Here is a 72,089-nt window from a genome sequence, read left to right on the forward strand (position 1 = left end):
TAAGGAAAAATAAATTGATAGGCCAGCTTCCTAAACATTATGCATCTTTTCAATAATTATGAGTTTTAAGTTTGGGTTATAATAACCTTCAGGGTGGTATTTCCGATTGGATCACAAATATTCCTAAATTACAGGTGTTGGATTTATCCAATAATAATTGTACAGGGAGAATACCTTTTAATTTAGGGAGACTCCTAGGATTTCAAATACCTTCCTCTTCCCACCTTATTGGTAGTACATTTTACACTGATGTGCAAGTTAACATTAAAGGTTTTGAGTATTCTTTAACATATGTGTTGCTCACAAATACCATTTTGGATTTGTCTAGCAATAATTTTATTGGAGAAATTCCCTCAAGCGTGGCAAATTTGAGTGCCTTGCGGTTGTTGAATCTATCTAGAAATCACTTGGAAGGAAAAATTCTCGCATCTCTAAGTGAGATATCTACTCTAGAGAAATTAGACTTGGCTACAAATAATTTGAGTGGAGAGATTCCTCAAGAACTCTCTAAATTAACTAAGTTGGCATACCTAGATGTATCATTTAACAGATTGTGTGGGTGAATCCCTGAAGGAATGCAGATGGACACTTTTAGTGTGGCTTCATTTGAAAGGAACAAGTGCCTATTTGGGTATCCTTTGCAAGCAAGCAATAAAGCTACCCGAAAAAAAGGAGATGGAGTCTCTCCAAATGTCAGTGATGACCAAGGATGGTTGAATCATGCGGATGAACATATCTCATTAATTGCACTAGGGTTAGGGGTAGGACTTGGCTTTGGTGGAGTTGTAACATTAAATTATGTGGGATAAAGCATGGCATTGGATGGTACCTCCGAAAATAAAACCATTTTATGGAGTGTATCGATTCCCTAAATGACTTATCTTTTATCCAATCATAATACTATTTTGATCAAACATGTACTAGAAATTAAAATAATATCTAATATTTTGATGAATAAAATGCGAGTGGTTATTATGTTATCTATTTACGTTTTCCATCTCCACTTAATTATGATTTTTTTCATATTTTTTTAGTTTTTTACTTCCTTGTTTACGTAGTGGTTATTATGTTATCTATTTATGTTTTTCATCTCCACTTAATTATGATTTTTTTTCATATTTTTTTAGTTTTTTACTTCCTAGTTTACATATATATTTTAAGTATTTTTAGAAGTGTACACAATGAAGTGACATATGGTTCTTATGTTTGAGCTTTTTCATACTTTAGAAACCAACATTCTTGGTTGAGAATCTTTGTGAAAAAATAACATTTTTTTTTCTTTAGGTTGTTTCTCTCCTTCCAAATGCTTTTCATATGTTATTTTATTAAGCCATTTTTACTTTATTTTATAAATTATGGTTACTTATGAATTGAAATTGATGATTCTTCATGTTCATATTTTAATTTGGGTAAAAAATTCAATGAATATTGTAATCTTAAAATTCATTTTATTGAGAAAAATATTTTTGAAGATAAATATTAACAAATTTGTATTGAAAAGATAAAAATATGTTTACTTTATTATTATGGAAATTTTAAAAATAAAAGTGAAATGGAAAAATTCAACAAATCTTAAAAGGGAAATATATTATTACTATTATCCAATTTTAAGGTCACGACCCAGACACCACATTGGTGTATGAGACCCCCTTGTTTGTGGGACTAGGGAGGTTATGAGACCCCTTTTTTTGTGGGACTAGGGACCCACCTCCATGTAGCTATTTGACTGCTAAGTCTACAAAGGCATACATACTCTACCCCCCTCTGGTTTTGAACCTGCAACCTCTTAAGAGGAAACACATGCTCTTAACCATTAGGCCCACTCAAGCTGTATAATTGTTGGACACCTCACAATTGTTAATTTAATACATATTTTTTTCATATAAATTTAATTATTATTAATCAATTATTAAATCAATAAAAATATGATATATAATTCATGGAACCAATCAATTTAAAAAGAAGTCATGTTGATGCTTGTGGGCTTTGTGATAATGGAAACAATAATATCATTGGACATTCCAACTGTTGTAACATTTAATTTCTCAAGGAGATCAATATATTCTTCGTCTTATGATATTTCACAAGGAATATGATCATCTCTATGACCCCACACCTAGTGGAAGTACTTCACTTTAAGCCTACAATTTTGTTTGGATGCAATGCACTTTGGAGGATTTCATGTGTCAATTGACATCATGTAGAAATAAAAGGAACATGGAGGAAAAAAATTCATTTGAAAATTGTTATTACATTAAATCCACAAGGATTTTGTACAACTAGACAATTGAGAACTCAAAGAAGCTATAATCATGGAAGTTTGCTTCCTGCAAAAAACACACTAAAAGTCTTTGCAATAATCCTTTATAGATTACATTTAGAAGGTAGTATCTCTCCATCTCTTGGTAACCTCTCCTTATTGTGAACCTTTTAGCTTTGAGAAAAATGTTTGATAGGAAGAATTCAACCATAATTTCGAAAGTGCTCCAAACACTTTATCTCAACAGGGTCTATACTACAAAATATTTTGTAATTGTACACACATCTAACCAATCATTCTTTCAAAAAATATTAAAACAAAACTAGACCAAGATAATTGGGCCATCTATTCAAGTTATAATATCTCTCCTTATTCATTTGTGTTATGAGTTGAAGTATTGAAATTCTCTTAGAAAATGCACCTCTATACGTAATGGACATTTATTTTAACAATCTTGTTGGTCATGTCCTTTCAAATCTAGGGAATTACACTTAGTAATCAGTTATTGATTTTTCCATAAACAATTAAAGTGGAGTATTTCTAGTTGAATTAGACTTTTTATATAACTTAGACTCGTTTACCTATATTCAAAAACATGGTGGGCTAAAATTCCTCTATCTCTAGGAAACTGCTCTTCTCCTTTTGACAATTTCTTGGTTCAAACATGCTAAATGATAGTATCCTTAAAGCCAATACAAAATTAGGCAAGTTGACCCTTCTAATTTTTTATTCAGACATGTTAACCAATGACATACTTGAGGTAATTCACATTTTAATCAAGCTTGAAAGTGTGTGTCTTCAAACCAACAATATTAAGGGTATCAACAAATGTGTGTGTATGCCTATTAAGTTTGTTCATGGAGGGGTTGCATGAAAATATATCCATGTCTTTTTAAGACCAAAATATTGAGTTATTAAATTTCTATTATTATATTAATGCTTTACATATTAGTCACTAATAAAAATTAATCCAGTTTTCAATGACCTTTTGTTGTTATTTCCATGAAGTTTTGTTGCTCTAAGGACAAAATGAGGTTTTGCTAAACATGAAACATGGTATAGTTGCATTATTGGAGTTTTCCAAATTTGTCATAATTCCGATGTCTATCATACTTCGGTAAACCAATGAAAGTGAGATCTTATGGTGTTGCATGATCGACGATAGGGTTGATCGGTCTACTGTCGAAAGGATACATTTTTCAATGAAAATTATCATCAGAATACTAATGGATGTAGGAGTCTTGTGGTGTCAAACGATTGATGATAATGATGGTTGGTCGATTTCCAAAGGCATAAATACTTCGATGAAATGGGTCCTCAGAATATTGAGAGAAGTTTGATCCATTCTACCAACATCACTGACATAGGAGTACAAATAATGATGGAACAATTAGCGTCGATAGATCGAAAACAACCGTTTTTTCGCAACGAATTTGTTATGTCATCGACACTTTTTGTGATGTAACCGAATCACAAAAACAAAATAAAAGATTGATCAACAACTTGAAAATAAGCCTCTTTGAGGGGGAAACCTTCTTTTACATCACATAAATGAATAATTCTTGGATTATTCAAATGACAATACCTCCTTGGTATATATAGGAGTCGAAGGGGTCAAAATATGATTAGGGCCTTGTTGACGGTGTTGGATCCGCCAACATTCATGGGATCTCCCTAATATGAAGTCTCAATTAGACCTCACACAATTTGGTGTAGGAGTCCCATATGGATTACAACATGGTTGCTGATGCAGTGGGTGTTAATGATATGCCTTGGCTGCAAATACGCATAGAATGATGTATGTTGACTTTGGTGAGAAAAACTGTGTGACCCTGCGAAGAGTCAAGTGCGATGCATGAAGGTTCTAACACACGAAGGGAAAATGAGTGAGCCCCTTAGAAGCCTATAATGATACACAACTTAAAACAGACACATGAGCATAAAGACATCACAAGCTAATATGAGAAATAGTTCACAAGTTAATAGTAATTAAATAATACAACAACACACATTCAACAAGATTCATACCAATGCAAATGAAATAGTTCATATGCATAAGCCTAAGTTAAATAGCATATGTTGCAAATACAACAAGAATATTCCTACTATATTCACAACAGATGCACGAAAATGTGCAACCTCTAAGCTTTTATTAAAGTGAAAGTTCCAATCACACATATACCATTGACAGACCACTTGCCCCAATAGTGGAATGTGAAGTCAAGATCACCTACTCCTCCAAATAAAGATACTCCCTCTATGCTACGGAGAAGCCAAGGCTCTCACAAAACTCCCAAGCTCCTAATTCTAAGCCTAAGCCTAGCCAAGAGCTTGGCTCCCCAAAAGCCCTTTACCTGAGTTATGAGGATGTATTTATAACAAAAGGGGTGACTCTTCGACTTCCCTAATGACTCTTCAACTTCTTTACAAATGACTATTCAATTACATTACATCATGACTCTTCATATTCCGCAATTGACACTTGGAATTTCACTTACAAATTATTTACAAAAGAATATTACAATACACTCATACTCGTATAAGACAAAATAGGGTAGAGCCAACTAGACAACCTAACAAGAAAAACTATTATCATGGTTGAGTTTGGGGAAATTATAGCTCAACAACTTCCACTTGATGTTTCTCGGTCATGTATCTGTGCCAAGCATGGTATTGTGCAATGACATCCCCAAACTGTGTGATGATGTCTAGATGGAAGCAGACTTTAGCCTCCATGGAATCCAGGTACAATGATTTGGAACAATTTTGAACTTCCTTCTAGAGTAGGAGAAACATTTTTCTCACTTGGACAAGGCCACCAATGTAGTTCTGCATGTTCTGTCTATTCACCTCCAAATATTCCTTGGCGGAAATATGTCTAAGCTGCTCCAAGTATTCTTCAATCTCCTGCCTGACCTGGTTCATGGGTTTGGCTTTAGTGAGTGAGCCAACTTATGGGATCCTTTCTAAGTTCACCAGGAAATACAGACTGTTGTATAACCATAAATAGGAGGCCTGAATGCTACCAATGAACTAGGCAAGATGTTTTATGTTCTGGATCAACATTAATACTCTTGATTTCTCCAGCTCTGCTTATTTCTTTGTTTTCTTTCTGAAGTCAAGAAATGCTCCTTTGTATCACATTGACCATTCATGGACGACAATGATGGAAGCTTGTATATTCCTAAGACTTTCGAAAAATTCTTTACATTTCTGCTACAATCCATGCCAGTGGAAAAATACCATATACATAGTAACAAGCTCCTCATAGAGGTTCCACATGGTCTCTCCAAGTGTTGATACTTTAGCAAGTATCACTGCCTTCATTTCCTCCAGATGGAACTATGTAGAAGCTACATTCTGAGCTGCTGCATGAAGCTGTTCTACCTCTTGCCTAACAACCCGCAATTTTTTTTCCAATTGCTTATTCTCGACCACCAAATACTCATGATTGACTTAGCTACACCAGCGAAGGCCAATTTGGCTATGACAATTTCATTGAGATTCTTCCTGGTGTCTGCCACTATCACCTTTTCTCTAATGAATGCAAGTGATACGAGGTCATCTGGAAAATGATTCTTATAAGCATGTACAATATTCTTTCGAAGTTCATTGTATGATAGATTGTACGTGTCCATAACCAGACTGTCATCAAGAGGAGAAACTTCCTCTTCCTTGCTTGGAGCTAACTCTGTTACTGGCGATGACAGAGATTGAACGGTGACCTATTGTGTACTTGGCTTCAGGTCGACATCTTGATTTTGTGGCTCTAGTCCCTCTTCCGTATCTATAATATCTATCAACTCTTAAATCTGTTGAGCAAGCTCCTTGTCATGAATCTTTCCTCTCTCCTTCTCTACTGGTGGTCAGTTTTATTCTTTCTCTTCAACTTGTTTCTACATCATTTCTTATGTTATTGTGCTTTGCCTCTCTTCTTTTTCCTGCTTCTTCTTCTCTTCCTGTTCTTTCTTTTGTCATTCAAGAAGGCCATCACATCGGATCCAGGAGGATGGTTGTCCAACTGGACAACTGGGAATTCAACGAAGGTATGTTTGTGGAATGGTGTTTCTTGCCAGAACAACACTAATAGAGTTATTTCCCTATTACTTCCTTGGCAATACTTCGAGGGTACTCTTTTGCCAACTTTGGGGAACCTTTCTTTATTGCGTACATTGGATCTTTCATATAATATTTTCAGTGGAAGAATTCCACCCAAGTTTGGGCAGGTCAAAGCACTGGAAATGCTTAATATCAGCAACAATCGTCTCAATGGTACTCTATCTCCATCTCTTGGCAGCCTCTCCTTACTGCGAATTTTGGATATTTCAGACAATGATTTGACTGGGACCGTACCAATGGAATTGGGTCATCTAGTCAAGTTGAGATATCTCGATTTATCCTGGAATTCTCTCACTGGAAGTATCGCAACTTCTATGAGAAATTTCACATCCCTACAGGAATTGGTCATTTACGAGAACAAGTTCATTGGTCACATCCCTCCAGCTTTGGGCAATTGTACACAACTATTGTATCTTTCCTTTTATTCCAACTCCTTGAGTGGAATAATTCTGGTGGAATTCGGCTTGTTGCAGAACCTATAGGACCTATCTCTAGGTGGCAACCACTTGATTGGAATAAATGTAGTGGAATTGGGCTCACTGTAGAACTTACAACAGCTGGATCTACATTCGAACAACCTGAGTGGAATAATTCCAAGAGAATTGGCCTCATTATAGAACTTAGAGAGGTTGGATTTGTCATCCAACAACTTGAGTGGAAGAATTCCAAGAGAATTGGGCTCGCTGCAGAAATTAGAGAGTTTGCATTTGTCATCGAACAATTTGAGTGGAAGAATTCCAGAAGAATAAGGCTCCTTGCAAAACTTAGGGACGCTACATTTGTTATCCAAAAAATTGAGTGGAAGAATTCCATGAGAATTGGGCTCGCTGTATAACTTATAGAAGTTCGATTTGTCATCCAACAACTTGAATGGAATAATTCTAGGAGAATTGGGCTCACTGCAGAAATTAGAGAGTTTGGATTTGTCATCCAACAACTTGAGTGGAAGAATTACAGCAGAATTGAGCTCGTTGCAAAACTTATTGAACCTACATCTTTCATCCAACAAGTTGACTGGAAGGGTTCTCACATCTCTAGGGAATTGCATAATGATGTTGGATTTGTTATTGTTCGACAACAAGCTTAGTGGAAAAATCCCTGAGAATAATGGCAAATGTGTCTATATATCAATGTTCGATTTATCCAAAAACTTGTTGAATGGAAAGATTCCCACATCTTTATAGAATTTTACATGGTTAATTCGTGTCAAGATGTATGAGAAAAAATTTAGCGGACCCCTAAACATAGTCTTTCCAATTTTCTTGCAGGTTTTCTCTGCTCATTCCAACAATTTTTCCGAGAATCTTTCATCATCTTTCGCCAATTGCACCAAACTTCTAGCACTATATTTAAGGGAAAATAAAATTATAGGCCAGCTTCCTAAACATTATGCATATTTTCAATCATTACGAGTTTTAAGTGTTGGTTATAATAACCTTTAGGGTGGTATTTATAATAACCAATCATTCTTTCAAAAAATATTCAACAAAGACTAGACTAAGATAATTGTGCCATTTAGTCAAGTTAGAATATCTCTCCTTATTCATTAGTATTATGAATTGAAGTATTGAAATTCTTTGAGAAAATTCACCTCTCTCTAAGTATTGGACATTTATTTTAACAATCTTGTTGGTCACATCCTTCAAACTACACTTAGTCATCAAGTATTGATTTTTCTATAAAAACATAAAGTGGAATATTTCTAGTTCAATTTGACTTTCTATAGAACTTAGAATCCTTTATCTATCTTCGAAAACATGTTGGGCTAAAATTCCTCTATCTCTAGGAAACTGCTCTTCTCCTTTTTACAATTTCTTGCTTCAAACATGCTAATTAATAGTATCCTTAAAGGTAATATAAACTTAGGCAAGTTGACCCTTCTAATTTTTTATTCAAACATGTTAACAAGAAGCATACTTGAGGTAGATGTCATTTTAATCAAGCTTGAAAGTCTTTATCTTCATACCAACAATCTTAAGGGTATCAACAAATGTGTGTGTCTACGACCGTTAAGTGTGTTCATGGACAAGTTGCATGCAAATATATCTATGTCTTGTTAATATTGGAATATTGAGTTATTACATTTCTATTGTTGTATTAATGTTTTACTTATTAATCACTAATAAAAATTGAGCTAATTTTCAATGGGCTTTTGTTTCTATTGCCACAAAGTTTTGTCGTTATAAGGACAAAAGGAGGTTTTACTAAAAATGAAACCTTGTATAGTTGTGTTATCGGAGTTTTCCAATTTGTCATAATTTTGATGTCTATCAACTATTGGTAAACCGAGAAAAGGGAATTCTTCTAGTGTTTCACGATTGACGACAGGGGTAGTCGATCTACTCCCAAAATCATACATGTTTCAATGAAACATTTCATGAGAAGATCAATGGATATAGGAGTCTTGTGGTGTCTCATGATGTATTATAACGACGGTTATTCAGTCGCCAAAATCATACATATTTCGACGAAATGTGTCCTCGGAATATTGAAAGAAGTTGGAGTCACTCTACCAACATCACTAAGCATAAGGGTTCAATGAATGATGGAACAATTAGCATTGATAGATCGATGACAACTGATTTTTCACAACGAATTTGTTATGTCATCGACAATTTTTGTTATGTAACCAAATCACAAAAATAGAAGAAAAGATATATCAACAACTTGAAAATAAGCTTCTTTGAGGCAGAAACATCATTTTACATCACATAAATGAACAATTCTTAGATTATTCAAATGAAAAGGCCTCGGTAAATATAGGAGTCTAAGGGGTCAAAATATAATTAGGGCCTACATAACAATAATAATGTAAAGGCACAAAACTAGCGATAGTGGGCTTCTATGGGGCACAACAATAACAATATGGGGGATACACTATTATTATAGGTACCTAACATGCCCGTCTCCTTCAAAAAGATGTTGTCCTCAACGCTTGGGTAGTTTTGGATGATTCTGAATAAAATATTCATCCTCCCATGTGTAGTCTTCAAGAGTAAGTTCTTCCACGTAATGAGATACTTTAAAATTGATATGTTTCATAGCTGTTTGTTGGGCATGGAATCCTCCCACATCATGTTTTGGGGCTCAAAGCCCAAGTTTTGAGTAATATTGTTGTAAAGACTCCACGAATTGCAAGCGCGGAGTGCGAATTATATGTTAGAGTCATAGGGCTGTCCGCCCTAAGTTTTGAATGTAAAGTTGGCCTACCCATGGTCCGGGGACCATGGGATTGTATAAATAGAGCGAGGCTCTAAGTTGTAAAGTAGTTAAGTAGTCAAGGAATGAATGGAGTCTGATAGATAGAGAAGCATAGAGCAAAACTAAAAGTGTCTTGGGTTGTAGTAGTAGAAAAAGGCTCTACAGCTGAGTGCACAGAGGCCTAGTAGAGTCTGCAACTGAGTGTGCAGACCCCTACAGCTAAGTGCGCAGGGTAGAGTTTAGTCTGTAACAGAAGGAAGAAAATAATAAAGAGAAGCTTTGTTACCAATTTTGTGTATTTGTTTTGTGTCATTACATGTTTGATATTACTTGCAATTATACTGTTTATTTACTACGCACACTTATATGAATTTTGAATATTGTTAAGTATAACTTAAAGAGTACAAATAAGCTCAGGTAATCACATAATATCAGGCTGCGAGTAAGGACTTGGGTAATAACACTGTTTGGGCCCCGAGTAGGGCTGCACGATGGCAACATCTCAGGTTGCGAGGTACGAGTAAGTGAGTGTAGTTACGTGCGCGCTGGGTCGAACCGCGGACCACTGAAAATCATCAGACATCTCTAGGGTGCGGAAACCTGGTTCTAGCACCCTCCCATACTACTTCAGGTGAGACCTCAGTCCATGCTCCGCGGACTATTGCCGAAAGGGACAGTAGTACCGGGATTTGTTTGGCTCAATCACCTCCGAACCTGGGTCAGGCCCCACTAAGCCAACAAATGGTTCCGTTGCTAGGACCATTTGGGAAAATCTACCGCCAAGAAAGCATTGATGGCCCGAAATTGGGGGAAATGGTCGAATTTGAATTCAAAAGGTGCTATAAAACTCAAAGGGCTAGCCACCGAAAAACACTTGGTCATTTGAGAATTGAGTGTTGAGCAGAGCAAAGAGTGTTGAGAGCCGAGTGATAATAGAGCCCCTAAGTTCACGAAAGACAAAATACAGTGTAGAGATGATGACGGCCACTAAGGATGGGTTGGGAATTGAAGAAGGAACCACCGGCGAGGCCACACAGGCCCCCATGGTACAAGATGTTCTCGAGGGCGCTGGGGTGGTGACATAAATCCCCAAATCACCGCAGACACTGCGGATGAAGAAGGATAAACAAGCAGTGGGTCCAGTACGCATGTCCCCGAGGAATCCGTGACACAGCAAATTATCAATGGAAGAAAAGGGGAAGGCAGTCACTATTGAAAACAATGAGGAAGAGGAAGACTTGTAGGCCTTGATTGCCACTGCAGAAGAAGAAGAAGACGTGGAGGAGGATATCCAACTATTGCGCTCTGTAGCAAAACTACCCGCATATGTCCCTCCACGGAAAGGGAAAACCAAAGTACCAAAGGATCTGGATGCAACAAAGAGTTCAATCCAGACCCCGCTCCTCCCTGATGGCATTGTATTTGAGGGCTCGCACCTAGGCCCCGTGCCCACCATGAAATTTGAAGACTAGGACCTCGCGGATAGCGAGAAGTTCCCGCACCTAGAGACGGCGAATCTGATGAAGCAGAATACTGAGGGGGCGGTGATAACATTAGAGTCGTGAAAATCGCTGTACGGTGTGGAAAAGGCCAGGTTGCTGCACTTGTTATGGATACCACATTTCCACCGTGCACCCATCACCATTTTCGTCATCAGGCAGTTGCTCTGCCTGGTGCATGACAGGTACCTATGGCTGGAGTAGCCTATTCCCATCATGGTAGACCTCATCCACTGTATTTCTCGGCTCCCCTGTAAGGGAAAGGACCCCGCGACTATAGCTAGAAAAAGTAGCCATTTGGCTCTCGCAGAAGCCATGAAGGCAAAGTATAAGCTAGAGAAAAAGAAGAGGGGCTACGCCATCTCCAGCATCAAGGACAAAGGGGTACGCGTAGCCACCTAACACCTAGCCTGTAAAGTGATGGGAAAATGCTGCGCCGATGAGGTACCATCACTGGTGGTCACGTTGGCCGAGCAGTGCATGGAGGGGGTCCAGTTCAACTGGGCCGAATTCCTCTGAAAGGAATTTTTGCTAAACTGTCATGAAGCCCAGGAGCAGGGTAAGACCTTCCACTATGCATGGTTACTCTTATCCATAGTTAGTAGCGGGAGAACTGTTGGAGGAAAGTCAGTTCCTTAACATTGATCAAGACTTACCAGAGGCCGCAAAGTATGCTTTGCTCTAGGCCACCAAGTATGTGAAATGGATTTCCGATAAAAAGATTTTCTGGGTGCTCATGGAGGCGAGCATCCGAATGTGGATCAACAAGAGGCCACACCTGTCACCTATGGTGCACAATAGTCTGCAGAGTTTTGCAGACTTCAAGGAGGAAATGCACAACATTTACATCAGGGTGCGAAAGGATCTGGCACAGCAGTGGACAAAGCTACCATTTTTAGCCACTGATGATGCAATCTTCATTGTATTGGAGACATGGCTTCTCGAATGGCATGCCCCGGATCTAGCAGAACTCGAGAAGGTGGTGGCACAGAAGAAAAAGGACAATGCTAAGCTGTGCGTCACCCAATTAGTAGAGAGAAGGAGGAATGAAAAAGTAGCAGCTGATAAGGGCAGTGCATGAAGTGGTACAAAAAGCTGCGGAGCAAAAGAAGGTCGAAAAAGTAGCAACAGAGGCAGCAACGGTACAGGAAGAGGAGGGCCAAGCAGCATCCTCAGGGTAGGAGGCAAAGGACACAGAAATAGCAAAAGGGAGCGCGAACCCAGGGACCGCGTCCACACAACTCAAATGGTCGTGCATCGCAGAGAGATCAGGCACAAGGAAGAAGGTCAAGGCCTCAAAGTTGGCCATTGACCCGATCACCTTAACTGAAGGTGATCTCCATGACATCGGCGAAATAGTTCACGATGTCACAAGTGAAGCACTTCAAGAATTTATTATGGAGCACCAAACTATGTTGGGGGCCCTCAAGGTGTAGCTGCAAGAGTTACAGATGCACCCCCCTAAGGAAGGTACCTTGCCCACGCACGTCGCAGCAAGCACTTCAGCAGCAAAGCAGATGTTGCCCGCAAGGATGGCCAACACAATAGTGTTGCCAGATGGAGCATTAGTATCATCAGATGCGATGGATCGGTTATCGGTCAGCATGATGAAAGGCCTTGGCCTTAATCTAATTTCCCTTCCCCAGGAAAGGCTATATCAGTTATAGGATGGAATAACAACAGACCTGCGCGCTAGGGAGAACCGTGCAATCCAAGTTCTTAGTGAACAGAAGATCAATATGGAGCAGCTCAGCTTGCAGTGCGACAAGTTGGTGTCATAGAATCAACAGTTGGTGCAGACGGTAGATTATGCTTGCCGACATGTCCCAGAGCTAGTTATCGCAGCAGATCTACCGGTAGAAGTGCGTATCCACAGTTTGGCAAATGGAGTCCACGACGCGAGAGAAGAGACAACAAAGGTTCAGTTGGAGCTGAACCTTTAGATTGTCGAGCTGCAGTTGAAGGCGCAACCTTCCACTCCCCCAAAGATCAGAGAATACTGTGCTAATGCTATTACAATAGGGTTGGAAGATATTGGAGGTGCAGTGTGCCACTGTACAAATATGTTGGAACAGGCACTGGATGTCCTCACGACTTTGCAGGAGGATCTCAATATCCAGTGGATGGAGACAGAGGCACACGAACTCCAACAGTAGTACAACAACATCAGGGAGACTTCACAAATAGTAGTCCTCACTCAGCGGCTTGCAAGGATGCAGCAAGCCAAGGAGTTAAAGGAGCAGGTGGACGCGGCATGCCATAAGAAAGCAATTCTCAAAGTGCACGTCCAGCCATGGATCGAAGAAGCCTTAACAATCATGGTAGATATTGAAGGAAAGCTCGTGTAGATTCAGGGGATGCAAGCACAGATGCAATGCAACACGCCAGAAACAGAGGCCTCATAAGAGAGAATGCAACAGGTTCAGCAAGCAGCATCTCAGTGCACTGCAAACATCAAGATCGTTCGAGATCAGTTGGAGGGACTCCGTGCCAAGATCGTCACACCAACAGAGTGACTCAAGGGTGAGTCATGATGTTTGTGTTGGGGGACTGTTGGGCATGGAATCCCCCACAGCATGTTTTGGGGCTCAAAGCCCAAGTTTTGATTAATATTGTTGTAAAGACTCCACGAATTGCGGGCGCAGAGCGCGAATTTTATGTTAGAGTCATAGGGTTGTCCACCTTAAGTTTTGAATGTAAAGTCGGCCTACCCATGGTCCGAGGACCATAGGATTGTATAAATAGAGCGAGGCTCTAAGTTGTAAAGTAGTTAAGCAGGCAAGGAATGAATGGAGTCTGATAGATAGCGAAGCATAGAGCAAGAGTAAAAGTGTCTTGGGTCGTAGTATTAGAAAAAGGCTTTGCAGCTGAGTGTGCAAAGGCCTAGTAGAGTTCGTATCTGAGTGCGCAGACCCCTGTAGCTGAGTGCACAGGGTAGAGTTGATTCTATAATAGAAGGAAGAAAATAATAAAGATAAGCTTTGTTACCAATTATGTGTATTTCTTCTATGTCATTACATGTTTGATATTACTTGCAATTATATTGTTTATTTATTGCGCGCACTTACATGAATTGTGAATATTGTTAAGTATAACCGAAAGAGTACAAATAAGCTTAGGTAATCACATAATATCAGGCTGCGAGTAAGGACTTGGGTAATAACATTGTTTGGGCCCCGAGCAGGGTTGCGCGACGACAGCATCTCAGGCTGCGAGGTACAGGTAAGTGCACATAGCGACGTGCGTGTTGGGTCGAACTGCGGACCACTGAAAATCATCAGACATCTCTAGGGTGCAAAAACCTGGTTCTAGCACCCTCCTATACTACTTCAGGTGAGACCTCAGTCAGCGCTCCGCGGACTATTACCAAAAGGGCTAGTAGTACCAGGATTTGTTTGGCTCAATCACCTCCGAACCCAGGTCAAGCCCCACTAAGCCAACACTGTTGGATTCTTGTTTCTATGATTTATTCAGGCTCCAATATTATTTTAACTTCTTCATCAAGTTCTAGCAACATTGTTTGAACTGGGAGCTTGTCACTGATAACTTTCTTTAAGCATGAAACATGGAAAATTGGGTGTACCCACCAAGGTGTAGGCAACTCCAATTTGTATGCCATAGTATTAATATTTTGCAACACCTTGTAAGGGCCATAGTACTTGGGTGATGATATATTATCCTTCTTAGCTTGCTTGAAGAACATTTGTTTGTATGGTTGTAGTCATAAAAAAACCAAATCTCCCACATCAAAACTTATTTCTCTATGACAGTGATCCACCTTTTGGTTCATTTGATTTTGTGTCAAACTCAAGTTATCCTTTAAGAGTTGGAGACCTTGTTGTTGATGCTTGATGTTATATTCCACTACTTGAACCTTATAATTGTCTCTTAAACACAATGTGATGGAAGGTCTATGATATCCATAAAGCACCATAAATGGGGTCATTTTTACTGCAGTATGGAAGGAAGTGTTATACCACCATTCTTTGAGGAGTAACCGCTTGATCCATTGTGTTTTTTATCAGATATAATGAAATGAAGATATCCTTCCAAACTTTTTTTCGCTATCTCAATTTTCCCATTAGATTGAGGATGAAAAGATTAGATATGAGCTAATTGAGTACCAAAACAAGAAAATAACTGTCCAAAAATTTCCAAGGAAAATGGGATCTCTAAAACTTACAATAATCTTTCGGTTTCCATGTAGCTTTTGAATTGTTTCCACAAATGCAATAGCAACTTTACTAGCTTTGAAAGGATGGGGAATTGCACAAAAATGTGCATACTTGATAAGTCTATCAACTACCACCATGATGACACAATTTGCTTCAGAATTGGGTAAACCTATGATAAAATCAATTGAGACCTCTTTCCAATACTGAATTGGAATGACTGATGGTTGTAAAAGACCTAAGGTCTTAATTGTATCAACTTTATTTTGTTGGAAAACCAAACATTCCACTAGAAAAGTTTAAATATCATATTTAATTCCATCCCAAAAAAATTCCTTCTTGACCCTATGGTAAGTTTTAAAAAATATTGAATGCCCTCCTAGATGAGAGGTGTGTAATTCCAAAAGAACCTTTTGTTTAAGTTGGGAGTTCTCACATAGATATAAGCAAACTTTGTACCAAAGTGAATCAATTTTCCAAATAAATGAATCAGATGCACTAGGATCTTGGTATAACTTTTGAATGAGTGTCTATACTTCTTCATCATTCTTCCATTCATCCCTTGATTATGTTATCCAAACAAGTTGGATAATAGAAATGGAACAAAGCAATTATTCCACATCCTCATCACTTCTTGAGAGTGCATATGCAACAACATTTTGCTACCCTTTTTTGTTGATGATTTCAAATTCATAACCCAACATCTTTGTGACCCATTTTTGCTACTCTTCTGAAGATATATTTGTTCCAAGAAGTATTTAAGACCGTCATGATCTACTTTTACCTTCAAGTCTCTTCCCATTAGGTAAGGGTGCCATTTCTTCAGTGCATGTAGTATTGTCAACAATTTCTTCTCATAAATAAGTTTCTATAAATAATTTCCCTTGATTGGACGATTTTCAAAAGCAACGAGTCTTCCTTCCTGCATTAAAATAGAATCAATGCCATTTTTTGAGGCATCACATTCCACAATAAAGGTTTATTTGAAGTCATGTATCAGAGCTTCACACATTGCCTCTTTAAGATGTTTAAAGGCCTTAGTTGCTTCTAGAGTCCAAAAAAATGCATCTGTTTTCAGTAATTTTGTTAAAGGTGTTGCTATCTTCCCATAATTCTTAACAAACTTGCAATAATACTCTGTTAACCTGAGAAACCCTCAAAGATGCCTTAAGGTTATGGGAATTTTCCATTCCTTGATGGCTTTAAATTGTTTTAGGCTCTACCTTAACACCCTCATCAGATACAATATGACCCAAATATTCCACTTCCTGTACCCAAAGAAACATTTGGAGGATTTTGCATATAATTGTTTCTCCTCCAATAGTTTGAGCACCCTGTCAACATGTTGAACATGATGTTTCCAAGACTTTCTATAGATTAGTATATCATCAAAAATTACTAACACAATTTTTTTATGGAAGGGTTTGAAAGTGGAATTACTCAAAACTTGAAACGTGGAAGGTGCATTAGTAAGGCCAAAAGGCATGACCAAAAATCCATAACGACCTTCATGAGTTCTAAATGTTGTTTTCAAAATGTCTTCTATCTTCATTCTATTTTGATGATATCCTAAATGAAGATCTAGCTTCATGAAGTAAATTTCTCCATGTAGTTCATCCAACAATTCATCAATGACAGGAATGGGAAACTTATCTTTAATAGTGAGGTTGTTGATCTCTCTATAATTCAAACACATACGCCATGATTCATCCTTCTTGTGCACCAATATTACCGAAGAAGAGAAATAACTTTGGCTAGGTTGAATTATACCTGCCTCTAGAATTTTTGCAACCATATATTCAATTTCACTTCTAGGAATAAGGATATTTATAAGGTGTAACATTTGGAGGACCACTTCTTGGAATCAAGTGAATATCATGATCATGATCAAAAATAGGTGGGAGACCTTTAGGAGTCTCAAATGACTTGGAATAATTGTCAAGGACTCTTTCGAGATCTAAAGAAATGGATGACTTAGATGTTTGAACATCTAGCGAACATAATTGTGCAATTACCCCTCATTGTTCCTTGTTCAAAATCTTTGTCATTCCATTTGAACTAATTTTCTTCCCATGTTTCCCTACAATACCCCTTAATTCAATTTCCTTTCCTTTTGATAAAAAAGTAAAGAAATTTTATTGAAAATTAAAATCTATCATCCCCATAGATTGTAACCATTGGACTCCTAATACAAAATCCACACCACCAATTAGAATTACAAGCATTGGTCTATGGAATACATATTCCACCATGGTTAGATTGATATTATGGCACTTACCTGAGCAATTTATAGTTCCTCCATTTTCAACCCTCACGACACTTTGGTATTGGATATAGAAAGAAATTCAAATCCTTGGTTATATTGCAATGAATAAAACTATGAGAAATACCTAAAACAATCAACACTATTACCCTTCTCTTCTTGATATACCTTCTATCTTAAGAGTTTGAGGAGTGGTAATTCCCACCAACGCATTACAATATATGGTCAGATTCATTTATTGTTTTTCAACCCGTAGGGTTGGTTCCTGGTGTATATCTTCTTCTTTTGATGTTTCTTATTTATTTTCTTCATCCTTTTCACAATATATGTAAAATAAGTTATTATCACCACACTTATGACCTTTAGTGTATTTTCTATCACAACCATAGAAAATCATGTTTTCTCTTTTTTCCTCCAGTTGTTACAATGTCAACCTTGTAGGTTGTGGGAAGCTAGGAGTGACAATACTTGCATCTTTCTAGTTGTGAGTGGTAGATCTCCTTATTGCCATAATTTTTCTTTCATTTTTTCTTCCTTGGAGACTGTCTAGTCTCATGGTTGAGCAATAAGCAAGCTTTTATTTCCTTATCAAAAACTAAAGTGGAATACATTGCAGCAACATGATGGTGTACTCAACTTCTATGGATGAAGCAGACTTTAAAAGATGTAAAAGTGTTTTATCATCAGTCGATCCCCATAATTTGTGACAACACAAGTGAAATTAACATGTTGAAGAATCTAGTATTTCACTCTAAGACCAATCATATCCCCATCAAGTATAATTTCTTGAAAGAGTAAGTTACAACCTAGATTGTGAAGCTTGAGTATGTTACCACCAGTGAACAAGTTCTTGATATATTTAAAAATCCACTCCATAGAGAATAGTTTGAATATTTTAGGAAAATAGTGCGAGTCATTTCTTTTGCCTCCCTTCACTAGCTCCTCCTCCAAGAGAAAGCAAGGAAGCTGGTATATTTTTTTAGTATATAATGGTGAAGCTTCTAGGTCCAGAAGGATCAACAAGCGAGGGAAAGGATTGAATATAGGAGAAGCGTGGTGATAGGGGGAGCATGATGGTTTTTTTTACATTGGTGTCAAAAGAGGAGTGATAGTGATAAAATCAAACAAGTATTATCAAATCAAATAATAAGAGTTTTTGGAGTGATTTGGTGATCAAACAAAAAGGGTGTGAAAGGCAAAAAAGCTAGTAGTAGTACCACAACAATTGAAGGACAAGGAGGCACAGGTGTCAAAGAAGGTAGCATGATGGAGCACTATGACAAAATGGTAGAAAAAAGGTGCAGAGGATTTAGAGCCAATTCTATAGCACCAGATCATCTTAGGTGCAAGTGAAACCCCCATAGATGGAAATAGCTTGGAAATAAATTTCCAATGGTACATGGAAGTCCCAACAATGTCTCATAGTTTGTGAGACAGAGTCAACCAAATATAGGGACCCCAAAAGTCAACCTAGCAGACTTAAAAGGAGTGTAGTGAAGCTTTGGTGCATAACAAAGTTTTTCACGTGGATAAAAGATAGTGGAAAGACATAGTGAACCCTCTAAGTGAGAGCTCCAAGCTCATTTGGAAGCCACAACAGAAGTAAGAAGTAGCCCCATTGGAGCAGACTGGACATGCGACACCCACCTAGAGGTAATACATCAGAGGATATACTATGACAGTATAGTGTTATCTCACATGTCTAAGTGACTGGGCTTAGATTTATGCCACATCAGTAGCAGAGATGGTATTCATTGGCTAGAGATGGAGCCCACCTGATAGGATGGCTCGACAGGCTTACCTCGATAGGTTCACCCTCGCGCTAATACTTTGATGCAGAAAGGGAAGGTCCGAAAAATTAGCATTTTTCAATGGTAAGAAGGAAGTGGGGTGCACTGTACAGGATGGCCCCAAGGTAATACTCTGGGGGGTTCACCTTGGAAACTTGTAAAGCATTGGGATACATTGAGCACGTGGAGTGCACCCGGGAATGGAAGCCCATAAAAGATTTCCTAAAGATTTGTTTGGAAGGCACATGGCTAAGCATCAGGTGGAGAACACCAGGCCATGACCATAGTAACAATAGTGAATGGGAAATAAATAGTGGAGGCCCACTCTGCCAACTCAACCTGAAGATGGTGAATCTTGGAAGTTCATCCCGATAGGAACAATAGAAGGAAACATAGTAAATATCTAGCCTGAAGGTGTTTATGAAGAAATACAAAGGAAAAGGCCAGTGAGGCCAAAAGTGAAATATAAAGGAATTTAGAGGAAAACCAAGGTCCAAAAAACCTCTCTCTCCTCCAGGATGCAATTGGGCCAAATGACGTTAGAAGCTGACATCAGCATGGACATGTGGCAGACATATTTAGGGTTTTTGGGCACCCAAGTGGACCTTTTATGGGTGACACTTGTCACCACTCAAAGGTCGACACATCGTGACAGTGATGTCATGGTGACTTCATCCCGCTGGTTGGAGCCTGACGGTTTATTAAAGGTGCACTAAGTGCAAGCGTTGAGATATAGGGGATCTAGTACACGTTGGATGATGACATGGTGGATAGATCATAGACCAATCAAAGAAGGGTCGAAAGGACCCCACAAAGACAACTCAACTTGTAGGACCATCAGCTCAAAAGATCATATTTTGTGTCTTTTGGCGGCAGTGCCAGGCTGAAAGGACCGGGCCACGGAAGTTGAATAGTCAACAACAACATTCAATAGGGGGAACATGAAGCAATCTCCATAGGAAACATCAACCTAGTGGGAAGATCTCGACATGTTTACAAAGGCACACCAACAAATGTGCCGGGAATAAGGGTGATACGGGCTACGCTCCCACACATAGTCTCGTGCAATGGTTGAAGGACCACAAGAACAAAGTATAAAGAGCCACAGAGGCCGAACTAAGAACAACTACGCACTAGCCTTTTAGCTAGTACTTGGTCACTTTGCATAGAGGTGAGACCAATGACAAAAGAGTCAATAACAAAATAAATTGGCCGTTTAGGACTCAATAAGATAAGCATCATTCTTTGGTATGACTAAACAAAGAAATACAAGCCCTCGATAGAGTTTAAAAAGGCTTAGCACCCAGGGCTTAAGTTGATGGTCGCAGAGACCGATCCTATGGTGGAGAACTGGGAAAAGGAGCCTAGAGAGGGAGTTAAAGGTAAAAATGGCAAAATAGTTAGTTTGGTAGTGGATTTGGCAGCTATTCCAAAGATAACCACATTTAATGTAAGCAGGGGGTATGCTAAACTCTGTGAAAATTCCAAAATGCAGAGATTTAGAAAATAAGCTCAGTTTGAATTGTAGAAAGAGGCTTTTAAGGCGAGATGACTTGGAGAACAATTCTAGAAGACCAAAATATGCATGAAAAAGGAAAAAAATAATATTTCATGCACAAAATTGAGAACCAAAAATAACAAAAGAAAAATCTATAAAAGTAGGCCTATTCAAGAAAAATTCATTCATTGTTTTTTAGACAGAGTTCATGGTGTAGCGAGGTGTTGATATGGTGTTTTACATTAATCAAAGATTTTTTTAGGTGGTTTTTGGAGTGGTGGTTGATGCATAAATTGTTTTTCAAAGCAGAGAAGTCAATCATTGGTCCTAGTATGAAAATGGATGAAAAATGGATTAGTGAGTGCCAAAGCAAGTTGTAGCTTGTTGATCAAGGTTTGGTTCTCCTTCCAGTAGGTGATAGAGAATAGTTGGGGTTGGCACTCCATTTAGTTGCAGCTAAAAAAATAGGAGGTTGAAGCTTCCTGCTAGTTGTAGGAAGAAATTTGTGTTTGCAAGTTGTAGCTTGCCATATTAATAAAATTGAGAAGAAATAGTTGGACTTATTTGTTCCTTGAATGCTCCATTGTTGACTGAAATAATTGTTTGATTGTTGAAAGTTCTCCTTACTGTCTTATTGTTCTTAACACAAAGAAAAAATAAATTTTAGTTGGTAAAAATTGCTACAATACTAATTCACCCCCCCTCTCAGTATTGTTCTAGTTTCCAACACATTTCATATTCAACACCCTTACTACATCTAGCTATTCAACATTGAAAGGAAACATTGACTATCCATTCACTTGAGTGTAGAAATGTAGTGTATATATAGCTCAAAATTTTACAAATATTGGCTCAAAGAGTCCTTATATATCCCTTTCCTCTTTTTTTGTGTGTGTGTGTCTATATATATATATATATATATATATATATATATATATATATATATATATATATATATATATATATATATATATATATATATATATATATATATATATATATATATATATATATATATATATATATATATATATATATATATATATATATATATATAGATAGATAGATAGATATATATATATATATATATATATATATATATATATATATATATATATATATATATATATATTATTTTTTGAAAGACAATGATAAAATAACTACAACACCATATTTTAAGAAAGACTTCTTCAAAATGCTAAAAAGTGGTGATACTACTAGGTTGAATTGATCTGAATGGGTGTTACAACATCAGTTGTTACAACATTTTTAACATTTTTAACATTGACATTTGTTATGGCATCTATTGTTACAACATCCACTATAATGGTCATTGTTTTAGTAGTTTCAATAGTAGCAGTTGTTATAGCATCAACTTTTACAATAGTTTCAACATTTTCAATAGTAATGGGTGTTTCAGCATCAGTTGTTAGAGAATTTTTAGCATATTTATCATTGGAAGTTGTTATGGCAATTTTAGTTATAACATATGCTATTACAACATCTTATGACAACCCCACCCATTATTCTATCGTAAAACGCATTGTAAATATTTTTTACAAATATGTAAAATTAAGAAAAAGGGAGTGAGTCAAAGGGACATGGATTCCAAAGTTGGGGAGGATGATTTCTTGTTTGGGAGGTTGAGGTTTTCTTATGGAGAAAATATGAAATGTTTGGGACAACCATTAATATCTGGTTGGTGCATGAATTAATGAATTAGTTCTTACAATTGAATGAACTACAAGGAGGGTACACAGGCTCATGCACTTGGGAACCCTCACAAGGAAAAGGGACAAGAAACCAAGAGGAGTACTGCACAGTGTACGAAATCAAGGACGAAGTAGTAAATTGGAGATAAGAAAATAAGGAAAGGCATGGTGTTTGAATTCATGTTGAAGGAGAGAGGAGACATAATTCAAGTAATAGAAAAACAAAGAAATATTGTTCGATTAGTAGGAAGCACAAAACTAGAGAGAAGAGAATGGGTTTTTCTCATAGTTTCCCTAGAGATTGTGATTTGAGATGGTAGTCTGTGGAGACTTGTAATAGTTTGGTGTTCCCTAGAGGCTATGGGTTGAGATAGAATCCTTGGAGCCCTGTAAAAACTTCGTTCCCTGGGGGTTGTGGGTTGACACAGTCTCTAGAGCCCTCTAACAAATCGGGTCCCTAGAGGTTATGGGTTGGGATGTAATCTGTGGAGCCCTGTAATAGCTTCGGTCCCTTGGAGGCTGTGGGTTGAGATAGAAGGATATAGATCCATAGACAATGTTGGAAGAGGATAATACTACAACATCATTAAAATAAGACATGATTAAAGACCTTGGTTACCACATTACTATTACAGTGGGTCCTGGACTCCTCGCAAGGGATTGAATCAATGTGTATGCACTTGGCGTGAGGCAAGAACCTCTGGACTCCCTGTTCTGAGAAGATGGAACATCAATTGGTGGGATTGAAGAAGAGGCCCTTTAGATTCCCTGTTTTTGTTGACAGCTAGTGTTATAATCCGTTAAGCAAGCACCTCGCTCAGAATATGGAATCTAGCTTGAGGGTGACAACTACAAGTGTGGTTGCAACTGTCTATGGTTGGGTGGAGAGTCCTTGTCCCAGACTCGGTTTCCATGCAAATTTAAAGATAGCTATTTATTTGTGTTGCTGAAATATTAATGAACTTATGATGCATTTCTAGTTGAAATGGTTTGGATTCTATTTGGACTGTAACAACATTGTTAATGTGATGAGCATGTGGATGCCTCTCTATGCAGAGATAACTTTATAGTTATGATAAATAAATGAATACATAAGTACATATGTCACACCTATGAAATGAACAATGTTGATAAATAATTTGAACTAGTGTATGCATCTGTAATGGAATCAAGTGTTGTGTTAAATTGTCATTACAACATTTCATAACATATAATCTGCAACAAAATGTGTAATGTTTTATACAATAAACTAACTTGAGTCATGTTCTTGAACCTGAATCTTGTATTGGGGTAAATTCTCATTCATAATTATTAACAATGCATATGTAAGTAATGCAAATATGCCATGAAATACCATAGACAGGATCCATAAGGGTTTGGAATAAAAACTTGGAACATTGGGCACAAAGACCCTTTTTATTAACATAAAATAAGTACATAAGAAATCGCCTGCTTGGAAGGATCTGTACATATTCATGGATGTTCATTCACCGAGGTATAAGCCCTTGAACCTATGCATAACGCATTGATTCAACACTGGAAGGGTTATCCTCCCTTTAATTGTAGGAATAGTCGAAAACCATGTAGGAAGGCTTTGTCAACCTTGCATTATAACTAGCCTAGATATCTTCTTCTTGCATGAAGGTGTAGTTAGCTTGGCCCTAAAATTATCTGGATATCACCATGGAGTTTATTATAGGCCTGATTTTAATCATGAAACCTTTGGCATGTGGTAGTGGAGGCGGAGATATTTTAGGTTTTCACAGGCATGCAGTGGTAGGTAAGGGTTGTAGGAACATTTATGACTACATACCTAGAATTCCTTTTCGGAGAACAGGGCATGTAGAAGGGACAAGAACTCCTTGGAGTTAGATTGTCTTAAGCTCAAAAGGGTTAGCACTCTACAGAACCTTAATAAGCCATCGATTTTGGCACCAATTACTGGAATTGATCTGGAGGTCTGCAGGACCTCTAAGACCGAGCCATGGTCAAAATAACCATCTCAGGGAAATTATGGTCAGGTCGAGACTTACTCTTATGATGGTTGTAAAGATCCCAGTCTAATGCATTTCTTAAGGCAAGGTGAAGATCCCTTACTCGATCCATGGCAGAGATTGAAGGGAAGCTTGATGTGACACAGGAGGGAAAGCCTTAAATTTATAACGAAATTTTGGAAAAACCTTACACCACTCCAAACCCTAGCCGTGGAGACTCTTCATTGGAACAACCTAATTTTTCCTTTAACACAATTGGATGAGGAAGTGATGATGTGTACTAGACGTACAAGCCTGGAAGATTACCCTAGAGGACTGTGTGGCACAGCTATGGGAATCACCGGGATGAGCTGACTAATGCACTAGCCCGAAAGTTCTTTGATTGGTCATGGGTGGACCCCCTTGACAGGTTGGCAACAAGTTGATGTGGTAAGCTGATCTGAAAATGGAATGTACTTGTTTAAGGGTGCAAGGTATCCATTTCCCATAATTGCAAATGTGAGCTATACACTCCAAGTGACCTCTGAAAATGTGAAAACTTATTATTTCTTATACAGAGATAGACTATAGGGGCATTCACCGGACATGTCACCTCTAAAGAGAGGATGAGTTCTAGAGGCTACCTAGCCCTCTACAGGCTCTGCCTAAAGAAATAACAAAGTAAACACTTAGAAGTCTTTGACATACACATACTTGAAGTTTGATGTCTCGCGGAATAAGACAAATAGCTTTCTGCAGCTGAATAGGTGATTATGTGTGTATGAAAGTTATGTATATTTGTTGTTTAATACTTTATATCAGTTTTTTTTAGCATATCATCTTCAGCAAATAAAGACATCAAAATGATAAAGCAGTTCACCCCTACTGGGCTACATCTGTTGGACCAAGCCTCTCCAACTAGGCTTGTCCTCTTGTATTAAAAATGCTACAAAGGCTAATACAAGAATATGGGTGTCTCGAAGGACAGATCTGACTGTAAATACAGAATCAGAAGATAGGAATTAGCTAAACATGCTCTTTCCCAAACACTAAACAATGAAATTGTACCTTTTACAGTACTTTCCCCAATTGGCCCTAGTGGCCCTTTAAACTTGCATGGAGAATTTTGAGGTGAAGATGACCTCAATTGGTTCTAAAACCTCTTCCATTAGACTTAGAAGGTCGAAAATAGCAGACATAGGCTTTTGAGTCACCAAAAATGGATGAACATAGCCCCCAAACAACTCAAGCACTAAAATGGCCCTTGTGGCCCTGAAAGCTTCCCTGAAGCTAAACAGTGAGAAGAATGCCTCAGAAGGAAAAATGAGCTGTAGAAATGGATTTAGAATGTTGAAAATCTTCAGGAATGACCTTCGTTCCACATTCACTGGCTGCACAATTCCCAATGCAGCTCCCAAACTGATTTGGCCCGGGTGGCTCCTAGAACGTCCACGAAGCTAAAAAAAAAATTGCAAATTACCTCAGATGGCTGTGAAACCTGTGCCAATGGCTTCAGAAGGTATAAGAGACCCAAAATCAAAAAAACATTCGTCCAAAATGGACTTTCCTAGCCAAAGTTATGGCCATTTACTCCCAACTGCCATCTGGTCCTAAAAAGACTCCAGCTAACTTTAGTTGTAGTACAGTTAACTCCGCCAATTATGGCAGGACCGCCCAAATTTGGTGGTCCGCCAAGAATCCCGCCAAAAAACCGCATTTAACTGACTATTTGAGTTATGGCACATGTGACCGTTTGATGGTTTGGCGGTTTGCGCCTCGAATTCCGTGCAAGCTGTTTGGTTAACTGGCAGTTAAACTACTTGTTACTCTCGGATCCCGTGGTAATGTGACCACGTTTCAACCGTTAACGGATTTCATGCTGGCGTTTAAAGAGTGTAGCACTTGGCCTCGGCGGATGGGCATATGGTATGGGGGCTGGCCCCCTTTGGGCCCCACCCAAAGTAATTTTAAACTTCATAAAGAGATTCTGCCGCTTTCATGTCATGTCTTCTTGTTGTGGCCCAATGGTAAGGTCTGGTGCTTGTGGCAAGGAGGTTGTGTGTTCAAGCTTGTCTGCTGCCAACAAAATTTTAAACATGCGCTTAGCTTTGCTGACATCACCTTGGGCCACGTGGCGCCCTCCGGGCTAGCCACGTGGCAGCTTGCCATTTGTTGTTCAATGTACATTTGCTGATGTCATCTAGGCCACGTGGCTGCCTCTGAGCCTGCCACATGGCGACCTGTGATTGGCTACCCAAAAAGGAATATTCCTTGGAATATTCCAAGGAATATTCTTTTTTAAATTTTTTTGAAAAATTCAAAAATTAAGGGTTATTGGGCGATTTTGTTTTTGGCATAACTTTCTCATATGGCGATTGTTTTTCGAACCGTTTGTGGCACCGGAATCAGGAAGACGAGCTCTATCTATTCGTTCAGGTTCAGACCAGTTCTGAGCACTTTTAGTTTTGACCATTTTACGACACTTGGTCCTGAGCTCCTGATCACACCTCCCAAATGAGAAGGCTTTTGGTCCCCAAAAACTTACTGAATCTCTGAACTAAACTGTACCGCACTTGAGGAACAGAAATATCCTTTTCCATTCAGCCAAAAGAGCATACTGATGCCAAAATGTCCTGCCTTGCCAACTGTTGTCATGGCAACTTTTCGCTGCATAAGCCAAGTACTCGTCGAATTCCAACCAAGCTCTTTCACCAGACAAACTGAAAATTTGCAGGAACCAGCAATGAAACTTGCTGATATATGAGCTGAAATATTCCCCTAAACATGTGGGCTTGCTAGCTGTCACGATGCCCATCCATGGCACCTCCGCTGCAGAAGAAGAGCTGCCTCCCAAATGAGAAGGCTTTTACAAAGTTGAAACAATTCATCATTTCTCCTCTTTACAATCTTGGAGATCAAATTAACTTTTTCCAAGTCAATATTACATTACATGCATGGTTAAAAACAAGGTAATCAACCCTTCAAGTTAATCACACATACATGTTTAAAATACAAGGAAATCATCATGATCTCTGTGCTCATGCATATCATTCTCATGCATGCAGTTTATCCTTCAACTTTCTCTTAAGTACAATCATAAGTACAATATCCTCAATCACATGTACATGTACTTTCAAAGCAGAAATGAATATAACTTTCATTGCAATAAAATGAGTCTCATACTCAGCTTTTCCATCCTGCAACTTGCATTCCCTTAGCAAAGAAATGCATTCAATCAAAAGACATGCAACTTTAATTGGATAAGAATTCTAACCATTTCTTACCAATCCATTTCAAAGGCGCTTCCTTTAACTGCACATCGATATCAACATGCGTATTATCCTGACACATCTCAATGATGGAAACTTCCTTCCCATTCTTGCCATACTCTTTCTCCAATTTCTTCAACTTTCGTGGAAGCATTGTTGGATTCAGAGTCCAACACCTTTCAGCAGTATGACCTTGCTTATGGCAATAAGTGCAACACATGTTCATCTTCTTGACAACATGATTTGCATTGTTCAATGGAACTTTGGCTTCTTGCCTCCTTTCCTTCAAAACTTTCCTGTATGTTGCCATTCTTTTCCAACATCTAGAAACACTATGGTTAACCAAACCACAAAAAGAACATGCAATTCTTTTCCAATGCTTGTGTGGAAATTTTCCATGCTTTACATGATCAAAGGAAATATGATGGAAATCAGATTTATACCTTTGTCTTTCACCTTCATTACCTTCATGAGGAGGTGAATCAAATGAAGAAGAAGCTCCTTTTGGAACACCATCAATCCCCTCAATGGTTTTAGAGCTTTCACAATTCTCTTGTTCAAGTGCATTCTTATGCACACCTTCTTCTTGCAAGGTATGTTTCAAACTATTGCATTCCTCAAGGATACAACCTTCAGATAGAGAACCTGAAATGAAACTCCTTCTAGGAACTGTTTCAATTGCCTTCATGGCTACTTTGGAACTTTCTCCATAAGATTGTCCATAGCCAAGACCAAAATTCTTAGGCCTTACCTCAACCATTATTGGCTCAACTATACCCTGCGCATGTTTTCCCAATCCTTTTCCTTCATATCCCATTTTGGACATCAACTTGGACCCTATGCCTCTGGTATGTTTCTCAAAAGAACCAACATAAACATTCTTATAAGAATTTGAAGACAAACTAGAATTGTTTACCTCTTCTTCAAGCTGATACTTAGCTAAGGCTTCTTTGGCAACAAGGAGTTGTGTCTCCAACTCATGCATCCTTTCCAGATTCATGTTTGCAATATGAAGTTGGCCTTCCATTTCCTGCAATTGGTCAGAAAGCAACTGCTTCTCTTCCTTCATGGAATTCAACTGCTCACGAAGTCTAGAGCTCTTTCTTTCATCCTCGTACATTTCCCTCATCATATTAATTATGATGAAAAATTATTGCTTCAAGCCTTCATCAAAAAATCTTGTGAAGGAGGACGATTTTGAGAACTCACTTATGGAAGTTGTCATTATAAAAATGAACAAAATAGCTTCAGCAAACTCAAACAAGTAGTTTGTAGAATAATAAAGCAGTCAATATTAAAAAATGCTTAAGAGACCTTTCAAGCAATCAAGCAAACCTATGCTCCGATACCATCTGATATGAAAATGGAATGTACTTGTTTAAGGGTGCAAGGTATCCATTTCCCATAATTGCAAATGTGAGCTATACACTCCAAGTGACCTTTGAAAATGTGAAAACTTATTATTTCTTATACAGAGATATACTGTAGGGGCATTCACCGGACATGTCACCTCTAAAGAGAGGATGAGTTCCAGAGGCTACCTGGCCCTCTACAGGCTCTGCCTAAAGAAATAACAAAGTAGACACTTAGAAGTCTTTGACATACACATACATGAAGTTTGATGTCTTATGGAATAAGACAAATAACTTTCTGCAGCTGAATAGGTGGTTATGTGTGTATGCAAGTTATGTATATTTGTTGTTTAATACTTTATATCAGTTTTGTTTAGCATATCATCTTCAGCAAATAAAGACATCAAAATGATAAAGCAGTTCTCCCCTTTTGGGCTACATCTGTTGGACCAAGCCTCTCCAACTAGGCTTGTCCTCTTGTATTAAAAATGCTACAAAGGCTAATACAAGAATATGGGTGTCTCAAAGGACAGATCTAACTGTAAATATAGAATCGGAAGATAGGAATTAGCTAAACATGCTCTTTCCCAAACACTAAACAGTGAAATTGTACCTTTTACAGTACTTTCCCCAATTGGCCCTAGTGGCCCTTTAAACTTGCATGGATAATTTCGAGGTGAAGATGACCTCAATTGGTTCTAAAACCTCTGCCATTAGACTTAGAAGGTCGAAAATAGTATACATAGGCTTTTGAATCACCAAAAATGGATGAACATAGCCCTCAAACAGCTCAAGCACTGAAATGGCCCTTGTGGCCCTGAAAGCTTCCCTGAAGCTAAACAATGAGAAGAATGCCTTAGAAGGAAAAACGAGCTGTAGAAATGGATTCAGAATGCTGAAAAATTTCAGGAATGACCTTCGTTCCACATTCACTGGCTGCACAATTCCCAATGCAGCTCCCAAACTGATTTGGCCCTTGTGGCTCCTGGAACTTCCACGAAGCTAAAACACCTGCAAATGACCTCAGATGGCTGTAAAACTTGTGCCAATGGCTTCAGAAGGTCAAAGATACCCAAAATAAAATAAAAAAATTCATCCAAAATGGACTTTCCTAGCCAAAGTTATGGCCATTTACTCCCAACTGCCATCTGGTCCTAAAAAGACTCCAGCTAACTTTAGTTGGAGTACAGTTAACTCCGCCAATTATGGCGGGACCGCCCAAATTTGGTAGTCCGCCAAGAATCCCGCCAACAAACCACGTTTAACTGACTGTTTGAGTTATGGCGCATGTGACCGTTTGATGGTTTGGCGGTTTGTGCCTCGAATTCCGTGCAAGCTGTTTGGTTAACTGGCGGTTAAACTACTTGTTACTCCCGGATCCCGTGGTAATGTGACCACGTTTCAACCGTTAACGGATTTCATGCTGGTGTTTAAGGAGTGTAGCACCTGGCCTCGGCGGATGGGCATATGGTATGGGGGCTGGCCCCCTTCGGGCCCCGCCCAAAGTAATTTTAAACTTCATAAAGAGATTCTGCCGCTTTCATGTCATGTCTTCTTGTTGTGGCCCAACGGTAAGGTTTGGTGCTTGTGGCAAGGAGGTTGTGTGTTCAAACCTCTCCGCTGCCAACAAAATTTTAAACATGCGCTCAGCTTTGCTGACGTCACCTTGGGCCACGTGGTGCCCTCCGCGCTAGCCACGTGGCAGCTTTTCATTTGTTGTTCAACGTACATTTATTGATGTCATCTAGGCCACGTGGCTGCCTCCGAGCCTGCCATGTGGCGGCTTGTGATTGGCTGCCAAAAAAGGAATATTCCCTAGAATATTCTATGGAATATTCTTTTTTAAATTTTTTTGAAAAATTCAAAAATTAAGGGTTATTGGGCGATTTTGCTTTTGGCATAACTTTCTCATACGGCGACCATTTTTCGAACCGTTCACGGCACCGGAATCAGGAAGAAGAGCTCTATCCGATCGTTTAGGTTTAGACCAGTTCTGAGTACTTTCATTTTTGACCATTTTATGACACTTGGTCCTGAGCTCCTGATCATAAGCAGAGGCCATTGCATTCAGCAGGGTCTTATATATATATATATATATATATATATATATATATATATATATATATATATATATATATATATATATATATATAAGCATGTGGAGTAATAACTCTAGTTGTGAGGCCCTTATGATGAGTTGGGAAGTCGAGTAGAGTTTGAAGGAAAAAAATAAATAAATATGTTTTACCCCATTCCTCTAACAGTATGAGGAGTTGAGTGATGTTACACATCTGTAATTACAACATATACTTCTCAATTCATTATTACTTATGTTTGTGCTTCTCAATTTGTTTTCTTGATCCCCCAAGTGTTTGTGTAGTGTTGGGTGGAAGAAATACATCTTTGGTTGCCCAATTTCAGTCTTTTATAAGAAAAATGAAATGAAATTCTACCCCCTCAATTCTTACAACATCCTCTATAAATGGTTGCTATTTCAGTGGTTTCAATAGTAGCAGTTGTTATAACATCACCTTTCACATAAGTTTCAACATTTTCAATAGTAATGGGTGTTACATCATCAACTTCTACAACATTTTTCAGCATGTTTAACATTGACATGTTGTTATGGCATCTGTTCTTACAACATATTCTACTACAACATCTGTTGTTACAACATCTACTTCTCAATATGTTGTTACCTATTTTGTGCTTCTCCATTTGTTTTCTTAATCCCCCAAGTGATGGTGTAATTTTGGGTGGAAGAAACACCTCGTTAGCTTCCCACTTTCAAGATTTTGAGGTCAAGATGAAATGGCTTGTTGTTACAACATTCATTGTTATGGCATCTGTTATGACATCTTTTGTTATAACATATGTTATGGAATTTTTTGTTACAACATCTACTATAACAACATATATATGCTTGTCAATCTATTGTTACCTATGTTTGTGCTTCTCAATTTTTTTTCTTGATCGCACAAGTGTTGGTGTAGTGTTGGGTGGCAGAAATACCTCCTTGGTTTCCCACTTTCAAGTTTTGACAAGTAAGATGAAATGGCTTTCTACCCCATAAATTTTTACAACATATGTTGTTAAGATCATTTGTTGTTATAATATCTGCTCTAATGGTCACTATTTCAGTAGTTTCAATAGTAGAAGTTATTATAGCATCATCTTTTACAACAGTTTCGACATTTTCAATAGTAATGGGTGTTATCTATTTTTCAGCAAATTTAACATTGACATGTTATTATGGAATTTGTTGTTACAACATCTTAGTTGTAACTTATTTGAAATTTTATTATTGTATGTGCACTTTGATATGATGTAATATGATTATTGTTTCATTTCATATGTTGTAATATTAGATATATAACAAAGAAATTAATTATTGCATGAAATAAATAATAACTTTTCATTCTAAATGTTTTTTTTGTAGAACAAGGATCTTCCAAAATATGTGAATGATCCTCATCACATAGATCCAGATCACATTGGATTTGATGTTGAGATGGCAGATGATACTCATGATGACACAGAAACATATGACAACGAGGATGATGCAGATACAAAAGATGATGATGATGATCAAAATGGTGATGATGATCATGAGGCAGTTGTTGGTAGCAACTAGTGACATTCATTATCATATGGACTGCATCATGGATCATTTTTTATATATTGTGGTGATGTTCATTTTCATGGTTACTATCATATGTATCATTTTCATGACCTCATGTACCATATTATTGAGTTGTATCTTTTTGACATGTATCATTTCAACTTATATCATTTGGACATGACGTATCATATTGACTTGTATCATTTTGTCTTACATAATTCATTATTTTTATTTATATCATTTGTGCATGATGTATCATTTTGACTTATGTCGACTATTGGACATGCATCATTTTAACATGTTATTTTTTTTAAAAGGAACATGTATATTTCTATTAATCAAATTGGAATCTATCTAGTGCCATTACATTCAAAAGCATCAAAATTTCTAAAGTCCTCCAAAATTTCTCTAACCAATATCTTTGGGTATACAACAATGTTTTTTTCCATGTTTACTACATCATTCTTCTTGTAATTTCTCAAAAATACCCCATTAATACTTACATACCTACAAAACATAATCTACCTAACTATTACTATGAAATTAACTACCCAATTCCCTCCACATTATTTTGTTTGAGTTCCTTCATAGTATCCATGTCTGCCTCCTCCTGCTAGAATGGTTCCACTGCTCCTTGTTGCCCCTGCTCTTGTTCCAACTCCCGTTGTTCGGGAAAGACTGGAGGGAGAGTCGCTCCCTCACTAATTGTCATATCCTGTTCATCACTATCATCGAGGTCAAATATTTATTTTAACATTGAGACAACTGCATTATCCATGTTGAACTCAGAGTTCCCCACCTTGTAATTAATATTTTCTATCCTGGATATAATTACCTCCACCGTTGCTTGCACAATTTCAACATATTTTTTCAGACCTTCCAACTGACCCGTTACCAAGGTGAAATGAGAGTGAGCCTCAAAAATTATTTTCCCACCTATCCTGGAGATCATCTCCTTGATTTCCTACTTGAACGCCGAGTCAATCTCATCTAGGGAGCCACTAGTGCCATTGCCTAGCGAGGAAGTCATGATCTCTTCAGCTCAGAAAGAATGTATGGAGAGACACTAGGAATTAATTCTGCAAAGCCATCTGATTATAGTGAGACTTAACTCCAAAATTGCGGGGGGAGTCCCTTCGAGTTTAATGATGTTCGCATTAACAATTGCAAATTCATTGCTTCTTGGTCTGTACCATAAACATGCACGGTCAAACTGATATGTTCTTCCTTAACCACAACATATCAAATCCTTTGCTGAATACATCCCACCTGGCCACACTCTTACCATTAATCCTTGTGTTTAACCATTGTTGGATGAATGGCTCGTCATTCTGCTGGATCGATCACCAATAAGCTAGAGCGATCACTTATGAGCTTTTGTACCGTGAAATGACTATTGAATTTATGCAACCTTTCAATTGGATTATCCTCCTTAATTACCCTTAAGCATCTTGTGATCCTCAAGTTATGAGCAATCATGGTATGTGACATATAATTGTTATGCCACCCTCCTCCATCAACTCGCCTTGAACCAAATTGATACCTTTGCTAGGTTGATCATCCGCCAAAGCGTTGTTCTCTCTCTTGATATGATAGAACTCCAAAATTCCAAATTTATCCATGATCAATTGGATTCTTTGTAGAGTTGGTCTTGTATTTGGGTCCTTCCAATGATTCAATTTGATACATTTTTGAATTGTAATGAGAGATTCTCCAAATACATACATGATGATGATCTCGTCAGTATTGACTCATCATTTTTTTTATGTCGAAAGTGGTTGATGATTTGGATGCATATTTATTACGTATGATGGTTTTGATTTACTTCTCATGATGAATGTTGTCAAATTCACTTAAATTATAGGTATTTGATTCACTTGTTTTAATTATAGATGATGACCATGTTACAATAATTATCTTGTTATTTTATATATATTGGGTGTTGTAGATTCTATTTTGATGGAGATTTTATAAGTATATTGATGTTGTTAATTTGAATGGATGTTTGTTTCCCTAAAACTTCTTTATAAACGTTATCCTATAAAATATTTTAAATGAATTCATATGATATATAATCATATAAATTATTTAATAGACATGATATATTTAACTAATTAAATCAAAATAAAACATATTAATTTAACTGTATTCAAAACAATAATAATTTTTTGGAAGCCACAATAGAAGCAAAACTGGACGCACAATTAGAAGCCACACTAGAAGAAAAATTGGAAGCCACACTAGAAGAAAAATGTGAAGAAAAATTGGATATTAAACTAGAAGCCAAACCAAGATCCAAATTTGAAGCAAGTCCTGGTGCTAAATGGTGCTATTTACGACATCATTCTTCGTACTAATTATAGTGTTATTTCCGACACAACTTTCGATGCAACTCTAGGAAAACTGTGGGGTGCTCTTTCAGGCACTTTTTCGGGCATTATTTATGGCTCTATTTCTCCGGTGCTATTTCCAGCATTATTTATGATGTTGTTTCTAGTGTAATTTATGGCACAAAATCTGGCACTAGTACAAACATACCTGGTAGCACCCATTTTTTCACCGGGAAAGGTGTCCAATTCATGAACTAAAAAACACTAAATTCTGGTGCAATTTTAGGCATTATTTCCCTATTCTATTGTAGTGTCCTTAGGGGTCTATGTTCAACTGGATGATGACATCAACATGCTGTTATCATGCCACATAGCACCCTCTAATTGGTGCCACTTCTCACTAATATTTGGTTCAATTGGCCACCCAAAAATACTAATTGGACATGATATGTGGCACCCTACCATGCTATCACATCATCCATTGTATTGCCACATCAACTATCATGTCATCCACCATACTATCATGTCATCCATCGTAGATCCACATCATCTCATGTTGCCACTTGTCAACTTGCTATTAGTGTCACATGTGTCATCTTGTTGACATGTCAAAATTCCATTGGCTTGTTAGATGATCCAAAAATACAATCTTATCATAGGTTATAAAATTAGAATAAAATAATTATTAATTTAAGATATTAAATTAATAATTATAATTCTATAATGTTTAATTATTTAATGGAGACTTTTAGAATTATCATATTGTTGTAATAAGATATGACTGTCCAAATGTGTCGTATCTTAGGCTCTATTTTAGGAGATTTGTTAGCTAGTTGTTTTAATTAGAATTTATTGTAAATGGACACTTGTTATTTAATAAGTGATCCATAATTAGAGGTAGTTAGGCAATGGAGCTTATAAATAGCTCATTGCAAGAGTGTTTGGATGTTCGGGTGTAAACTCTTGCAAAATCAAATTATGTAATTATTTTTCTGATTTTTTATCACTCAGGTTGTCCTTAAAGCTCCTTAAAGGATACGGCCGAGGTAACCACAAACTAATCTTTGGACTGCAGGTCCTAGCCTACCTACAATCAGAGAGGGCTCTCTCTTTATAATTTATCTTTGTTGAAGATGATATTAGGCTAGCTAATGAGTTCAAGGGGGTTTTGTTTATGTTTGGTGGGATGGGGGATTCTTTCAAACAGAGTTGGGATGCATAGTGTGATAAGTTCAAACCATTGGGCATGGAGTCGTGGATTAGGCTTGCTGTTGCGTTTTCTTGGTCACAAGAGGAATACAGAGCAGGATAGCTACACATAAAACAATATCACGCTGGAATAAGGATGGAATGAAGGTCAGTGAATGAAAGGCAACTAAGTAGCTCTCATTATGCTAACATAGGGAAGGTGAATGAACATTTATATAGGAGCAATCAAGGATTCCTAAACAACATTCATATATGAAGGAACTAGTGTAAATATGAGCCAATCAGTATTCATATTCAGGACTAATTCAGAGGAAAACATAGATAAATCACAGAAATTGAGAACATAATACAACTAAGTGAGCTCTGAACTATTCTTTCTTTCTGCTATTTAGATAGTGAAACAATGATGGCATAAAACATATAAACTGTAAACAGAGATAAGAAACACTTATTGGGCTATGTAGAAGCGTTAGGATTCCATAGTCACTCTTTAGTCATTAAAACACAACAGCCAGTTCATCTCCCAAACATTCCAGCGATCTTTGATTATAGGGACTCTCAGAAAATACAGTGCAAGTCTAGAGAGGAAGTTATCGACCAACCAACCCTTTACATAAATACAGAGGGTTGTTTAAATAGAAAATATTTACAAACATCCCTTGAACAGGTGCCAAAGGAGAAAATATCTCAAAATATCTATCAAAACATAGCCAAAAGAGATCTGTGCAATAACTGCTTTGAATGCTAAGTTGTGCTAGAAATAAATGCAATAAAATATCTAAAATAGTTGCACATGAGGGAGCAGCCTCATCAAAATGGCTCTTTAGGGCTGCACAGGGTCCTGCAGCTTAAAAAATGGACTGAAAGAGTGCCTTGAGCCACGCGCTGTCCTTTGTGTGATAACTGCGCAATTAAGGAAGCAGCGCTGCTCCAAAAATATGACTGGGAATAATGTCTCTGCAATAACTCTGCCTTGAAAACCTTCATCTATGCCTTTAGATGGCTTTAAGGCAACAAAAGAAGTGTTGGTGAGCCTTAATGGCTAAACGATGCTTTGTTGACTTTGCTGGGCTTGCTTTGCTTTCATCTGCTTTGAAAAACTGGACTGATACTCTTTGCCGCATCCTGATACACTTTGGCACTGAATCTAGGCCTTTTCTCACCGCTGATACTTTTTAAACTGTCCCATCGCCCCCTTCTGCCTTTTAATGCAAAAATAACTGCTACTAGTGTCCTTCATGGCCATTGGAATGCTATCGGCGCTCTGGCCGATCAAAACTAGCTTTAAACTTTAAAAAATGGTGCAAACAAGAGGAAAAAGTGTTGCCGACTGTGGCGAGGCCGAAACTGGCTATCTGAAGCAAAACTGGGCCTTGGAGCGATCTCAGAAAGCTTAGGGATGCATGAATTCCCTTATCGGGAGCCGGGCGCGGGCATATATGTGAAAATATGAACAAATGCCGCCTTTTCTTTTACACAGAAAAAGACCAATTTCTATGTAAAATTCGTGAAAAACATAGGCGGGAGCGGCACTGTAGCGGAGATTAAATCCTGGTTGTGGGATCGCGCGAAGGCAGATCCAACGGCTAGCGCTAACTCGCATCGGGGCGGACCATTGGCCCCAACACATAAAACCTCTAAAATGTCGCGGACCCGAAATGCTTATATGCCCTTTCTTTATGGAGATCGGGTCCGACACATCGGCGATTTCATATCGGCGGTTTTTAACAAAATCAATATGCGGACCCGAAATCCTTTAAAACTGCCCTTTAAAATTTTTCGGCTCCGGGATATAGGAGCACATAGTATGGACCCTTTCGGACCCGATATGCCTTTATGCCGCGCTTTATTACTTTTCAACTCCACTGGTCGGAGCCATATAGGAGTGATGCGATTAAATATGGGCCGTTGATCTCTGGGCCTGAATGGGCGGCTGAGATTAACTCGGCAATTTGCTATCGGCGGGGCAGAGGGTTGACATATACATGATCGCCGAACTTCGCGGACCCGATATACTATTACCGGTCCACTTTATATGTTTTCGGGTCTGGCCCATCGGCGCTATGCCCCATGCCTTGAGACTTAGCCATTTTCGCTTATATATGCCACTGCCCCCTCCCGGTAGCGATATCGCATCGGAGGGGGATCAAACAGATCTTTATCTCATCGGAGCACGCTTTTTATGAAAAGGCAAGGCAAATGAATTCGAAGGGGTTATATATGATGTTTTAAACATATGATTGCCCCCTCCCGATAGCGATATCACATTAGAGGGGGTCCAAATGAAACTTTATTATATCGGACCCATGTTTTTGTGAATTCCAAGCCTTTTGGGAAATTGGAAGGGTTCCTTTATAGTTTGGCATGGATTCTAATGCATCGGAAGGGGTCCAATAGCCAAAAAAGGGAGGATTTTATCCTTTTTTGAAGGTTTTTCATGGTTTTTGCATGGTTTTTGTATTCTTATGCCTTTGAAGGAGTCCAAAGGCACTTAGGGGGAAAGTGATGTGATTTTGAGAGGGGTTTAGTGGCCAAAGAGGGTTTCATGCCTTATAAAGGCAAACCAAGGCCAAAGAGATGATTTTTATACATATGAAGGGAAACTATGCAAAGGAATGATTCCTTATGCATTTGGAAGATGGTCAGAGGGGTCAGTGAGGGTTCTTGCTGAGTTTCAGATAAACTTAGCAATTCCCAAGGATTTATATGGTTATTTTTCAACCAAGGGGAGGGGATAAGTATATAGGGGAGTTATAGAGATAGTTTTAGTAGGGGAAGGGAAAAGAGATAGGGAGTTACATAATAAAGTTAGTAGTTAATATGATAATGATGAGAAAAAGCGCTAAGAATGAAGTCTTAGGCTATCAATGGGGGAAAATGTCTGATAGAAGAAGTGTGAACATTCCTTTAGTGAAGCAGATCTTCACCAAGGCAGATGATATGGAGAATGATGAATCTAAGAGGTATCAAGCAAATCTTGACCTCTTTAGGGGAATTTAGTGAGTGATTTGGGAAAGAGGGAGAAGGGGGAAGTTAGACATTCATTTCTTGAAGTCCTCCAACTGAAAAATCACCTTCAACTTGTGATATGATAGATATAACACTTGACAATATGAAATGGATCACAAGCCATGATTCTGCAACCACAAAGCTACCTACCCAGCCTATTCACCTAGCTTTTTCTCTTCTTTTTGGTTTGGGTGCACTTGAACTAGCATACCCAGCTTTTTGTTCTTTTCTTCTTGCTGTCCTCCTATCTACAACTACACTTATTGCATCCAGGGGCTCAGATTAAGCTGTTGAGCACCCTTGTTTCTCTACCTATCTACAAATCTGCCAAGATTAAGCTGTTTGGACCTCCCTTAGCTGAAAACTCATCAAAAATGGATCAACCCATCAAAAATGGAACACAGCAGTGGCATTTAGACTAGCACACTCTCATGGATACTTCTCTGGCCATCTGTAGCAAATATGGAGCATTGCAGCAAGAAAAGTATGACATATTTGGCATGTAAAAATGTCGATCATGAAAGATGATTAACTTGCTGCAGCAGGAGGCTAACATGATTAATAAAATTACATGTCTAAGGACACTTCTGCCATTATTGTGGTATCAGAGCTCCAGTAATGTTGTAGTAGATGTGAGGAGGAGATTCCAGCTCTACAAGTTTTTGGAAAACTCCATTGAATTGTTCAACAAATGTTGGGTATGAAATTTGTCAAATTTTTGTTCAAAAGAGAAGAAATTTTATTATTTTATTGATTTTAGATTTTGAAATCTGAAAATCAATTTTGTGAATTATTATCAAAATTGTTGTGTCTTAAATTTGTATTATTGTGGAGCTTTCATTTAATTGTGATGTGTCAAATCAATGTTCTGTAAGCATTAGTAATCTAGACACATTAAGATCAATTCCCAATCGCCAAATTCCATTGAATTGTTTGTGCTGAAAACTGCGTTGAAGCTACATAGAGCTCGTTGTCAATAGAATTCCACCTCTAGGTGAGAGCTCTGGAATGATCAGAAAATGGTTGGTGGGTATTGATGCGTAGAACATTGAGACCAAAACATAGTTAAAATGTTGTTGCCATGTATGAAGAAACATAGTTAAAATGTTGTTGCCGTGTATGAAGAAGGAAACAAATTCATGAAATTATAGCTAAATTGGAGGTTTGCCATCAAATTATGAACGTACGTGGACATAGTTACAACGCAAATTAGACAAAGGAAAGTGTGGATCTGTAAGCGTAGTGTTGTTTGACTGACCAGCGTGGAGAAATTCGGGAGGATCTGGGCCTGCTTCCTTAAATTTGAAAGCGTTCCCTTGTATCATTTTAGTCTTATCTACCAGCAACTCTAATCTGCCTCCAAGTCTGAACAGTATTGAAGCGGCCTCCAATTCTGAACGTTTTCCAAATTTCTGAATGCATCACTGTTTGGTGTGTACAATAATTGTCATCTTTAATTAAATTAAGTCTGCAGGCTTGTACAGCTTCAAGATCCGCAAACCTGTTCAGCTTCAGAATCCGTAGGCTTGTTCAGTGCAATTGCCAGCAAAGCCAGTGTTTCCAGTCAGCCAGCAAAGCCAACGTTTCCAGTCTGCCTTCTTTGACGGTTTGCCAGTTTCCAGCAGAATAAAAACGTTCTTCATTTTATTTATTTTCGGGCAGGACTGAGATATGGCCAGTTTCAGTTTTCACATGGACAACCATACGCAAGCGATTTTGTAAATGGTGCAAAAATTTCGTTGAATTATATTTCTCAGTCCATTGACATGATGTGCCCTCTATGAATGGTTTAAAGTGTGCCTTTCAAAAGTAGATTGAAATTCACTTTGTTAAATAGGGATTTGATGAATTCTTTTAAATGGGATTTAAAAGAAATTAAAGTTAATGAAGTGATAAGGTGGAGTTTTTTTTTTATATGGAGTGATAAGGTGTAATTATATTTTGAAATTATGTATTTTAGTGGAGAAATAAGGTGCGATTGAAATTTGTAATTTTTGGAGTAATAAGGAGTTATTTTTCTTTGAAATTTGTTTCTGGAGAGATAAGTGTGACATTGTAACTCAAAGTAATTTTAATTTGAGGGGGGGTTATTTTTTTTACCAAGTTTTGCAAAATCATCATTGTAAAAGTCAAATTTTGAAAGTTACCTTGTTATTTTTGAGAAATTGACTAGAGCCAAGTGCAAAGCTCAGTCATTTTTCTCCTGCTTCAACGACTATATGAGGGTCAAGGCCAAGCCCCGATAGATCATGTTTTTTTTTGCGTGGTGTGTTGTGTTGTCCATCTTGTCATTTTTGTTCTGATTCTTCGTGCGAAGCTTCAACGCTACAACGTCTAAGTTTATTAATTTGTTTTCTGATTCCAACAAACTTGGAGGCACAAAATCTTATAAAATATGGCACCGTCTCATCGAAAGCACTCTCATTTACAATGAATTATGGCAGGGTATATGTGATGGAGATGTTAAGCCGAATAAACCCACAAATGCAGCTGCACTAGCAAAATGGGAAGTTAAGAATGCCAAAGCCTTAGCTCTTATTAAATCTTCTGTGAATGATGAAATGTATGTCCATATAGAAAATGCTACAGATGCATGGTCTACTTTGAAAACTTTTAAAGACCTCTTTGATACTCAGCCCGAATCAAAGAAAGTTGATCCACAATTAAAATTGTTACAACAAAAATTAACTGAAGGAGGTGATGTTCTTGAATATATCTCAAGACTTAAGAATATTAGGCAGGAATTCATTAATGCTGGTTTTCCAACAATTGATGATAGTTTTATGGTCACAATTGTAATTGCTGGACTTCCTTCTTCCTACACGAATTTTTTGGATACTCTACAATTAACTGGGAAATTAGAGAAACTAAAGTTTGATGAGCTTTGTGAAATGTTGACACAACATGATAAAACGTTTGGGAAGAAGAAGAAAGTTGGTGAGATGTTTTCCTCACAGAAGCCAGCACTAGTAAATCATTAGAAGACAGTTCTCGAGGCAGAGGCAGAGGGAATTAGAATCAAGCAGCACATAATGTACAAAGTCGAGGTCGAAGCCAAAGCAGAGGAAACAACTTTAACAAAGGAAACAGTTCAGGAAGGAATAATTTTCAAGGTAGATGAAACAACCAAGGAAGAGGCAATTTTCAAGGACAAGGAAATAATAATCAAAGTAGAGGACAATCTCAACATAGAAGTCAAAGTAGAGGCAGAGGACAATCTACAAGAAGAGGAAGAGACTTAAGTCAAATTGTGTGTCGAAGATGTAACAAAGTTGGCCATTATGCTGAAGATTGTCGAACATCTCTTAATAAAATTCCCAAGTTTCAATAGCACTCAGCGCAATTTGCAAATGATCAAGATGATGATAACCCAGAATATGTTTTTACTTCCTCGCCAACATCACAACTTTCATCCCATCTTAGAAGTGACTATGAAGATGACTAGATCTTAGATTCTGGGGCAACTCAACACATGAATTGTCGACGTGATTTTTTCTGGAATTTTCAAGATTGCCAACTTAATTCCATTTTTCTTGCTGATGATACAAAACATACTCCTTATGGAAAAGGACCAGTTAAAGTTTTTCTCCCTGGCATTGGAGAAAAAATGATTTCCAATGTATGGTATGTACCCAGTTTTAAGAAAAATTTGCTCTCTTTAGTCACGATTCGACAAGCAGGACATCAGGTGATTATGGAAGATGTTTTAGTCAAGATTAATTCAGTAAGACAGAAATTGAAAACAATCATGACAGGTTATGAAGATGGAAAACTGTTATGGATGAAAGGGACAGTTATTCCAAGCCATTCTGATTTTGCAAGGACAATGACTACAGGTATTTCACCTGTAAGACTATGGCATGTAAGATATGGACATTTAAATTTTGAGAGTCTTTCTCAATTGCAGAAACAAGGAATGGTTAAAGGAATTCCCACTTTCAAAAGGGAAAATGCAAAATGTGAAGCTTGCATTTATGGTAAACAAAGTTGAGAAAGTTTTCCAACAAGTTCATGGCGTGAAAACTATTCATTGATGATTTCAGTAGAATGACTTGGGTTTACTTCTTGAAGAACAAGTCAGAAGCATTTGATAAGTTTAAAATTTTTCGCCAACTTGTTGAAATTGAAGTTAAAGAAAAGATAGGTACTCTCAGGATAGATAATAGGGGAGAATTCACTTCAAATGAATTCAAAACTTATTGCAGTGAAAATGGCATAAGACGACATCTTACTAATGTTTAAACTCCATAGCAAAATGGAGTAGTTGAAAGAATGAATCGCACCTTGTTAGGAATGGCGAGATCCATGTTAACTTTCAAGAGGTTAAGTCCAACATATTGGGCAGAAGTAATACATACATCTATTTACTTAAGGAACAGATCTCCAACTGCTTCTTTAGACAGAATCACACCTTATGAAGCTTGGTTTGGTTTCAAACCTCGAGTTAAACATCTTAGAGTTTTTGGATCAGTATGTTATGCCTTAGTTCCGAAAGAAAAATGAACTAAGCTTGACTCACAAAGTTTAAAATGCACAATGATTGGCTGTTCTGATGAGAAGAAAGGGTACCGTCTTTTGACCAATGGAAAATTTATTATGAGCATCGATGTCATTTTTGATGAAACTGAGAGTAAGAGTGCTGAAGAAATTGAAAATCTTCTTCACAAGTTAGAAACTAAGGGAAGTAAAAGAAATGGAAAAATGAAAAGTCAACCAACTTCACCAAATTGGTATGAACTTGATTTTCCTTCCTCTAAAGATGAGTCATCCAGTCCATCTACATAAACAACATCATCTGGGTCTTCTAGCAGTTCATCCGCATCTCCAAGCAGCAACAGTTCTTCTGATAGTGATTATCCACACTCTTCACCTGAACGAAGAACATCAATTTATATTAATCCTCTTTACAGTGATGGAGACTTTACAGAAGCGTAAACAAGTGAGCACCAACTACCGAAATGGGCAGTTCAACTTTTGAAAGATGTAAAGCCTGATGAGAAGAATAAAACAGGCACCAGAAGGGCACATAGAAGTGAAGGCAATTTTGCCTTGTTAGCAAATTATTTTACTGAACCTTCCACGTACAAAGAAGTAGTAAAACATAAAGAATGGCAACAGGCTATGGTTGAATAATATCAAGCAGTAATTGATAACAACACTTGGAAACTTGTTGATTGTCCACAAAATGTTAAACCCATAGGATGCAAATGGGTTTACAGAATTAAGTATAATCAAAAGGGAGAACTTGAAAAGTATAAAGCATGACTTGTCGCAAAAGGTTTTGCACAGCAGGAAGGCATTGATTATGAGGAAACTTTTGCTCCAACAGCTAAATGGAACACTATTCGATTAACACTTGCATTGGCTACTCAGAAAGGATGGAAAGTTCATCAAATGGATGTGAAAAGTGCTTTTCTCAACAGGGATTTACAGGAGGAAGTGTATATGACCCAACCACCAGGTTTTGAAATTGAAGGACAAGAACATAAAGTCTACAAATTGATCAAGGCTTTATATGGATTTAAACAAGCTCCCTGAGCTTGGTATGCAAATATGGATGAATACCTTAAGAAAGTTGGTTTTCAATGAAGTGAATCTGATGATACTTTGTATGTGCGACAAAAGGGAAAATATCTGGTAATTCTTGTTATGTATGTAGATGATTTGATCATTACTAGCAACCATGATGATCATATTGCACATGTGAAAAAGGAGTTACATGCAAGTTTTAAGATGACAGATTTGGGATTACTTCACTACTATCTTGGAGTTGAAGTCTTCCAACGTCCACATCATATTTTCATTTCTCAGAGTAAGTATGCAGCAGAGGTTCTTTAGCGATATGGCATGCAGGATTGCAAGCCCGTTCTCACCCCCATGGAGCAAAACTTGAAACTTTCAAAATTTGAAGGGGGGGGGGAAGGTGGACAGTACAACTTATAGAAAGTTGATTGGCAGCTTGATTTATTTGACAAATACTCGTCGTGATCTATCTTATGTAGTCAGTATTCTTTCACGTTTTATGCAGGAACCACGAGATAGCCATTGGAATACAGCCAAAAGAGTTCTTCGATATATCCAAGGAACAAAAGATTTTGGTCTTCTTTACACAAAGACTAAAAATTTTGTACTTGGTGGATATTCCGATGCCGACTTTGCTGGAAGTATTGATGATCGAGCATCAACATTAGGTTATTTAATGAACATGGGGTCAGCAGAAGTATCTTGGAGTTGTAAGAAACAAGCTACAGTGGCCACTTCTTCAGCAGAAGCAGAGTACATTTCAGCATGGGAAGTAGCATGTGAAATTGTTTGGTTGCACCAAATTTTGCAGGACTTGGGCATTTCTCAAGCAGAAGCTACATCATTATTCATTGACAGCCAGTCAGCCATCAAACTTGCCAAGAACCTAGTTTTTCATTCAAAGAAAAAGCATGTGGACACCAAGTATCATCATATCAGATCTCTCATTGCCAAAGATGTCCTCAAGCCAATTTATTGTCCTTCCGAAGATCAGATCTCCGACATTTTCACAAAACCGCTTGGCAGAATAAAATTTACTAAGTTCAGGGATGAACTTGGTATCTGTTGTAATGTATCTTTGGATCATAGGGGGGAATGTTAGATGATCCAAAAATACAATCTTATCATAGGTTATAAAATTAGAATAAAATAATTATTAATTTAAGATATTAAATTAATAATTATTATTCTAGAATGTTTAATTATTTAATGGAGACTTTTAGAATTAGCATATTGTTGTAACAAGATATGACTCTCCAAATGTGTCGTATCTTAGGCTCTATTTTAGGAGATTTGTTAGCTAGTTGTTTTAAATAGCATTTATTGTAAATGGACACTTGTTATTTAATAAGTGATCCATAATTAGAGGTAGTTAGGACATGGAGCTTATAAATAGCTCATTGCAAGACTGTTTGGATGTTCGGGTGTAAACTCTTGCAAACTCAAATTATGTAATTATTTTTCTGATTAATAAAATTACATGTCTGAGGACACTTCTGCCATTATGGCTCTATCTACTGGGCGATCAACCCAGGTTTCTTGTCGCTAAAGGGTCCACATCAATCCATTTGCCATGATATGATTGGGTCCACATGGCCGAGGTCAGAGGGCATGACCTTTGTTAAATGTCTTGCAAGTTTTCACTCCATCTGTCATTCATTCTTTCGACAACCGTCATATCCACCCATAACTGTGTGACATTTAAACCCATTAAAAAATGCACATGTTTGTATGCCAACAACCACATATATTGCATGAATTCATAGATTTTCCCTAAACGTGCATGAACTTTAAAAAAATTATCGTTGTGACCCTTTTCCACCATGTCACTTTCAAGAATAGTTAATTCTTGTAGCTGAATTATTAATTCTATTAGTTCAAGAATACTCATTTTGTATGGGGATTTTGACATTGGAAATGCTCTGGGAATAATACCAATAGTAAATTATATATCCCCACTTATAGGAAGTTTTGGTATTTCTTTAGGAAAAATATCCTTATATTGTTCTAATATAGGATAATCCTCCACATATGGTTTTTGATTGCTACTAGAAATTTATTCTAAAATATTTTCATCACATTCCTAAATGCTCAAGGAATCATGTGATAAACAGGCAATAAATTCTTGAATATTTGGCTCTAGTGTATGCTCTTCATTCGATGTGGCTCGTGACTCCTTTATCTCTTTCATATGCTAACAAGGATAACTAGAAGAAACTTCTATATCCTCCTCTTATGGATTCTCTTCATGGATCATTTTCTCCTCTTCAATATTTTTAAATGAACATTCATCCTTGGCGACAATTATAAATTGTAGATAAGTATTTGAGAAGCTCCTTATGGTGGGATGATCCCCTTTACTGAATAAATTCTTTAGCATCTTCATATTTTTCCTTTAATCATGAATCACTAATTACAAATAAATTAGTGATTTGAGGGTTCTTACAACACCTCTAAGTGAAATTGTTGGAGTAGTTGATAATTCTCTTTCTATTTATTTAAAATACCTACTCCTACTATCCAATTAATATATGTAGACAATACAAACAAGACAAAGATTTGTGATGAGTCACTAAAGTGAAAGCATAGGGTCTCACCTCTCATATTACCACCTTCACTCCTCATTGCCTTAAATTTTTGTATCAAATGCAATCATTTAAATCCTAATGCAAGAAGTATTATTTCACCCTTGAAATATACCCAACAACAACACCAAAAATTTGGTCTAAAATATTTGCATAAATTGTCACATTAAATTATCAATGTGGGAGTTTGTAAACTTGTGAGATGTTATGCACTGTACGTGCAAACTAACAATTTACTATCTTGTAAAATGTTATATATCCTTAAAATATTTCAATTTAAAGTAAAAGTTTAAACTAATAAAGTAATTTCAAGACAAAAAGGAACTAATCTTCTTGGGTGTTGACTACAAAAGCCTACACTCACAAGAAAACATGGCATGGGAATATAATCCTTGAGGAATTCCCATGCAACAATTTAGTTTATTGATCAAAGAATAAATTATAAGAACGCACTCCTTGAATAGAAAGGTATTTAAAAAGCAAGGAAAACATAATTGATTCAAGTTTGAATTGGTTGATTAAGCATGCATTAGGGTCCTTTCTAGTATAAATTTTAGATTTAGAGCTTTTGGTTCACTCCCTTAGGTGGCTCAAGGAATTGCAATAATAATATGTTTGAATTCTCAATATTTTACTTAGTGAAGCAACATTAAACTTTAATTTTGAAAGCAATAACTTCTCTATGTAACGGAAAATAAATTTGTTCATGAAAACTACAATGATTTCAATGAAAGAACATTAAGGTTGCAAAAAAAATAGTGAATATAACAACAAAGAGAAAGTGAAATTATTATGCGACCATCTCACAAAAATATAGATCAATGACTTGAAAATTATCGTCTTCGAGGGGGGAGCTCCTTTACATTACATAAATGAACAATTCTTGGATGCTACAAATGACAAGACCTCCTTTGTATATATAGGAGTCTAAAGGGTCACAATATAATGAGAGCCTACACAAGAATAATAATGTAAGGGTACAATAATAACAATAGTGGGATTCTATGGGGCACAATAATAACAATATGGGGGATAAATGGGCACAACAATAACAATAAGGGGGATACACTAGTATTATAGGGACATAATATGCTCCTCTCCTTCAAAAAAGTGTTGTCCTCAATGCTTGAGTAGCTCTGGATTCTTTTGTATAAAATTATATTCCCCCTATGTGGAATCTTTAGCAGGTAAGTTCTTCCACTTAATGAGATACTTTGAAATTGATATTTTTCATATTTGTTGGGTTCTTTTTTTCATGACTTCTTCTTCAGGCTCAAATATGATTTTTCCTTCTTTATCAAGTTCTGGCAACATTGTTTGAACTGGAAGCTTGTCACCTATAACGTTCTTTAAGCATGAAACATGGAAAACTGGGTGTACTCGACAAGGTGTAGGCAACTCTAATTTCTATGCCATAGTACCAATCTTTTGGAACGCCTTGTAAGGACCACAGTACTTGGGTGATAATTTATTATCCTTGTTAGCTTTCTTGAGATATTTTTGTTTGTATGGTTGTAGCCATAAAAATACTCAGTCACCTACATTAAAAAATAAATAAATAAATAAAACTTTGATGTTTATCCTCCTTTTATTTCATTCGATTCCGCACCAAAGTGAGGTTACCCTTTAAGAATCGGAGAACTTGTTGTTGGTGCCTGATGTGATCTTACATTGCTTGAACCTTGTAATTTTCTCTTAAATATGATGTGATGGATGGTGGATTATATCCATAAAGTGCCATAAATGGGGTCATTTTTGCTGTAGTATGGAAGGAAGTTTTATACCACCATTCAGCTAGAGGTAACCACTTGACCCATTGTGTTTGTGTGTTAGATATAAAGCAACGAAGATATCCTTCCAAAGATTTGTTCGCTATCTTAGTTTTCCCATCAGATTAAGGATGATAAGATGAGTTATGATCTAATTGAGTACCAAGAAAAGAAAATAATTCCATCCAAAAATTTCTAGTGAAAATGGGATCTCCATCACTTACTATAATCTTTGGATTTACATGAAGCTTTTGAATTATTTCCATAAATGCAGTAGAAATCATGTTGGCTTTAAAAGGATCAGATAATGCACAAAAGTGTGCATACTTGGTAATTCTATCAACTACCACCATGATGAAACTCTTTCCTTAAGACTTGGGTAAACCTGTGATAAAATCCATTGGCACCTCCTCCCAACACTGACATGGAATGGCTAAGGGTTGTAACAGACATGGGGTCTTAATTGTCTCAACGTTATTTTGCAAACCAAACATTCTTCCACACATTTCTAAATATCATATTTAAGGCCATCCCACAAAATTCCTTCTTGACCCTATGGTAAGTTTTTAAAAATCCTGAGTGCCCTCCTAAGGGAGGGGTGAGCAATAACAAAAGAATATTTTGTTTGAGTTGGGAATTATTACAAAGATAAGAGCGATCTTTGTAACATAATGAATCATTTTTCTAGCTAAATGTATCACATTATTGGGATCTTTTCGTAACTTTTGAATGAATGACCACACCCCTTCATCATTCTTCCATTCATACCTTGCTTTATTTATCGACTTAGGTTGGATAATAGAAATGAAAAAAAATGATGCTTCCACATCCTCATCCTTTCTTGAGAGTGCATCTGCAATAACATTTTGCTTCCCTTTTTTGTAGATGATTTCAAATTCATAACCGAACATCTTTATCACCCATTTTTGCTGCTCTTCTAAAGATAATATTTGTTCCAAAAAATATTTAAGACTATCATGATCTATTTTTAATTTGAAGTGTCTTCCCATTAGGTAAGGTAACCATTGCTTTAGTGCATGTAGTATTGCCGATATTTCCTTCTCGTAAATAGGTTTTCGTAAATACTTTCCTTTGATTGGATGACTTTAAAAAGAAATGGTTCTTCATTCTTGCATTAAAACAACACCAATTCCATTTCCTGAAGAAACACATTCCATAATAAAAGTTTTTGTGAAGTTTGGCATAACTAAGACCAGTGCTTGGCACATTTCCTCTTTAATATGTTCAAAGGCCTTCACTTCTTCTGGAGTCCAAGAAAATGCATCTTTCTTTAGCAATGATGTTAGAGGTTCCACTATTATCCCACAATTCTAAACAAACTTGTGATAATACCCTGCCAACCTGAGAAATCCTCGAAGATGCTTTATGGTTGTGGGTATTTTCCATTCCTTAATGCCTTTAATTTTGTTAGGGTCTACCTTAACAACCTCATGAGATACAACATGACCCAAATATTCCACCTCCTGTACTCTAAAGAGACATTTGGAGGATTTTGCATATAAGGTTTTCTCCATTAAAAGTTTCAGCACCCTGTCATAATGTTGAACATGATCCTTCCAAGACTTGTTGTAGATTAGTATATCATCAAAAAATACTAACATAAATTTTCTAAGGAAGGGTTTGAAAATGGAATTCATCAAACCTTGAAATCTGGAAGGTGCATTAGTAAGGCCAAAAGGCATGACAAAAAACTCATAATGAACCTCATGAGTTATGAATGTTATTTCCAGAATGTCTTCAGTCTTCATTCTAATTTGATGATATCCTGAATGAAGATCCATCTTGGTGAAGTAAAATTCTCCATGTAATTCATCAATGACAGGAATGGAAATTTTATCTTTAATCATGAGCTTCTTGATCTCCCTATACTATGGACACATACACCATGATCAATAATTTTTGTGCACCAATACTATTGGAGCAGAGAAAGAACTTTGATTAGGTTGAATTATACCATCCTCTAACATTTTTGCAACTATACGTTCAATTTCACTCTTTTGGGCATAAGTATATCTATAAGTATTGATGTTTGGAGGAACACTTCCTGGAATCAATTGAATCACATGATCATTATCATGAATAGCTGGGAGGCCATTGGGAGTCTCAAACACCTTGGAATGTTTGTCCAATACTTTTTGGAGATCTGGAGAAATAGGTGATTTCGATGTTTGAGCCCCCAGTGAGCATAATTATGCAATTATGCCTTGTTGTTCTTTCTTCAGAATCTTTGTAATGCCACTAGAGACAATTATCTTTCTTGGTCTCCCTGTGATACCCATTAATTCAACTTCTTTTCCTTCCCAAAAAAAATTCAAGAAAATTTCTTGAAAATTGAAAGCTATCATCCCCAAAGATTATAACCATTGGACTCGAAGTATGACATCATCACCACCCATTGGAATGGAAAGCATTGGACTATTCAATACATATTCCCCCATGGTTAGCTCGATATTATGGAACTTCCTAGACAAATTTATAGTTCCTCCATTTGCAACCATCACTTGATACTCTGGTGTTGGATATAGTAAGAAATTCAATTCCTTGGTTATCTTACAGTGAATAAAATTATGGGTACTATCTGAATCAATCAACACTATTACCTTTTTCTTCTTGGTATATCCTTCTATCTTGAGAGTTTGAGGAGTGTTAATTCCTGCCAATGCATTACAAGATATGGTCAGATTCATTTCTTCTTTCTCTAGGGTTGGTTCCTAGTGTAAATACTCCTCTTTTGATGTTTCTTATTCATTTTCGTCCTCCTCTTCAAAATCTATCTAGAATAATTTATTCTCAGCACATTTATGACCTTTAGTTTATTTTCTATCACAACTGTAAAAAGTCCCTTTTGTGCCTTTTTCCTCCAATTTTTGTGGTGTCAACCTTGTAGGTTGTGGAAGACCAGGAGTAGCAACACTTCCATCTTTATATTTGTGAGTGGTGGACTTCCTTTTTTCCATAATTTGGCTTTCAAATTTTCTCGCCACCCTAAATTCCTTCTCTAATGAATCAGGTTCCCAAAGGCGAACCTCATGTTGGATGTTATCTTTTAAAGTTACTATGAAGACATTAGTCCTATGCTCCTTGTTATGCTCTTGGCCTATGAGAAGATAACAGAATACCCAACATGCGAAGAAATAATACCCAGAACACAGAACAATAGGAAATAACAGCAAATATTTTATTATTCAGAAAGGAAAGCAATGTTCACTTGCCTCTTTGAGGGGGCAACCTCCAATAGAGCTGGGCTCAATTACAAAATAAGACACGATGCTCCTCGAGGGGAGTCTATATCCTTTATATTGGATTCATACATGTAATACCATGGGTCAATACCATGGTTCTTATTAATACCATCTATCTAATACCATGGCCCATTTGCAACTAACTGTGGTCCCTTCTTAATTGCGGGTCAACCACTTACAATTATTAATATGGGCTTTATTGACTCTATAACTATGACTCAACCCTATTATATAAATAAGGGGATTAGGGTTGGACCCTAACATGCCCTCCCCCATAAAAATAACCTTGTCCTCAAGGTTGAAGCTGCGGAAACTGCTGAAGGACAATGGCTGGTTCCCAGGTTGCATCTTCTGGAGAGGTGACTTTCCACTTAATGAGGACTTCCTTGATCGTATGGCTGCGCAGGTGCCATTATCGCTTGTCAAGAACCTATTCAGGTAGGAGCTAGATTGAACCTTCTTCATCCAATTCTGGTAGACTGGTTTGAATTCGAAAATGATTCCCAATCACTTTCTTAAGGCATGAGACATGGAAGACTAGATGGATTTTTGTCGTGGGTGGCAAAGCTAGCTTGTAGGCTACTTCTCCGATGCGCTGAAGTACTTGATATGGTTCGTAGAATTTTGGAGATAATTTCTGGAAACCCTTGTCTTTGAGTGATGTTTGCTTATATGGTTGCAGCCTAAAAAATACATGATCCCCTTCTTGAAATTTGTGTTCTGAACGATGTTGATCTACCTGTTGCTTCATGTGGTTTTGAGCTTGATGGAGATTCTCTCTGAGGTGGGCTAGCATGGTTGTGTGGTTCTGTAGGAGTTGATCCACTGCTTGTACCTTTGAGCATCCCTAGATATAAGAAGTAGGTGAAGGAGGGAGTTGACCATAAACTGCTTCATATGGAGTCATTTTGGTGGTGGCATGATAGTTAGTGTTATACCACCATTCGGCTAGAGGTAACCAATGTACCCATAGATGTTGCTTTTCTAAAGTGAAACACCTAAGGTAGGTCTCCAGACATTTGTTGACTGCTTCAGTTTGCCCATCAGTTTGGGGATGATAAGAAGTACTGAGTTGTAGTTGGGTACCTTATAGCCTGAAGAGTTCCTACCAAAAGTTATTAGTGAAGATCAGGTCACAATCAGACACAATTGAAGTGGGCATGCCATGCAATTTGAAGATCTAGTCCATGAAATATTGAGCCACCAAAGCTGGTGTAAAAGGGTGGGGTAGGGCACAAAAATGAGCATACTTAGAAGGTCTATCCACAACCACCATGATAACTGACTTGTTGCCTAACTTCGGAAGACCTGTAATGAAGTCCATAGAAACCTCCATCTAGATTGAGGCCGGGATGGGCAATGGATGTGATGTGCCAGGGGATTTGACTGTTTCTCCTTTGTGGTGCTCACATATGTCACATTCAGCTACAAAAGTAGGAATGTCCTTTTTCATGCCTATCCAAAAGAATGAACATCGAGTGCCAGCATAAGTCTTCTGAAAGCCTGAATGGCCTGCAGTGGGAGATGAGTGCAACTCCACCAAAATGCGACTTTTGAGGGTGGGTGTTTGTGATATCACGACTCTGTCCTTGTAGGGAAGAATCTCATACTGCCAAGAGTAGCCCGCTGTGTAATTTGGATCCGCTTGCAATTTATTAATGAGTTGGGAGAGCAGAGGATGTGAAAACCATTCCTTGCAAGCCTCTTCAATCCATTCTTTAATAGGAAGGGAGATTGTGAGCAAGGTGCTTTCCTCCTCAAATTGCCATGATAAAGCATCTGCTATGACATTTTTGCACCCTTTCTTGTAAATTATCTCATAATCATAACCCAACATTTCGGTGAGCCATTTATTTTGTTGTGGTGAGGATAGGTGTTCCTCCAAAAAGTATTTAAGGCTTTGATGGTCTGGGCGGATTTGTAAACGCCACCCCAATAAGTATGGTCGCTAGGTATCTACTGCATGTAAGATGGCCATCATCTCCTTCTCATAGGTAGATTGTCCCAGATTTGACCCACTTAGTTGTTGGCTAGTGAAGGCCAAGGGTTGACCTTCCTACATTAAGAGCGCCCCAATACCCATACCTGAAGCATCATAGTCAATCACAAAAGATTTGGTGAAGTCGGGTAGTGCTAATACAGGAGTGGAACACATGGCATGCTTGAGAGCTATAAATTCCTGTTACACTTCATCATTCCAAAGAAATGAATTTTTCTTGAGAAGGTGAGTGAGGGGTCTAGCAATGAAACCATAATTGCAGACAAATTTGCAATAGTAGCCTTTGAGACCCAAAAATCCTCTCAAGCTCTTCAAGGTCTTTGGTTGAGGTTAATCCTGCATTGCCTGAATATTTTTGGGGTCCACCCTGACACCTTCATGCCCCACAATGTGGCCCAAATACTCAACTTATGCCATGCCAAAAGAGCACTTGGACATCTTGAAAAATAATTTATGCTTCTGGAGCAGTTGCAAGAGCAGATCTACATGTTGAAGGTGTCTAGCCTAGGTGCGGCTGTAGATGAGGATGTCATCAAAGAAAAGAAGGAAAAATTTTCTGAGATATGGTTTGAGCAGGTGGTTCATGAGGCTCTGAAAAGTGGATGGGGCATTACAAAGGCCAAATGGCATGACCAAGAATTCATAATGGCCTTCATGAGTTTGGAAAGCAGTCTTTGGAATGTCTACTTCTTTCATGCGAATTTGGTGATAGCCTGAGTGAAGGTCGAGCTTAGTAAAGAATTGAGCCCCATTAAGTTCATCCAAGAAATCATCGACAATTGGGATGGGAAATTTACCTTTGACCATCAGCTTGTTAAGGGCCCAAAAGTCTGGACACATACGCCATTCCCCATCTTTCTTGAGCACCATGACCACAGGCGATGAATAAGGACTAATGCTAGGACAAATGATACCTGCTTCTAGGAGTTCCATGATAATTTTTTCAATTTCATTCTTTTGGGTGAACAGATATCTATATGGGCACACATTTGGTGGTTGGGCCCCTAGGACCAAAGTAATTCTATGATCATGTTCCCCTCTTGAGGGTGGAAGCTCCTGAGGCTTTTCAAAGATCGGCAGATGGTTGTTTAAGATCTGTTGCATCTCAGGATGAATATGAAGAGAAGTGGGGTCAAAGGCCTGCATGGCATTAAATTGGGCTATAACTCCATGGTGGCCCTTTTTTAACAATTTTTCCATCCTATGCGAGTTGATGATAGAGGGAGCACCCACCTGGAGTCCTCGGAGGGTATGTGTGTGGTTGTCCTTCTTAAAGCTCATATATAACTCTTGGAAATTCATTGTGATTGGGCCAAATGTGCGGAGCCATTCAGCACCCAAGACAATGTCACACCCTCCCATGTGTATGGAAAACATGTGGATCTTTAGCTGATAATCCCCCATTTTAAGTTTGACATTTTCACGGCGGCCTTCACATTTCATTGTCCCCCCATCAACAATTTGGACCTGGAAATTAGAGACTGCTTCAACAAAACAATGCACTGCTTCAACGACTCTTTGATGGATAAAGTTATGCGTACTGCCACTATCAATCAAGACTACTACAGGGCGATGCTTAATAAAACCTCTGATTTTGAGAGTTTGGGGAGAAGAAATCCCTGCCAAAGCATGAAGTGAGATAACTGGTTCTTCAAGTACATTTTCCGGCTGGTTGTCCTCATCTTCCTCCTCTGGTTCTTCAAGTGGTTCCTCATTTTTACCAAAATTTTGCTAAAAATGGAGATCCCATCGGCCCTGGAAAGTGATCTGATAACACTTGTTATGCTCTTGACTTGTGAGAAGATACAGAATACCCAATATGAGAAGAAATAATACCCAGAACACAAAATAATAGGAAATAACAAAAAATATTTTATTATTCAGAAAAGAAAGCAATGTTCACTTTCCTCTTCGAGGGGGCAACCTCCAATAGAGCTGGGCCCAATTACAAAATAAGACATGATGCTACTCGAGGAGAGTCTCTATCCTTTATATAGGATTCATACATGCAATACCATGGGCCAATACCATGGTTCTTATTAATACCATCTATCTAATACCATGGCCCATTTGCAACTAACTGTGGTCCCTTCTTAATTGCGGGTCAACGACTTACAATTATTAATATGGGCTTTATTGACTCTATAACTATGACTTGACCCTATTACATAAATAAGGGGGTTAGGGTTGGACCCTAACACTCCTTTAGAATATCAGTTACCCTAATATTTGTTGAAAAGTGTGCAACAAGAAATGCTAAATTTAGAATGTGCTAAAAATAGAACTCCTTAAAATAACACTTCTAAAAATAGCAGTTTGGCCAATGAGCATTTTGGCCACCTTGGGTGAGAGGTGAAACTGCTAAAAATAGAATCTTCTAAAAAAACCATTTCTGGGTCCCTTCCTATTTTTACCAGTCCATGGTCTAACTATAGGAAGTAAAAACGAATTTGGTCTTACTAGTAGTTTAAAATATTAATTAATTAATCTCCATGAGTTAATTAATTATGGAAAATTAAACTTGAAGTCTTTGTGAGAACATGCAATTAGTTGTCCCATTGATTGAGGAATTTATCCTTGATTTTCTCCACTGATTGAGGATTCAAGTATGAGTTCTATAATGAGAGGATCAGTTGACTTAGTTTTACTTAGTCAAGTCCAGTTAGATTAATTTAACAAGTTTTTAAATTAATGAGATGTTGTTTGTTAATGCTTGCATGCAAGTGACAACTATTATTTCAGATAACTGAGCATTCCCTCATAGATAACTGATGCATGTCCGTTCAAACAGAGACCCAGTTGAGTTCAGATGAGGGACATTGTACTATCAGATGCTTGGATATTTCTAATAAGTATTCCTTGCATGGAGAAGGATTTATTTCAAAGATAAATTCGTATTATAATAGATTGGAGGACTCGTGACCTATATATTGAGGCCTAGGTAGTCTATGATCTTCATCTTTTGATTGCAAAGAGTACAGGATAGTTCTTGAGTTGATTCTTTTTGTAAATAGAAGAGGATTTCCACTTGATTGATAATACAGAGAGGGGTTTTATGTTGGTGCTTTCCCTAGTGATATATCTTTTGTTATGGTTGATTATTTCTTTTGATCATTTATATGTGTTTATGCTTGATGTTTCTCATGAAATCGATTATGCTTCTGCTTAATGTTTTGTAGAACTAGATCAAGTATTATGCTATAGTACATTGCATATATCAGTTTGATCTACAGGTGTGAAATTTCTACATGGTATCGGAGCACAGGTGATCAAGGAAGAACAATATACAAGCAAGAGAAATTCGAAGTTTATTTTTTGGGATATAGATCTCAGGTTCTTATCACATCTCTTTCACATATGGCTTTCTATGGTTTGAGGCTTGAGTATGCCCTTGATGGCAGCTCAAACTACATAGCTTGGAAGGATCGCATGGAGGCAGTATTGGAAGATAACGACCTTAAAGACTTCATTGATCAAGATTTCCCTAAGCCTATTGATGCTACTCAACTGGCGGAATGGAAGAATTGTGTGGCTAGAGCTAGGAGAATCATCCTGGAGGGAGTTCGAGATCACATAATTTTGAGCCTCCATGGGAAGGAGACTCTGCATGCAATGTGAAAAACATTGAAAGATTTATATCAGAATAGCAGTGATCAGAGGAATCTAGCACTGAAGGACAAATTTCGCAAGATCAAGTGTGAAAAGGGTGACACTATCTCTATGTTCCTGAACAAGCTCACCACTTGCAAGGATGAGCTTGCAAGTGTAGGGGTTGTGACTGCTGATGATGATATGGTGAGTCTAGCACTCCTTGGCCTTCCTAAGAGCTGACATAGCTACCAGGACTCGATTAATGGAAGGGACAAATTGCCAGATTGGGAACGACTATGGTCGGATTTGATGCAGGAGGAGATCAGACGGAGCACCAGGGATGGAGTTTCTTCATCAAAACATGATGATGAAGAGAACTTGGCTTTAGCATCTAAAGCTAAGAAAGGGAAAGGGAAGGCATCCCAATCCAAGTCTTCTCAAGGAGGGAAGATGTTTGACAAGTTGAAGGTGAGATGCTTTCATTGTCATGAGTTAGGCCATTATGCTACTAATTTCCGAAAGAAGAAGTTCAAGAAAGATTCCTCCAAGGAATCTGATGGTGATGCACTAGATTCAAATTTTGAGATGGATTTCTCACTTATTTCATGCATGGTTTCATCCAGCATGGGATATGTTTGGTACTTGGACAGTGGAGCCTCTTTCCACATGTCAGGTGACAAGAATATTTTCAATACTTTGGAGGAGAAGGATCTTCAGATATGGATGAAGATGGGCGATGACGGAAAGTATCGTGTCTCAGGTGAAGGTATGGTTGTGTTTTAGAGGGAGCATGGTTCTCCCCTCACCATTTCTAATGTATGTATGTACCAGGGCTGAAAAAGAATCTTATGTCTATTGATATGCTTGAGGATAAAGGTTATGATGTAGTCTTTAGTTTGGGAAAGGTTTTCCTAAGGCATATCGACACTGGACAGACCAAACAGATAGGGATTCGAGTTAAGAATATCTATAAGTTACAGGTAGAAGACTGTGTTGCATTGAGTTCCAAAGCAGAGGTGGTGCATGGCCAAGATATTGGCAAGTTATGGCATAGGAGACTGGGCCACTTGCATCATGGGGCCTTGAAGATCATGCAGCAAATTTCTATCGGATTACCCAAGTGCAAGCTGGAGCAAATGAGCACATGCAAAGGTTGCACTTTGGGTAAGTATGCAAAAGCTTCCTTTCATGATCGAGATAGTAGAGTAGGAGCAGTTATGGAGCAAGTTCATTCAGATGTATGCAGGCGCTCCTCTACAGCCTCCACAGCAAAGCATAGGTACTATGTTATTTTTGTTGATGATTTTTCTCGTAGATGTTGGATCTACTTCATGCAAAAGAAGGATCAAACCTTCTTGAAGTTTTGTGAGTTCAAAGCTTTGGCAGAGAAAGAATCAGGGATGAAAATAAAGGCCTTGTGAATTGATAACGGTGGAGAGTATGTTTCCCAGTAGTTTAAGGACTTTTGTGCTTTAGAAGGAATTAAACGGGAACTCACGGCACCTCATAACCCACAACAGAATGGGGTGGCCAAAAGGAAGAACATGTCTATTGTGGGAGCAGCTCGAGTGATGTTGCATGACCAAGGCCTACCACTTCATCTGTGGGCTGAGGCATGCAATACAACAGTATATCTTCAGAACAGAAGTCCTCATCGCATGTTGGGGATGAAGACACCTATAGAGGCTTTTTCGGGGAAGTGACCAGATGTGAGTCACTTCCGCATCTTTGGATCACCAGTCTTATGTCATGTGACCAAAGATGCTCAGAAGAAGCTAGACCCAACAGCTGAGTTGGGAATACGTGTGGGGTACATGGATACACCTCACAACTATCGTGTGTTTCTTCCGGCCAGTGAAAGGACTGTAGTGCGTAGGGATCTAAAGTTTGATGAGCAGCGAGCCATGCAAGTGTCACTTGAGAGGGAGCGCAAGTTGCATGGTGATGATGAGGAACTATTAGTTCCTAAGGAGGAGGAGCCTCCTGATGATGCGGATCAGCCACATGCAAAGATTCCAGTAGTGGAGATCACCACTGCTGGAGAGTCTTCCAGAGATGGGCAGAAACGCTCACGGGAAGCTAACAGATTGATGCAGGATGTGAGAGAGAATGTGGGGCAGCCATCCTCTCAACACAGACAGAGGAGATCTCTTGATAGATACACTGGCTACATGGCCCTGGTTGGGGAGTGTGTAGCGACCGAGCCTTTTTCTTTTGAGGAGGCAGTGCAGCAGCCAGTTTGGGTGGATGCGATGGTAGATGAGTATGATTCTATCATGTGGAACAGTGTGTGGGATGTTGTCCCTAGACCAGGGGACAAGTCAGTGGTTACTTCCCAATGGCTTTACAAGGTAAAGCATGCAGTTGATGGCAGTATTGAGAAACACAAGGTAAGGTTAGTTGCCCAAGGTTTCTCACAGGTGGAGGGGATTGACTATGATGAGACCTTTGCTCTTGTTGCAAGGTACTCATCAATCAGATCGATTCTAGCACTATCAGCACAAATGGGTTGGAAGATCCATCAGATGTATGTGAAGACAACTTTCCTCAATGGGGAGATTGAGGAAGAGGTATACATAGAGCAACCTAAGGGATTTGAGACCTTCAATCATGAGTCGCATGTGTGCCAGCTCAAGCAAGAATTGTATGGGTTGAATCAAGCACCCCGTGCTTGGTATACCAGGATCGTCAGCTATTTCACCGGGTTGGGCTTCACCAAGAGTGAAGTGGATGTGAACCTCTATCACATCATGGTAGAAGGTAAGCTATTGATTATTGTACTTTATGTCAATGATCTGATTTTGATAGGTGATGATCAATTGATCAAGTCTTGCAAGGAGGACCTTGCAAGAGAGTTTGAGATGAAGGACATGGGCCTCATGCACTACTTTCTAGGCATGGAGGTGTGGCAGAGAGATGGGGAAGTATTTGTGTCTCAAGGCAAGTATGCCAATGAGATACTTAGGCGCTTCCACATGGAGATGTGCAAGCCCATGGAGACTCCTCTAGTAGGTAACTAGAGGAAAGAGGATGCTACTTCAAGTGAGGTAGTAGCTGCTACTATTTATCAATAGCTTGTGGGTTCACTTATGTATCTAGTGAACACACGACCGGATTTGTGCTTTGTGGTGAACCAGCTGAGTCAAGCTATGGTTCAGCCAACCAAGTTATTTTGGAAGGCAACAAAGCATGTGCTGAGATATCTCAAAGGCACTACACAGTATGGATTATGGTACAGGCGGACAGAGGGAGTGAAGCTCTAAGGCTTCACGGATGCAGATTGGGCAGGTAGTCCATCAGACATGAAGAGCACTTCTAGAGGAATCTTCAACCTTGGGTCAGCTGCGGTTTCTTGGTATAGCAGGAAACAGAGATTAGTTGCACTTAGCTCAGCGGAGGCTGAATACATGGCTACTAGTCAGGCTACATGTGAGGCAATCTAGATGTGGAAGATTCTGGTGGGATTGTTTGGTCAGATGATGGATCCTACCGTGATATATTGTGATAATCAGAGTTGCATTAAAGTCTCTGAGAATCCAGTGTTTCATGAGAGGTCCAAGCATATAGATATCTGTTATCATCATCTACGGGATTGTGTGGTTAAGAGGATCATGATGTTGCTATACATTTCGATCGAGGAACAGGATGCAAATATTTTGACAAAGGCATTGTCAAAGGGCAAGTTTGAGTTCCATAGAGACAGGATTGGGGTTGCTGATAACCCCTTTCTTGTTGAGAGGGAGTGTTGAAAAGTGTGCAACAAGAAATGCTAAATTTAGAATGTGCTAAAAATAGAACTCCTAAAAATAACACTTCTAAAAATAGCATTTTGGCCATTGAGCATTTTGGCCACCTTGGGTAAGAGGTGAAACTACTAAAAATAGAATCTTCTAAAAAATAGCATTTCTAGGTCCCTTTCTATTTTTAGCAGTCCCTGGTCTAACTATAGGAAGTAAAAACGAATTTGGTCTTACCAACGGTTTAAAATATTAATTAATTAATCTCCATGAATTAACTAATTATGGAAAATTAAACTTGAAGTCTTTGTGAGAACATGCAATTAGTTGTCCCATTGATTGAGGAATCAAGTATGAGCTCTATAATGAGAGGATCAGTTGACTTAGATTTACTTAGTCAAGTCCAGTTAGATTAATTTAACAAGTTGTAAAATTAATGAGATATAGTATGTTAATGCTCGCATGCATGTGACAACTATTATTTCAAATAACTGAGCATTCCCTCATGAATAACTGATGCATGTCAGTTCAGACAGAGACCTAGTTGAGTTCAGATGAGGGACAATGTACTATCAGATGCTTGGATATTTCTAGTAAGTATTCCTTGCATGGAGAAGGATTTATTTCCAAGAGAAATACGTATTATATGAGATTGGAGGACTTGTGGCCTATATATTGAGGCCTAGGTAGTCTATGATCTTCATCTTTTGATTGTAGAGAGTACAGGATAGCTCTTGAGCTAATTCTTTTTGTAAACAGAAGAGGATTTCCACTTGATTGATAATACAAATAGGGGTTTTATGTTGGTGCTTTCCCCAGTGATATATCTTGTGTTATGGTTGATTATTTCTCTTGATCAGTTATATGTGTTTATGCTGGATGTTTCTCATGAAATCGATTATGCTTCCACTTAATGTTTTGTAGAACTAGATCAAGTATTATGCTTTAGTACATTGTATATATCAGTTTGATCTACAGGTATAAAATTTCTACAATATTTAATTTTTGGAAGTCTTCAATGTGCTCTGCCATTTAATCCTTTTGTTTGAGATTTATCAATTGGATAAAGAAGGTGTTGCTCTTTGTATCCTCATAATGTGTTATCATTTCCTACGTAAAAATTGACCAGGTGAAAAGTGGTTTATGAGAAGAAATCCATATATACCATACAAATGGATTATGTTATAAATATAAAGATGCAATATGTACCTTTTGTGAGGGTTTCACATCCTGTAAATAAAAATATTTCTCCATCTGTAGTATCCAAGTTACCGGATCATTGCCATCAAACTTCCTCATATCTATCTTTGGAATGTGGTGGTTCTTAAACCCTACATTTGAGTCTATAAAATCATAATTCATATTCCTTTTATCTTCATCATGATTTTCATGGGTTACCTTGTCCCCACTGGGAAGCCTTTCTTTTAGCAACTTTGTCAAACCTTCCTTCAACCCCTCCATCTTGACATTCATCATTGCTTCCATGTCTTCTTTTAAACGATCATTCAAAACTCCCACATCCCTTTTGATACCAACTATATTAACTCCCATATCCCTTTTTATACCATTTATCTTAACATTCATTATGGCTTCCAATTCATTTTTTGTTACTTTTTGCGAGAGCGAAATTTGTTGCACTTGGTCTCGTAAATTTGATATATCATGTTGCATTTATTTCTTTTATTCATGTGTCATAGAAGAGCTTTCTGGTGGCTTACTAGGTGTGTCCATTTATTTTTTCAAGGCATTTTTAAATCCAACAATGATATCTATGCTTCACTCTGCCCTTTGAATCACTTCAAACTTATTTTTCAAACAAAAGTTATGCAAAATTTAAAAAATACACACTTGTTTCTTTCTTTATAGGAGCTAGATATTGCCACTATTGTGTATTTGTAATTGTGAATCTTCTAAAATTACATATTTTAGTATCCATATGAGCATTTTTTCCAACCCAACAACTCAGACCAAGATTGGATTCTTCAATAAAGCATTATGCCCAATCTTAGGAGATGAATTGATTATAGATTATTTGCATTGAGTGAACTTGTACGAAGTGCCATGTGTCATTGTTTTGACATTCGGCCCTAACAATAATACCCAAATAGCTAAAATTAATTCTCTTTACATCAAGGCTTACGAAATTCAAATCCGATGCTTAGAGAAAAATCTATCACGATTTTCCCTAGGTCGCCTGTTTGAGACAGATTTCTGGAGCCTTCGAAAACCCTAACTTCCATGGATCATATCTCCAAAAATATAGCGAGACAAGATCTGAAATTAGTGCACGAAGGTCACCAATATTTTAGCTCCTTGTGGTTTCAATTTCTTCTTCTGAAGCTTCGTATAAAAAAAATTATAGCGAAAATTCCATGATGATTTGTTTGAAGCAATGAAACCTGGAATTCAAAGCTTTGTTACCAAATTTTATGCAACCAGATCACAAAAAGATAGATCAAAGACTAAAAAATATCCACTTTGAGTGGGAAACCTCCTTTACATTACATAAATGAAAAATTCTTGGATGCTACAAATGGTAACACCTCCTTTGGATATATAGGAGTCTAAGGGGTCACAATATAATTAGAGCCTACATAACAATACTAATGTAAGGGCACAACAATAACAATAGTGGGCTTCTATGGGGCACAACAATAACAATATGGGGGCTACATGGGCGTAACAATAACAATAAGGTGGATACACTAGAATTATAGGGACCTAACAAAAATAGTTAGGATATAAACAAGGAACTAATGATGAATATGAACAATGATTAATTTGCACACTTGAATATTAAAATAAAAAAGAGACCATAGAGATATTTAGTAGCACTCATAGCTAAAGCCATCCACATTTATGCACAAGGAAAAATATGGTGCAAAGGTTAAGAATAGGGCTGCTCGAAGCTTCAAGTTTCACACTTGAAGACTATCAACTAGATAAACTCGAAATGGTTACATATATTAATAAAAGGAAGCTTGAAATAGAGTGTCATTTCAGAAATTTTTGTAGTATGAGAAACATAATAGAAATTAAAACTAAATTCTAATTAGTACCCTTCAAGATTAGTTGATTGTATATTTACACATAAGAAAAAGAAATTAAAATTAATGACTCTTAGCCCAACCAACTAATTATTATTTTAATCATCTATGCAAATGTGATTCAACCTCTAAAATAATGTATTTTCCAGCTGACTTGGCCATGCATTGACTGGGCCTATGTGAGGGACTTTTTTTCAAACCGGCAAGAAATGATCCAACTAGGAAACTCAAAGAAAAAAACTCATGTTCCCCTTTTTTCCCAACTTGCTTGCATACACCACAATGAATGAGAAATTACTAGAATGTCTAGTTACCTATAAAATCTGATAAAAATGAATTAGCGGTGCATAAAAGTTGCTAAAATTCAAAAATAAAGGAAAATTATAGAAAAAAGACAAAATATGTTAAAATTAGTGGATGATGAGGTTATTTTCCATAATGAGGTTTATTATCATGGTTATTTTTCACCAAAATTGAGGACCAACATTGACATTGTAATTAATAAAGTATTTTTATACTTGGAAGGTAGTAGTCCAAATGAATTCTATGTGGTCAATTTGACAATGAATTTGGGCTTAGTTCCTTGGAAGTAATTACGATGCATTTTTATCCATGCAAGTGTCTACAAGAATCATTATTTTCTAGCTTATCCTTTAAACTAGGAAGTTTTACCTTATTTTTCTTACTCATACTACTCCATCATAATTTCATACATAAGTAAAAACCATGATTTACATTAGCAAGGAATGTTGAAAGAAAGGAAACCAATTGCTAGCAACTAGAAATCTACAAAAACTAGTAGATTAGAGATTTCTTTGCTAATATCATAGCATAATAGGAAAAATGGATTGCCTAAGAGATAACATTGTAGAGAAGGGAGGTCACTTCATGTTGTTATTTAGGATTGAGAGGGGAGAGTGTGGCTATTTAAAGAGTGATTTTTGTGCCGAGAGGAATTAGTGGTATTTTCCCCATCTGAGGACTATGGATTGGGATATATGAGAGAGTTCAAAGCCAACAATTGGGAATTCTTTCTTGTAGTCTCATAGCCTCAAATTAAAGGTGGCATCTACAGTAGAATTCCCATGGTTAGGTGGAAAAGTGATCTTTTGTAGTGAGTTGGTGGAAAACTATAGAAAGGATGAGAATTTCTTCTTATTTCTTTGTTCACCACCTATTATTCATATCTATTATGAATTCTCTAGGAGGCCCATATGTCAAAAAAAATTGGCCACCATGGCATCAAGGAAATGGTGGAAAATATACAGTCATATGTATATTGGCCATGAATATAGGATGGGGTTTCCAAGTATAATTATGGTTGTGCACTATAGAACACCTCAAAACTAAAAAACGTGAACTTGTTTTTATATGTTAACCTTCCTATTCCTTTAAGACCTGGGGAAATAATATCTATAGTTTGTATGGGTAGGATGGCTAAACCAAGCATGTATGTGACTACATTTTTGTGCATATGAATCATTTTAGTAAAATGGTGATTCTTATTCTTTTCATATAGACAACAAAAAATCATTGACAATAGATTCTTATTCTTAGCATAATATAATTTGTCTTATTCTTTGGTTATTGTAAGTTTACTCAATAGTCTTATTTCATTGCCTTCCATCCACCTTTCTCCTCTATGTTATTTATGTATATGGCATGGGAAAAAAATTAAATTTTGTTGGTTTTTTTTGTTCCTCCACTTTGATTACTCGATTTCTAAAAATATCTAATATAATAGCCCATTTTTTTGTTTCATTATACATAAATTTCATGAAAGAATCATCAAGGTTTTGAACCTCCAACAAGGAAATTTCTCAATGAAATAAGGTCATAAAAGCTCCAAGGACTATTTGATAACCACATTGGTTAATCTTCCAAGCCATTGAGTAGGATTGATTATCTTTGGAAATCCAAGTGTAATATTATACACATAGCCTTTATGTTTTCTAAAATACTCTCACAAAATTTATTAAGACATTTATAAAATAATAGATATATCTTAGTCATATTATCATTTTTTATGTAACACATAGGGTCCTTGTATTTCCATAATCTCTCTCTCTCTCTCACAAACACGAAATCCCAAGGAAATCTTTATAGGGAAACCTAATGGATGCTTCCCTAAATTCATGAATGGAATCCTTGGTAATGTTTACTAAACCATATGACTAATATAGGTATTTTGTGTATACTGTACCTATAAGGTTAAAAAATAAGTGGTATTGCATATGAATAGCATGATCATTATTTCTGTCAAGTGGAAGACATTTAGGAACATCTCCAAATACCTTGGAATGATTGTAAATAACTTTTTGGAGATCCATGGGAATAGAGGGTCTATCTATTTGAACATATAGTGAACACAATTATGAAATTATGCTATGATTTCCTCTTTTTTATTACAATTTTTCATGTTTTTATATCTTATCATTATAGAGAGTTCCAAATTCATACCTTTGTGTTTTATTTCCCCACTTTTCAAGGAAAATATCACGAAAATTTTCCCAAAAATTAAGAACCATTATTCCTAATGATTATAATCATTGGACCTCTAATACAAGATAAACACCACCCATTTGAATTAGAAACATTGGACTACCCAATAAATTCTCTCCCTTTTTGAGCTTATTATTAATGTAATTTGTTGAAAAAATTATGATACCTCCATTTGTAATCATTACTTGAATTTCTAGTGCTAAATATATAAGGAACTTGAGAAGTTTAGCTAATTTGAAATAAATGAAGTTATGGGTACTACCAAAACTAATCCACATTGTTACCATTTTTTTTTTGATATACCATTCTATATAGAGAGTTTAATAAGTGTTGATCTCAGCTAGTGCTTAACAAGATATGGTTGGAGCAATCCCTTCTAATTATATATCTTGTGATATTTCCAATTCTTGATCTTATTCCTCGTCACAATCTATGTAATATAATTTCCTCTCACCAAACTTATGTTCTTTATTGTAATTGTTGTCACAATTATAAAATTACCTTTTCTCTTTATTCAACCATTTGTTGAGGTGTTATTGTTGGCATTATGGCTAATGTGTTGTCCTTGATGGCAACCTACTTGATACAAATGTCAACATTGTGATAACAAAATGATTATGCAGACTAGAATGGATGCTACAGAGGTGGTGGACAAAGGAATGATAGTGTAGTGGCAAATGGATGATAAAAGAAAATCTTGAGAAAGTATATGTTAAACCTGAGAAGTAAGGTCGTGTATATACTGAATTCTTGTGAGTCAAAGTCGTGTATAGAATCTACACCATGGTATTTTGGATACTAGGGGTCATTACCATGGTATTGGTCCATAGTATTTGGAGCGACAACATTTATTTGATCCTGCCAAAGAATACTTACAACATAACTAAGGTATTTACCTAAGGTATTGGCTAAGTAAAATACTATATAAAGAGATGGAGATCAAGTTGTTGTGTGTGCAATTATTGGGTTATCTTTAAATGATTTGATTTGAAAAAGGTGTGCACCAGCAAGTAAGGAGAAGACTCTGATCTGATAGATTTGAAAGTATAATAAAGAATAATGAATATACTTGCTCAATCTATTTTGGCTAACATTGATAAATCTATAATGATAATAATGCTCTGATGTGAATATGTGTTGGTGAAGTATACACAATATGTGTTGTGATTTCAATGAAGTTTTGACTGATAAATTTCAAGATCTATACACAGGTTTGTTTCAAGATAATCACGTACATACGTGGATCCATCTCTATAGGGTCGTGTATATATTTTGTGAAATGTATGGGGGTTTTAAGCATGGTAAATGCATACATACACGGGCCTACTTCAAGAAAGTCGCGTATAAATTCGAGAGTTTTGTAGTCTGGATTAATGATGATTTCCTTCATAATTTTTGTTCTAATTGTTGTTGTATGTCGATGATGTCTCTATTATAATGATCTATATCTAACATCATTGACAAGGTTAAATGATGAATAGTATGTGAATCGTGTAATTATAGAAGGAGAGCGGGGAGCGACCGAGGTTCTAGGGTTCAACAAAGAGATCGACAGAGGGTAACAGGTAACCATGGAGGCACAGGGAAGAGGGAGCTCCACTCCCTCCTACTGTAATGTGGTTTCAAACAGAGGAAGAGCAAGGAATAAGAACAAGCCTCCACAATCCTTGGAGGTCAAGACAAAAAACACTAAAAATCAGAAGGCAGAAGGCAGCAAAACCCATGTAGAACAAGGGACCCACGAGGAAGACCGACAAGAGGAGAAAGCAGAAGACAGAGGTCAGGGAACAGAGAATAGAACCAATATGGGACCCTGTAAACCCAAGACTATAACTAAAATGTGAGTTATATTGAATGATCCAGCTCTGCAAGAGCACAGGGATCACATGGCAAACTATGCCATTATATGAAAGTTTATGGGAATCTGGCCGTCAGAGAAAGCATTGTACACTTGGATAAAATACAACTAGAAACCAAAGGGGGAGTTAAATATACATCTTGGATCCAAAGGTTTTTTTACAGTGGTGTTCACGAACATGGAGGACAGAGACAGGATTTTTGAAGGAGGACCATACTTCTTTGCAGCTGCTAGTCTCTATATGCGGCCTTGGATGATGAACTTTGTGCCAGAATGAGAAACCTTCACTTCGATACCAGTATGGATCAGACTCTACTCCTTACCTTTAGATTACTAGATTCCAGAGTCTTTAAAAGCTATAGGCAATAAATTAGGTCATTTCTTAAATATTTCAGAGGAAACTCTACGAGGAAAATATACCTCCTATGCCCGTATATGTGTGGAGATGGACCTATCAGGAGCCCTTCCAGATGAGGTCATTCTAGAAGTCTATGATGATGAATGGGTTCAAACAGTTGACTATGAGCATATCCCGTTCAGATGTCACAAATGTCATGAGCATGGGCACCTATCTAGAGATTGTCCTCTTAATAAAAGGGAGGAATACCTAAACACTAGCAAAGGGAAAGATCAGACAGGTTTCACCAAAGTAGGAGGAAAAGGAAAAGGAGGGGGAAGGAAGACACAAAAGAACCCTACTGAGAATGATAACAAAACAAGAAGTTACAACAGTTTTGAGATCTTAGGAGAAAAATAAGTAGATGGAGGTGATCAAAAGAGTACAGAGAATCAGGCAGCAAGGGGGAAAGGAAAAGAGACCAGCATGGAGTTCACACAGGAACATAATGAACACACGATGGACCCTTTGAGTACAGTGGAAATAGAAAAAGACCATGAAATGACTCAAAGTGAAAGTGGCACAGAGGACCAAGACTTATAGGAGATCCTGGAAAGGGAGAAACTAGAGCTGGAAAAGTTTCTCAAACAAGGAGGAAACTTGGGAATAAACTCCATAATTCAAGAGGATGTTGACAAGGTACAATAGATATTCCTTAAGAAGTCACATCAAACAGCTGCAGGAGTCAAAATAAGACATGATAACCAGGAAAGTAAAGGGACTTCCTCAATATGATTAATAACAGGAAAATTAATAAAAAACCCAGGAAAGAAGAGGGGAAGGAAAAGACAGAAAGAACTGCTACTAGAGTGTGGCAAACTCATGATTGACTCAGGAAGGATGAAATACCTTTCCAGTTACTCCTTCAAAGCCCCACCTCAATGAAAATCACAACCTGGAACATTAGAGGACTAGGGAGTAGAAGAAAACAGAGGAATCTAGGTAATAGGATCGGAGAGGAAAAATCTGACATAATGTTCATTCAGGAAACAAAATGCTCTGTGGAGAAGATTAGAGAGAAACATAGAAAACGTTTAAAAGATATGAATACCTTGAGGTTAAGGCAATTAAATCCGCTGGTGGAATTCTCACTCTATGGGATCCACAGAAATTTGGTGTGATTGATGTGGAGGCATCCAGACACCACCTTTCTTTGATTATCCAAACGATAGGTGACAGGTGATGTTACATGATCATAAATTTCTATGGTCCTCAACTAATGGAGGACAAACTTTGACTCCTCACAACACTGGAGGATATGAAGAAGAGATACCTAGCTCTACCCTGGATTCTAGGAGGCAATTTTAACATGATAAAATCACTCTCGGAGAAGAAAGGAGGAACTAGAACACTTGGTAGGGATTTAGTTGCCTTCCAGAACTTCCTCACCAATATGAAACTGGTAGATATGGAAACCAGCATTGGAATCTTCACTTGGAATAACAAAGGGGGGGCTCTACCCAAATAGCCTCAAAACTAGATAGATTTATTATCTCAAAGGAACTTCTTCTCATGGGAAGTAGCCTGACTGCGCTCATCCTACCTTTTGGAGGTTTATATCACTGGCCCATTCAATTGGAAGCTTCTCTATTTGGTAAACCAAGGAAAAACCCCTTCAGGTTTGAAAACGCTTGGCTCACACATTGAGATTTCCTCACAAACATTGAAAAATGGTGGAAGGAAGAGCTACACCTTCAAGGTACAAAGATGTTCCTTCTACATTGCAGGCTAAAACACATTAAAGACAGACTCAAAGAGTGGAATAAAAAGAAATTTGGCAATATCTTCAAAGCTAAAGGAGAAGTGGAAAATAAACTAAAGGAAATAGACCAAAGTTTTATCACAGAAGGCTATACAAATGAAAGGAAAGAGATGGCAGATTCACTTTAGCATGAATGACAAAATAGATGTCTACAAGAGGAAATATTATGGAGACAAAAATCCAGAGTACAATGGATTAAGGAAGGGGAGAGAAACACCAAATTCTTTCACAGATCCACCATAGCTCACAGAAACAATAACAGAATTGTGAAACTTACAGATCAGCATGGAATAGAAAGAAACACTCATGAAGAGATGGAAGAGGTCCTAGTCCAGCATTTTCAGAGAATTGCTGAGGAAACCACGGTAGATAGATATCAGTTTACGAAAATATTTACTCAGTACATTCCTAAATTGGTATCTAGAGAAGACAATTACAATCTCAACAAACTAGTAACAGAGGAAGAGATTGAGGAAGTCATTACAGAGATGCACAACGAGAAAGCACCAAGCCCGGATGGATTCAATGTGGAATTTTTCAAAACATGTTGGAGGATAGTAAAACAGGATATTCTGGAGGTAGTGGAAGACTCTTGAAGATTTAAAATAGTCTTGAAGGCACTCATTGAATGTTTCATAGCCTTAATCCCCAAACAGGAAAAGGCCACCTCTCCAGACAGATTTAGACCTATAGCATTATGCAATGTGGTGTACAAAATGATATCCAAAGTAATTTCCAACCGTCTCAAGCCACTCCTCCCTACCCTAGTGTCAGAGGA

This window comes from Pinus tabuliformis, chromosome 2_2, assembly GCF_031772625.1.
Source record: "Pinus tabuliformis cultivar Carrire ecotype Pingquan chromosome 2_2, CPIR1, whole genome shotgun sequence".
NCBI classification, from domain to species: Eukaryota; Viridiplantae; Streptophyta; class Pinopsida; order Pinales; family Pinaceae; genus Pinus; species Pinus tabuliformis.